We start from the raw sequence: 72,089 nt of genomic DNA on the forward strand, positions 1-72,089 counted from the left end.
TAACTAAAGAGATGTAGTGGGGTAAAAGTATTGGAAATTGGAAATACTCAAGTAAAGTACAAACACCTCAAACTTTAACTTAAGTACAGTAACTTGAGTAAATGTACTTAGTTACTTTCCACCACTGCACAAACGTGAGCTACTGGCATTGTTGTATAAACAACAAAAGAGCACATTTCTATTCGGTGTTATTTCAGAACAGAGCGTGTGTCATGCCAGGATCTCCATTACCCAGAGGGCTTAAGTGGACTTAATGTGTGACATTGGTGACATATTGTGTTCACTTACGCTGGAACGTTTGTGCGCTAACATAAACATGAAATCAGATACCGAAGGGCCGTTCTAAATAAGGAACATTAGCCCGTCAGATTAGCCAGGCGTCAGGTGTCAGGCCCTCACGGTCACAGGTCTGTCACACATGACGTGTTTTACATTAACGCTGAAAGGCAGTGATGAGGCAACACGCAGTGGAGTGTGCAGTGTTGCCATGTCTGCTTATTGTAAGCGACTTTGGGCTTGTTTGTCTGTAAATGTTTGTCGCTTGTAAATATTGGTTTATTGGTTTAAATATTGGTTTATTGGTGTAAATATTGGTTTATTGGTGTAAATATTGGTTTATTGGTGTAAATATTGGTTGCAGTTATTTGGTCTTGTTTCTAAAGTGTAGTTGTTTATTTGGTCTTGTTTCTAAAGTGTAGTTGTTTATTGTCTCCGCCAGGCCGATAGGCATGGCGAGAGAGTATGTTTTGCCCCCCGTCCGTCCGTCCGTCCGTCCGTCCGTCCGTCCGTCCGTCCGTGTGTGTGTGTGTGTCCGTCCTTCTGTCTGTGACCAGCTAATCTCCGCCACCGTTGGCCCGGTCGCTGTGAAACTGCGCACACACACTCCCTGGATGCCACAGCAGAACCTCTGCCCCAAATTTTTCAGATCAGCCTGTCATAGCGCCACCATGAGGCAGACTTTTGCAAAACATATTTTTTGCTATTACTCCTACAGATTTTGTCCAAAAACCACGCAAATCGGTACACAGTATCTCTATAGCCATGTGATCAACACGGATCTGTCTGATTTTCCATATTCCATCATGATTGGCTAAAATTGGCTTCCAAAGTTTACAGGATTGGTACATTTTGAACAAAATGCCTCAAATCATGAACGCAGCATGCAATTTCCGTGAAATTTTCCACAGAGATTCCACTTGGCCCAGGAAGAAATGCCACTTGAAAACGTTCACATCAGCCTTATGGTGGCGCTATAACAGGCCGATTCACATTTTTAGCTATAACTGCACCAATCTGTGTGAAACTTTGCACGCACACTCCCTAGAGGCCAAGGAAAAACCTTTGCCCTGCATTTTTCACATATACCTTTTAGAGCGCCACCAGGAGGCTGAGTTTTGTAATACATATTTCTTGCTCTTACTCCTTCAGATTCTGTCCAAAAATCACGCAAATCGGTATACAGTATCTCTATAGTCATGTGATCAACATGGATGTGTCCGATATTTCATATTCCATCCGACTTGGCTAACATTGCCTTCCAAAGTTTGCAGGATAGGTCCCTTGTGAACACAATTCCTCAAATCATGAACGCAGTGTGCGATTTCCGTGAAATTTTGCACGCACATTCCCACTAGGCCGAGGAAGAAATGCCACCCTTTTCACCTTGGCCTGTTATAGCGCCACCAGCAGGTCTAATTTAGCAAACCACATTTTTGGAACAAAATGCCTCAAATCATGAATACAATGTCCGATTGTCGTGCAAGGCCTAAGAAGAAATGGTACCCTTTTCACATTGGCCTATTATAGGCCAATGTGAAAGGCCACAATAATCTACCTGACCTGGCGGAGACTTGTGCTCCGAGGAGCACTTTTTCTAGTTTGGTCTTGTTTCTAAAGTGTAGTTGTTTATTTGGTCTTGTTTCTAAAGTGTAGTTGTTTATTTGGGCTTGTTTCTAAAGTGTAGTTGTTTATTTGGTCTTGTTTCTAAAGTGTAGTTGTTTATTTGGGCTTGTTTCTAAAGTGTAGTTGTTTATTTGGTCTTGTTTCTAAAGTGTAGTTGTTTATTTGGTCTTGTTTCTAAAGTGTAGTTGTTTATTTGGTCTTGTTTCTGAATGAATGAATGAGTTTTATTTCGAACATCATTAATAAAAAGACAAATAGAATACAAAACTGTAGAAAAAAAACAACAACAATGTCCGAAAAGGAGTAGGATGAAGTCTAAAACGTATAAACTCCTACCCCCCTTTTCACTAGCAATTTTCACATTTTTTGAAAAAAAATAAATGTATTCACACCTAAACATCTCCACTGCATGTTAAAAAGAAAATATAAAAATAGAACACTAAAAATAACCGCAGTCATAACAGAGATACAATAAAATTAAAATTAAACCAACCCTAATAGTAGATACTCTATCTACATAGGTCAACATGGCCCCTCCTCAACCAAATATCTCTTAAATATGACACATTTATAAACCTTCTTGAAGTGATTCAAATTTGGACTTTGCTGAACCTCCAAACTCAGTCCATTCCACAATTTCACTCCATGAACTGAAATGCACATACTTTTCAAGGTTGAACCAACACAATGCATTTTTGTCTCGAAAGGCATGGCGAGAGAGTATGTTTTGGGCCCTGTCCGTCCGTCCGTCCGTCCGTCCGTCCGTCCGTCCGTCATAATCTCCGGCACCGTTGGCTTGATCGCAGCGAAACTGTGCACACACACTCCCTGGATGCCACAGCAGAACCTCTGCCCCAAATTTCTCACCTGGGCCTTTTATAGCGCCACCAGGAGGCCGATTTGTGCAAAACATATTTTTTGACAGTACTCCTACAGATTTGGTCCCAAAATCTCACAAATCGGTACATAGTGTCTCTATAGTCATTAAACCAAAGGGGTCTTTAAGATTTTTTATAGTCCATCCTGATTGGCTAAAAATGGCTTCCAAAGTTTGCAGGAGTGCTCCGTTTCGAACAAAATGCCTCAAATCATGAACACAGCATGCAATCTCCGTGAAATTTTGCACTTATATTTCCACTATGCCGAGGAAGAAATGCCACTTGAATATTTTCAAATCAGCCTCATGGTGGCGCTATAACAGGCCGATTCGTGTTTTTACTTATAACTGCACCGATCTATGTAAAACTTTGTATGCACACTCCTTAGACGTCAAGGAAAAACCTTTGCCCTGCATTTTTCACATCTGCCTTTTATAGCGCCACCAGGAGGCCGACTTATGTAAAACAATTTTTTTTAGATTACTCCTTCCGATTGTATCCACATTTCACGCAAATCGGTACACATGATCTCTATAGTCATGTGATCAAGGTGAATCTGTTTGATTTTTCATATTCCATCCTGATTGGCTAAGATTCACATCTTAAGTTTGCAGTAGTGGCTTGTTTTGAACAAAATGCCGCAAATCATGAACGCTGCATCCGATTGCGGTCAAACTTTGCACGCACATTCACACTATGTTGAGGAACAAATGCTACCCTTTTAACATTGGCCCGTTATAGCGCCACCAGCAGGTCTAATTAAGCAAAACAAATGTTTTTGAACAGAATGCCTCAAATCCTTAATGCAGTGTCCAATTGCCGCGCCAGGCCTAAGAAGAAATGCCACCCTTTTCACATGGGCCTATTATAGCGCCACCAGGAGGCCACAATAACCTACCTGACCTGGCGGAGACCTGTGCTCCGAGGAGCACTTTTTCTAGTTAGATTAAGTTCTCGTCTTAAATTGTAACCCCCTCTCTGTCACCAAACATTTTTTGTATGTTAGCTGGCAATAGTTTGTTTCTTGCTCTGAACATGATTAGTGTTCTTATATTCAACAAGGTCCATGAACTTCATGGCATGTGATTTTGAAAATAGTATCTTAGTGTGATCTAGATAGCCTACCTTGTTAACTATTCTAATGGCTCTTTTTTTGCAGAATGCATAATGGTTTTAGATTTCCTTTATAAGTGTTACCCCAAATCTCTACACAATAATTGAGATATGGTAGTATAAGTGAGCAAAAGTTCTAAAGTGTAGTTGTTTATTTGGTCTTGTTTCTAAAGTGTAGTTGTTTATTTGGTCTTGTTTCTAAAGTGTTTATTTGGTCTTGTTTCTAAAGTGTAGTTGTTTATTTGGTCTTGTTTCTAAAGTGTTTATTTGGTCTTGTTTCTAAAGTGTAGTTGTTTATTTCGTCTTGTTTCTAAAGTGTAGTTGTTTATTTCGTCTTGTTTCTAAAGTGTTTATTTGGTCTTGTTTCTAAAGTGTTTATTTGGTCTTGTTTCTAAAGTGTAGTTGTTTATTTGGTCTTGTTTCTAAAGTGTAGTTGTTTATTTGGTCTTGTTTCCTAATGTTGGTTAAACCAGTGGTTCTCAAACATTTTCATGTTAAGGACCCTCAAATTAATATGTTTGTAAACGTTTTTTTTTGTGACCCCTGACCCCTGTACCAGATTTGTTTTGTTAAAATCTTTCAAAAAATCTTTAAAATGTAAAACTTATTTTTTGTATGATTAAAAACAAAAATAACAGATCTACAAGCTCACAATGCGTCGCATCGCGACACGTTGTGAGCTTGTAGATCGGCTTTTTTCCCCAAATATCCGATGCTCATGTGGCCCATAGTAGTCGCGTATTTTTGGGGCCTGTTTTCACAGAACTATAGTTGCTTATTTCTCTTGCAAAATCTGGCAACACTGGTGGTGGGAGAGTCGTGCGGGTCGGACATCGTGGCCCATTGTGACGCCAAGGTCACTTGGGAAGCCGTCCATATTATCACCCAGTGAAAGGCTGGCCTCTCAGCCATGCTGCAGGCCTGTTGACACGCCATTGTGTCTTCAGGGACAAAGATAACCCTGTGACATTCTTACAGAGACGCAGTGGTGGAAAGTAACTAAGTACATTTACTTAAGTACTGTACTTAAGTACAATTTTGAGGTATTTGTACTTTACTTGAGTATTTCAAATTTTCAGTACTTTTACTTCTACTCCACTACATCTCAGAGGCAAATATTGTACTTTTTACTCTACTACAATTATTTGAAAACTTTAGTTACTAGTTACTATTCAGATATAAACTATGATATAATGAAACATACATTAACCACTTTAACCCTATTTTATACCTAGGCTATTTGAAAATAGCAGATCTACAAGCTCACAACGCGTCGCATCGCGACGCGTTGTGAGCTTGTAGATCGGCTATTTTCAAATATTTAGTACTTTTACTTTTGGTACTCGAAGTACATTTTGATGCCAATACTTTTGTACTTTTACTCAAGTAAATTTTGAATTCTAGACTTTTACTTGTAACAGAGTATTTTTATATTGCAGTATTGGTACTTTTACTTAAGTAAAGAATTTGAGTACTTTTTCCACCACTGCAGAGACGCCCCTCACTGACTGATGGTCCAGCCTCTGTGTGTGTGTGTGTGTGTGTGTGTGTGTGTGTGTGTGTGTGCGTGCGTGCGTGCGTGCGTGCGTGCGTGCGTGCGTGCGTGCGTGCGTGCGTGCGTGCGTGCGTGCGTGCGTGCGTGCGTGCGTGCGCGCGCGCGTGTTTTTCGCTTGTAGATCTGATTTTTTTTTATTTATCTATTAAATCAATTAACTCTGATCTGTGCTTCTGGGGGGTCCCTGGAACAACAGATTTTGAGATGGGGGTCCGCGGCCAAATACATTAGTTGGAGCACCAATACTGTTAGTATTTTAGAAAAAGTTTTTAGATATGTATTTGGCCGCGGACCCCCATCTCAAAATGTTTTGTTCCAGGGACCCCCCAGAAGCAAACATTTGAGTTAAAATGTTTGCTTGAAAACATATATATTCTAATATTTGCACAAAGTTTAACTTTTTTTTAATAGCCAAATAAATGTTAAAATGACACATGCGTTCCTGTGGTCTCAATGGATTAAGTGACAGATCTGTGTGGAGTCTTAACTAGAGCTGAGTCTTCTTATCACACAGTAAACAGTCTCAGTGAAGAGTGTACAAATTGATACAATAACACTATCAGGTTTTACATGATCTGGTTGGATTTCTTCATTGAGAACACAAACAAAAAACTGCCACAAATCAGTAGCATTGATGTAGCATGTATTCCCCCCCCCCTCCCCCCACATTTATACTATCACATTTATAAGAGTATAACCAGTGGTGGCAAAAGTACTCAAATTCTTTACTTAAGTAAGAGTATCAATACTGCAATATAGAAATACTGTGTTACAAGTAAAAGTCCAGAATAAAAAATTGACTTGAGTAAAAGTACAAAAGTATTGGCATCAAAATTTACTTAAAGTACCAAAAGTAAAAGTACTAAAATATTTGAAAATAGCAGATCTACAAGCCCACAACGCGTCGCGATAAATAGCCTATGTATAAAATAGGGCTAACGTGGTTAATGTATGTTTTATAATGTAATGATTTATATCCGCAAAGTAACTATTAACAAAAGTACAATATTTGCCTCTGAGATGTAGTGGAGTAGAAGTAAAAGTATTGGAAATACTCAAGTAAAGTACAAATACCTCAAAATTGTACTTAAGTACAGTACTTAAGTAAATGTACTTAGTTACTTTCCACCACTGAGTATAACCCCTCTCTCAAGTCAATTATTTCAAATGACTTGTTCATCATTATTAACGGCATTAAGGACGATTAAATCTTCTATTTGAGAATCTATTCTGCAGTCACTCTCACTGCCTTTAATAATCACAGCCTCTCCAAAGGTTAAGAGATAAAGAGAAGGTCAACAGCTGATGACAAGTGTCGAGATTATTTCCATTGTGATAACGTGTGTGTGTGTGTGTGTGTGTGTGTGTGTGTGTGTGTGTGTGTGTGTGTGTGTGTGTGTGTGTGTGTGTGTGTGTGTGTGTGTGTGTGTGTGTGTGTGTGTGTGTGTGTGTGTGTGTGTGTGTGTGTGTGTGTGTGTGTGTATGGTTGACAGCTGGAAGCTGGGTGTCAAAGTGAGAGATGCCATGCCTCGCTAAAGACCCGCCCCCTACCAGACTCAGCGTTGCCAGATTCTGTCAGAGAAACAAGCAACCAAGTCTAGGAAAACCAGCCCAAAAGAAGCGACTAGGGGCCACACGAGCACTTTAACATATACATCGGCTATTTGAAATTAGCAGATCTACAAGCTCACAACGCGTCGCGATGCGACGCGTTGTGAGCTTGTAGATCTGCTATTTTCAAACAAAACCTTGCGGGGAAATTATGATAAGCAGATCTGGCAACCTTGACCAGACTGCCTTTGTCCAACCTCCATTTAGAAAAGGGAGCAAAGAACATGTTTTAAAAGGCTCTGGATCAGTGGTTCTCAACCTGTGGGTCGGGACCCCACATGATTTTTTTTTTTGGGGGGGTTGGGTCCCCAGATGACAGTGAAGTGACAATTTAAGGACTTTTAAGACCTTAAAAATACTTTAAAGAAAAAGAAGAGAGAAAAAAACACCATTACTGCATCAAAAGTAATAAACAGACCATAATGTAAAAAACTGGTCAACCAAATTGTCAAATAATATAAGAAAGAGGTCATTTTTGTTTTAAATAGCCGATCTACGCAAGGCATTGTGAGCTTGTAGATCTTCTATTTTCACAATATTTATCTGTGGAACTGAGTCAAACAAAATGTAACGCCTCAACTCCTACATTCCTGCTATCAGGGAGGAGGGGTCCTTAGTTCAAATATGATTATTTTGGGTGTCACGGGCTGAAAAGGTTGAGAACCACTGCTCTAGATCATAGACAAAGTGCATTATATACATAAGACACAATACTTCCTTTCAACTTTCAATATGGCGTTTCCCTATTTTGGTCATGTCATAAAATGTTCAAACAATTTCCAGAAATGTTCAGAAATAGCAACGCATCACATTGTGGTGCGCTGTGAGCTTGTAAATCTGCTGTTGTTGTCTCCGCCGGAGGCGGAGAGTATGTTTTCGCTTTGTCCCGCCGTGTGTTCACCTCCCTCCTAGCCAAGCTAACATTGGTCAAGCTCCACGTGACACGTGTCAATATGTTGACACCAATGCCTTTGATTGGCTAGAGGGACGCATGACGAAATAAAATCCTATAAATAGGTGTGTCACTTCAAAAAGCCATCAAAATCCCTTTTTGAAGTGAGGTAAGACAGGATCAATCAGTCTTGATTGGAACAGTACCTTCCAGTACAAATCACCCGTCCGTGCGTGTGTGTGTCCCTCTGAGAACACCTAACATTGGTCAAGCAAAGGCGCAGAAGGCCAAAGCTAAGAAAGCATACTCATCTACAACAGTAACACAGAAGAGGACTATAGAGTTGAATTGATCCCACAACAAGGCCGAAGTCTTAATACTGTAACAATTGGCCACCTTGATCAAATACATTATGTAGCACTAGAGAAAACTGACATAGATCAAACACACCAATCAACTGCTGAAACTGTTCAAGACAATGAAGATGAAGAAGACAGACAAGCATTTGAACAAACCAGTCAATTACGACGACTCCCATATGACACATTGCTTCAAGAAGATTTTTTTTTAGATGCAGACACTACATATTCAGTCGCCCCTGCAGAACACCAAAAACCACGCGCATTCTACCAAGACGACCCGTTCTACCAAGACGACCCGTGCTATTAAAATAGCACGGGTCAGATGTGCATCATTTTAATTAGGCCGATAATCCTCAACACGTATGTACTTAAACCTGTTTAACCTCACCGTGTGTTAACGTGTTCCTCAACACGTATGTACTTAAACCTGTTTAACCTCAGCGTGTAAACGTGTTGGAGTGTGTGAGCTTGTCACTCGTCATATTACATGTTATTACACACGCCTAGTGAGGGAGGTTAGGATGGCTAGACATGTAATAAGAGAACATATAGGACTCCTGGTATTCACACGCCAGGGCAATGATGGGGCTTTCATTAGTGAGCTGCTCCCCCCCCCCCCCCCCATCCTCCTCCTCCTCCTCCTCCTCCTCCTCCTCCTCATATCAACAGTAACATCAACACTGCCTCTGAGGGCAAAACAACAAGACGACCTTTTGTGTCTGAGCAGACACAGTGTAGCTATTATAGGTGTCAGTGGTGGGAAAAGCACTCACATGTTTTACTGAAGTAAAAGTATCAGTACCGGGATGTAGAAATACTCTGTTACAAGTTCAATGTCCGGAATTAAAAAAAATAAAAAAAGTCATTTACAAAATGTCCCGTTTCACAAGTTTTCAAATTCAAATTGAATGTATAACATATTATATGAAGCGATACAGGAGTGTATAATATTTTGAAAATAGCAGATCTACAAGCTCAGAATACGTCGCATTGCGACACACTGTGAGCTTGTAGATCTGCTATTTTCAAATGGCCGAAATGTATTTAGGGCTGAAGTGGTTAATGTATGTTTTGTAATAATAACAACAAACTAAGTTTTCAAGTTCTTGTAGCGGAGTAAAAGCATAACATTTGCCTCTGAGAGTAAGTTAAAAAAAAAGTAAAATACTCAAGTAAAGTAAAAATGCCTCAAAATGTTACTCAAGTACAGTACTTGAGTAAATGTACTTAGTTACTTTACACCACTGCCAGTAAGTGGTAGTATAATAAGTTATATCCCATTCAACATATTTCGCTGATTACATTCGCTGATAGTTGACTTCAAATTAAAATGTATTTGTGTTTTTCCTGAACACTCTCTGGAGGAACAGACTGACTTGGACATGGACTCATCATGCTGACCAGCTGCATGTGATTAGCCACGGCATTATGAGAAGCTTGAATATGAGCGCTGGTTTATTGTTAACCTTGAGGCCCTGTCTCTCCTCTGCATTCTTTAAGCCTCTATTTTGAGAACAACAGCTTCTGCTGTAGCCCTCTCTCTCTCTCTCTCTCTCTCTCTCGCTCTCGCTCTCGCTCTCTCTCTCTCTCTCTCTCTCTCTCTCTCTCTCTGAGCCATCCAGACATTGCCTTTCCCGTTCTTAGCACATTTAGACCTGAGGCCCATTCTAAAAACACCTTCTAAATCCTGACCTAAGCTTTCTGAAAATATGTATTATAAAGAAAAGGGGAAAAAAAGAGATGTTGCTATATACTGTACATAGCAACAACCCTAACAACCCTAACCCTGACCCAAAAGGGGTTCCCGTCTTGAAAGGTATAGTTACAAATAGGGCTTTCCGTCTAAAATGGGTTAAAGCCATTTGCCACTCCCTCGCCGCAGCTCATTTGGAGTTTCAAGCTGTTTCAAGCTGTTTCAAGCTGTCTCGGTCATCATCCCGTCAGAGCGCATACCTCACATAGCTTCCACATTCGCCACACAACAAAACTCTTAAGATTCACTCCCAACAGGCTCTATAAACAGCAGCCATTATTGGAAAGAAATTGGGCCTCTTCCTTACTTCCTTCACAGGTGTTATCAATGATACTAACGAGGGCTCTGTTCCACTTAGTGTAGCACAGTGGTTCTCAAACTGTTTAATTTCAAAGACCCCCATAACTCTAAGAGTGTACAAATGGAACCAAATGGACCCTTACAGGTCTATAACTCTGAGAGTGTACACATGGAACCAAAAGGACCCTTACAGGTCTATAACTCTGAGAGTGTACACATGGAACCAAATGGACCCTTACAGGTCTGTGACTCTGAGAGTGTACAAATGGAACCAAATGGACCCTTACGGGTCTGTAACTCTGAGAGTGTACAAATGGAACCAAATGGACCCGTAACTATCAGTTACACACCCGTAAGGGTCCATTTAGAACCCCCTCAAGGAACCAAGTGGGTCCCTGGACCACACTTTGAGACCCTCTGGTGTATCAGAGTGTTTCCAGTGAGTCAACACCCTGACTCTGTTTGAGCAGAATGGAACAGAGCCTTCATTAGTATCATTGGTAACAACCTGTGAAGGAAGTAAGGAAGAGGCCCAGTTTCTTTACAATATGTCTGCTGTGCACAGAGCCTGTATTTATTCGATTAATGCTCAGAAAAAAATGCCACGATGCAGTATTGTGAGACGGCTTGATGTGATTTTATTTAACACTTTACAGGAGGTGATCAGTGACACTCAGTGGTGGAAAAAGTACTCAAATTCTTTACTTAAGTAAAAGTACCAATACTGCAATATAAAAATACTCTGTTACAAGTAAAAATCCAAAATGAAAAATTTAAAAAGTACAAAAGTATTGGCATCAAAATGTACTTAAAGTACCAAAAGTAAAAGTACTAAATATTTGAAAATAGCCGATCTACAAGCTCACAACGCGTCGCGATGCGACGCGTTGTGAGCTTGTAGATCTGCTATTTTCAAATAGCCTATGTATAAAATAGGGCTAAAGTGGTTAATATATGTTTCATTATATCATAGTTTATATCTGAAAAGTAACTAGTAACTAAAGTTTTCAAGTAAATGTAGTGGAGTAAAAGTACAATATTTGCCTCTGAGATGTAGTGGAGTAGAAGTAAAAGTATTGGAAATTGTTAATACTCAAGTAAAGTACAAATACCTCAAAATTGTACTTAAGTACAGTACTTGAGTAAATGTACTTAGTTACTTTCCACCACTGACTGGAGGGGAATCTACTGCACACGCATGATCATGATGTGGACACGCATGACGTGGACACGCATGACGTGGACACGCATGACGTGGACACGCATGACGTGGACAAATGATTGTCTCAGGGGTCCAAAGCTTCACTCCTCATCAAAGCCTTTCTGCGACGACAAAGGATGTTGGAAACAAAGACAGAAAGAAAAAGAGAAGCAACTGTTAAGTTGTCAGATGTTATAGTGTTATAGTGTTGGTTCAACAGTTTAGTATCACTGATCAAAGTATTCATAAACAGGTGTTTAGGTTGTTTATATGACATATGGGAGAGATCAGCTCAGATCTATTCAACTAGCTTCATATACAGCAGAGCGCTGTGGTGGAAAAAGTACTCAAATGTTTTACTTAAGTAAAAGTATCAATACTGCAATGTAAAAGTACTCTGTTACAAGTAAAAGTCCGGAATTAAAAACGTGCTTAAGTAAAAGTACTAAAGTATTCGTATCAAAATGTACTTAAAGTACCAAATGTAAAAGTACTAAAATGTTTGAAAATAGCAGATCTACAAGCTCATAGCCTATGTATAAAAAGTGTTTAATGTATGTTTTATAATGTAATATATTTATATCTACTGTACAAAGTAACTAGTAACTAAAGATTTCAAATAATTGTAGCGGAGTGAAAGTACAATATTTGCCTCTGAGATGTAGTGGAGTAGAAGTAAAAGTATTGGACAATGGAAATACTCAAGTAAAGTACAAATACCTAAAAAATTTACTTAAGTACAGTACTTGAGTACACGTACTTAGTTACTTTCCACCACTGGCAGAACGGCACAGAGATAAAACCACAGGGGGGCAGCAGAGGACAGGATGTGTCGGGGTCAGAGAGGCTGTTTGGTGCTACCGACCTTTTGGCCTGAGTCACGGCTCTTGGCACGCAGCTTGTTGACCTGAGTCTCGGCGATGTCGGCTCTCTCTGAGGCCTCGTCCAGCTCATGCTGCAGCTTACGGAACTTGCCCAGGTGGACGTTGGCCTGTTCCTCCTGTCAGAAGTACGAGTCAAAAATACAGCATTCAGAACGAGAGAAAACTACCGTACTGATCAAGGCTACTTATCAAGTGTACTGTACACTCACAGCCTCCTCTGCAGCTCTCTTGTAGGATTTGACTTTCAGCTGCAGCTTGTCCACCAGATCTTGGATACGGGCGATGTTCTTACGGTCCTCCTCAGTCTGTACATGTGAGAAAGTGTTATTCTCTTATTGAAAGAATTGTACATTTTCATTCTGAATCATAAAGCTATGGGCTATAAACCTGGTAGGTAAGCTCCTTGATGCGACGCTCGTATTTACGGACGCCCTTCACAGCTTCACCACTTCTCTTCTGTTCCATTTCTACCTCGTTTTCCAGCTCCCGTACCTGGTAGTGAGAACGGTCAGTAAATGTGAGTCACAACTACACTTAAAGAGCCTGTGAACAGGAAATGTAAATGTCCTGCTGAGATGAGTTTTTCTCTGGGCAGGGCTAAACACCATGATGACACGCTCAGGTGAGTTCCAGCGATGTCATCAGTGACTCTGATGACATCACTGGAACTCACTGGCATAATTCCTAACTACTTCTTTCAAGGTACACCAGTCTTCTGATGCTATAGCCTAGAATGCATTGCCATCTTTTGGCCAGTGTGTCATGCTGTACCCTAGAGTGCATCTTTTGGCTAAAATAATTCAGAGGACAATCACCCCACACAGTCATTAGCAGAAAAACTACAGCTTATCTTTCATGACTTTGAAACCAATTTCTATATAGTTAACGATTGCAAAAATAATTCTAATTTGGCTGGGTGGTTTATAACATATTATTCTGTGGTCTAACACAAATGTAATAAATAATACAGCTTATAGGCCTACTCACACTGGGTTGGGGTACTTCCTGTTCACGGGCTCTTTAACAGCCTAAAGGAGTTGATGTACTGCATTGCATGCGGTGCCACGTACCGTAAATACTTGTAGCACAGTTGGTTTTCAACGTTTTTCATGCCAAGGACCCCTTAATTGATATACATTTGGCCGTGGACCCCCATCGAAAAATGTTTTGTGCCGCAAAGATTTGAGTTAAAAATGTTCGCTTCAAAAAATATATATATTCAAAGATATGCACACATTTTGCACAAGATTTTTCAAAAATAGCAGTTCTACAAGCTCATAGCGCGGCACCGAGTGCCGCACTATGAGCTTGTATATCTGCTATTTTTGAATAGCCAAAGCTAAGTGGTTAAAATGATTGTGACGCTATGTTAACTCATTTTGCTGGGGATCCCCTCGTACCCCCTCAAGGACCACTGGTGGTCCCCGGACCACTGGTTGAGAACCACTGCTGTAGCACATTACGAGCTTGCAGCGGGGTGCACGTGAGCTGCACGTGAGCCGCTATCTTTGGTGTGCGCCACCACGCGCAATGAAGTATGTAAAGCATTTCTACAGTAGCATTTGTGCCATTTCAAATGGCAAATGAATCACTACATTAAAACGCTTACCCTGGTTTCCAGCTTCTGCACCTGCTTCTTGCCTCCCTTCAAGGCGATCTGTTCAGCCTCATCCAGGCGGTGCTGCAGGTCCTTGATGGTCTGCTCCATGTTCTTCTTCATGCGCTCCAGGTGAGCGCTGGTGTCCTGCTCCTTTTTCAGCTCCTCTGCCATCATGGCAGCATCAGTGATGGCCTTCTTGGCCTTTTCTTCAGCATTTCTGCACTCCTGTATCGCTTCCTCCACCTCTGACTGAAGATGGGACGTATCGCCCTCAAGCTTCTTCTTCTGGTTTATCAGGCTGGTATTCTGATTTCACATGAATGGTAATGTAATAAAGTTACATTGTGTCTAATAAAGTGCAATCAATATAATAATAATGATTAGAATAAATATAATACCTGTGAATGCAGTAGCTGCACTCTCTCACTGACATCCAGCAGCTCTTGATCAGACAGCTTGCGGCCTCTCTCGGTCTGTTCCAGAGCTGCTCTCAGTTCCTCCAGTTCGGCCTGCATGAGGTTGTTGCGTCTCTCAACGATGGCAATGTTCTCCTTCAGATCATCATTGCCTCGAAGAGAATCATCAAGCTGGAGTTGGGCGTCCTTAATGGAAAAAAGAAGAACACATTGATGATGAGTGCACAGGCATTGTTAAATCAGAAACACCTGACAAATACAGTAATTGTTGTCTTTTACCTTCAGATGAGCATGAACAGACTTGAGCTGTTTCTGAGCCTCAGCCGCCTGCCTGTTGGCCTGGCTGAGCTGGATCTCCATCTCATTGAGGTCTCCCTCCATCTTCTTCTTCAAGCGAAGGGCTTCATTCCTGCTGCGACACTCAGCCTCCAGAGCAGCCTGCAGGGTGTCAATGGTCCTCTGCAGGTTCCTCTTACCTTGCTCCATCTCTTCATCTTTCTCAGATAGCTTACGCTCAATGTCAGCTTTAACCTGGTTGAACTCGAGCTGGGTTCTCAGAATTTTGCCCTCCTCGTGCTCCAGGGAGCCCTGTGGTGGAACAGAGTAATTACTAGTATTTGTAATGTCATATTTTCAGCATATCATTCAGTCAATGGAAGTGAGGCTTTGAGGTTTCATTGTTACCTCTGCTTCCTCGAGAGCAGCTTGAATCTCAGACTTTTCCTGCTCCTGCTGTTTACGGAGCTTCTCCAACTCGTGAACCGTCTTTCCTCCCTCACCAAGTTGCTCAGTAAGGTCGGAAATCTCGTCTATTGAAAATAACAGAAGCAACTGCATTCAGACAGACATGTTGGCCTTTATCACAACAGCACACGCATTCCCCGCCAACCAAATGTATTCCGATACATTACCCTGTAGATTCTTGTTCTCTCTCTTCAGGGTCTCCAGGTGGTCCAGAGATTCTTCATAGGAGTTCTTCAATTTGAAGAGCTCGGTGCTCAGAGACCTGGCCTCCTTCTGGGAACCCTCCAACTCTGCTTGAGACTCCTCATACTTCTGCTTCCACTCTGTCAGGACCTGGATGTGAATATAAAGTGAGGAAGTTTCAACATCTGATGTTCTCAGTTAGCAGGGTTCAACAACTGAACAACTATTGCACTTCTAAAATGTTCAAATAAAGTAACAGCTTATTGCATTCGTAACAACTGTATCTATCTATGTTGTTAGGTGTGTAGGTAGGTAGGTAGGTAGGTAGGTAGGTAGGTAGGTAGGTGTTTAGGTAGGTAGGTAGGTAGGTAGGTAGGTAGGTAGGTAGGTAGGTAGGTAGGTAGTTAGTTAAGTTGTAAGGTAGGTAGGTAGGTAGGTAGGTAGGTAGGTAGGTAGGTAGGTAGGTACGGTAGGTAGGTAGGTAGGTAGGTAGGTAGGTAAGTTGTTAGGTAGGTAGGTAGGTCCTGAGTGAAATGTAATTGTTTGGCTAGAAGATGATCAACAGCAAGCTATCAAGAATGCCAACATTTCAAAATGAACATCCACAGGAAACGCAATAAAAACTCTGTACTTTGTCAAAGTTCCTTTGCTTCTTGTCCAGGACAGCAGCAACAGCATTAGACCTCTCCACGTCCACCATGAGATCTTCAATCTCATTCTGAAGTCTGTGTTTGGTCTTCTCCAGGGAGGAACATTTAGCATTAACAGCCTCAACAGCCTCCTCAGCATCCTGAAGACGCTGAGCCAGCTTCTTCCTGGATTATGATGTGTATAGAGAAGTTCAGGGAAGGCGAGTTTTAAAAGTTATTATTTTAAATTCATACACCACAAGAATAACAAAACCCAAAATATGATGACATGGTTTAACAACCAATTATAAATGTGTACTATGCAGGCACTTAAGATAGTGGGATTCAAGGACCCCAACGGAAACAAGTCTGCAAGGACTTTTTTGGTCGGACCTTTTAGACAAAAGTATTATAAATGTAACTGTGTTGTTTTACATTATTTTGCCTAATAAAAATGTCAATCAATCCATCAGTGTAGCCTATTAGCATACAAAATAACATATACGGTTCGGTACTCACTTGGCCTCCTCCAGCTCTTCAGTCCTCTGGATGGCATCAGTCTCGTACTTGGTTCTCCACTGAGCCACCTCAACGTTAGCCTTGGACATGCCTCGCTGCAGTTCACCTTTGGCCTCCTGCTCCTCTTCAAACTGTTCCCTCAGCAGGTCAGAGTCGTGGCGAGCAGACTGCAGTGCATGGGCTAATGCATTCTTGGCCTGGTGAAATAAACACAAATGGGGAATGTTCGTCATGGCTTGGCCTCTATTGTACGGGGAGAAATAATGAGAAATACCACATTGACTTCAATACCTTGACCTCCTCCTCTAGTTGTCTTTTTAGGTCTTCAAGTTGTTGATTGTAGGAATTCTTTCCTCTGGTTAGCTGAGAAACTAGAGACTCTTTCTCTTCCAGTTGTCTTGAAAGCTCACCTGAAAATATTCAAAGGTTATGGTAAAACAAAGGGGAAAAAAGAAGGACATTCACTTAATTGTTACATTTTAAAAGAACACAATTCTGACCATTTTCAGCTTGAAGCTTGGCCCTCTGGGTGGAGAAGTCATTGATGGACCTTTGGTTTTCATCACACTTGTTCCTGTATTCATTCATTTGATCCTCCATTGTTCTGCTGGTTTTCTCCAAGGTGGTCTTCAAGACAATGTAGTTCACAGGTCATTGTCAGAAATGTTTAATAATTACGTGGCAGCATTTATGTTATGCGGGAAGAACAATAATCGTTAACTGACTACTATGCACTAGGCTGAACTTCAAATACAATAAAGTACCTTTGTCTTCACAATATGCTCCATGCTGGAGGCTACATCATCCAACTCCAGTCTGAGTTCGCTCTTCTCCTTCTCCAGTTTCTGTTTGACTCTCTGCAGGTTGTCAATCTGCTCTCCCAGGTCAGCCACACTGTCAGCTTGTTTCTTCCTCAGGGTAGCAGTGGTGGCCTCGTGATGCAGAGTGGCCTCTTCAAGGTCTCTGCGGATCTTCTGGAACTCAGCCTCCCTCTTCTTGTTCATCTCAACCTGGGCAACTGTTGCTCCACCAGCCTCCTCCAGCCTCTCGCTGATCTCCTCCAGCTCTCTGCTCAAGTCAGATCTCTGCTTCTCTACCTTGGCTCGGGCAGCTCGTTCTGCTTCAAGCTCCTCTTCAAGTTCCTCAATGCGGGCCTACAGCACCAGAATACAACATTTATGTCAAGCTTTTGGCAAAAGAAAAAAAAACTATCTAGCTTGCACACTGCTTATTCTTTACCTGCAGTTCCTTCAGCTTCTTCTGAAGTTGAACGTTCATAACCAGCTCGTCTTCAATCTTGCTGTTGAGCTGACTGACCTCAAAGTCCTTCCTGCGGAAGTATTATTTTAAGATTAAAGAGTATTTTTGCTTTCTTGACAGAACAGTGGAGAGAGAAATAAAAGAGCTGGCAGAGAGGTGACATATATTACAGGTTCAGACACAGATTTGAACCCAGGATATTACAATTGTGTGACATCAACTGTTATGGTACCCTCTGTGTTTATGGAATCATACTTTTTCAGGCGCTCCTCTTGCTGTTGCCTCTCATTCTCAAGGTCCATTATAGACTCCTGGGTCAACTTTAAGTCTCCCTCCAGCTTCCTCTTTGCTCTCTCTAGGTCCATTCGAGTCTTCTTCTCTTGCTCAAGTGACCCTTCAAGCTGAAAGTCCAAACAATCATAATATATGTGTGAATGTATTACCCATAGATACTTTTAGCCCTGTCCAAAGACCCTGTAAACTGGGCATGCCCTGGTTTGGGCATGTCCAGCTGAGAGCAGCTTTTCTGGGCAGGGCTAAACACCTCACCTGATGACATCACTGAAACTCTCAGGTGGGTTTCAGCGATGTCATCAGAGTCACTGATGGCAGAAGACCGGTGTAGTTAGGAATTATGCCAAAGTACACCAGTCTTCTGATGCTATAGCCTAGAGTGCACTGCCATCTTTTGGCCAGTGTGCCATGCTATACCCCAGAGTATAGCAGCGTACAACGCTGCAGTGCGTTGTAAGCTTGTCGATTGGCTATTTTAACAGAAAACAGAAAATACACTAGCATAGAGCCCTGAGAGACTCCGCTCAACCATATGGAGTTTAAGTGGTTAAACTTTATTGGGTTATTCTCACATCGTCCACTTGCTGCTCCAACTTGATCTTCATCTTGGTCAGAGAGTTGACTTTGTCCTCCTCTGACTGCAGGTCGTCCAGTGCTTGCTGAAGAGCCTCTTGTAAGGCCTTCTTCTCCTTGGTCAGCTTGGCGATGATGTCATCCAGAGAAGCCATTTCCTCTGTCATGTTCTTCACCTACAACATGAGGATGGTGGTATTACTAAATGCAAAAAGGGGTAGGATATGCACATCCCCACAGTATCTTTAAACACGGTGCTGGACCCCAAAATTATCAAGTGAAGAAAAAGGTAATGTCCGCACACAATAGCTGCTCTCCCGTCTTTTTTTTTTTTTAACCAAACAACAACGTTTCGCCCCAAACAGGGCTTCATTAAGTTCGAATTTGCTGAAGCCTTGTTTGGGCAAAACGTAGCTGTTTGGTTAAAACATAAAATGAAAAAGACGGGAGAGCAGCTATCGTGTGCGGACATTGCCCTTTTCTTCACGGAATCACTAAAATACTTCATTAACCAGTTGATATATTTCACATAAGATGGCAGAGTATTTTTGCTATACCTTGTTTTCGGTGGCATGCTTCTCTTTCTCCACTTTAGCCAGAGTTAGTTCCAAGTCATCAATATCCTTCTTCAACTCGGAACACTCATCCTCCAGTTTCCTCTTCTTTGCAGTCAGTTCTGCGTTGATCTCCTCCTCATCCTCCAACCTCTCTGTTAACTCTTTGGCTTTTCCTTCCATCTGAATCTTGTTCTTGATCAGTCCCTCACACCTTTCCTCTGCATCACAGAGACTATCTTGTTCCTGCCAAAGAGATATATATTATTAACACCTGGTACCAAAGTGAGGATGGAAAGTAATGAACATTTTACCAGTGAAGTGTTCAGCAGAGACATTTGGCTCATAAGCTCAGGAATACAGACTCACCGACTGGACTTGGAGCTGCAGGTCATTCTTCTCTTGGAGAAGCGAGACCATTTTCTCCTCAAGTTCCTTTTTACGAGCCTCGGATTTCGCGAAAGCCTCTTTCAACTTGATGAATTCGTCCTTCATGTTGGCCATCTCCTTCTCTGTTTCTGCAGATCTCAAGAGAGGCTTGATCTTGAAGAAGAGCTTCATCCAGGGCCAATTCTTGACAGACATGAAGGAGCGGACATTCCACTGGATCACCAGCAATGCATCCCTGGAAGAAAATGTTGGCATTTTTTATTCTAAATGTACACATTACACAAAACATGAATTGATTCATTTGTGTCTATTTAAAGGTGGAACAAATGGATACCTGCGTTCCACCATCTTCTGATACTCAGCACGAGATAACAGACCACGGGATCTGGCCTGGATACCAGTTATGATTTTGGACAGGCGCTCATCTCTCATTTCTTCCAGGTGACCCAGTAAACCAGCCTTGAAGAACACCTAGCAACAGTGATGGCTATTTACACTTCTTTGACATAATGCATGTGCAACACTGTCATCACACTGTATTTTCCCAACCTCTGTGTAGCCTTAAACTATACCTTGGTGTGTCCAAACTTGTATTGATTATGATCAATATCCAGTGAACCAAGAAGTTTTTCAGCTCCTTTCCTGCTGTCAACAAACTGGCCGTCTGGGATTGTAGCAGGATTCAGGATGCGATATCTGCAAAATAATATATATGAAAAATGTGGATATTATTAGATTATATATATATATGTTTTTTTTTTAAATCTACCTCTGTCTGAAATCTCCATAGAGGATCCTGTTAGGAAATCCCTTCCTGCAGATCCTGATGCCTTCCAGCACACCGTTACAGCGGAGCTGGTGCATCACCAGAGGATTCTCCATGGCCCCAGGAATCTTGGTCTCGTTGGGGATGATGCAGCGCACAAAGTGAGGGTGAGTAGACCTCAGGTTGGTCATCAGCTTGTTCAGGTTTTCCTGTTATACAGCAAAAATACATACAATTACAACCTTTTGTTTTGGATAGAGAGCATATGCTATATAGGAACATGCATACCCGATGAAGGGCTGATACTGTTTGGAACGTTGATCCCTTCTTTTTCTTCCCTTTAGCTTCAGCTGTTAAAGAAGAATTACACACACTCAGAATAAGACACAAATGTATCCCGATCTTAACCAGAGTATTATTGTTTTCTTCTGAATATCATAATGATACTTTACGGAAAAACATCACTGAGCAGAGTACCTGCGTCTGCCCCAGAATAGCCAGCAAACAGAATGGAAAGCATCTTCAGGGAGGACTTCTGATAAAGTCCAACAACCGTCTCATTCAAAGGGTCTTTGTTCTTCACGAGCCAGTTGTTGATGTTGTAATCCACGGTACCGGCGTAGTGAACCAGGGAGAAATGAGCCTCTGGTTTCCCTTTGACAATCCTTGGCTTCTGGAAGTTCACGGACTTCCCCAGGTGGTTGTCGTACAGCTTGGTTTTAAAGGTGATGTCACTGGCCTTGGGGAACATGCACTCCTCTTCAAGGATGGACATGATACCCATGGGCTGAGGAGGAGAAGAAGATATTGTACTGTGAAGAACAAATAACAACTCGCTAGATAGAGGCATATACCCAGTGGTGGAAAGTAACTAAGTACATTTACTTAAGTACTGTACTTAAGTACAATTTTGAGGTATTTGTACATTACTTGAGTATTTCCAATTTCCAATACTTTCACTTCTACTCCACTACATTTCAGAGGCAAATATTGTACTTTTACTCCACTACATTTATTTGAAAACTTTAGTTACTAGTTACTTTTGAGATATAAATTATGATATAATGAAACATACCTTAATCACTTTAACCCTATTTTATACATAGGCTATTTGAAAATAGCCGATCTACAAGCTCACAACGCGTCGCATCGCGACGCGTTGTGAGCTTGTAGATCTGCTATTTTCAAATATTTAGTACTTTTACTTTTGGTACTTTGAGTACATTTTGATGCCAATACTTTTGTACTTTTACTCAAGTACATTTTTTATTCTGGACTTTTACTTGTAACAGAGTACTTTTATTTTGCAGTATTGGTACTTTTACTTAAGTAAAGAATTTGAGTACTTTTTCCACCACTGCATATACCTTTTATTGATCCATGAACACAGTGTATTTCAAGCTCTCACCTTTTCAATCAGGTCTATACAAGCCTGTAAGTCCATGCCAAAGTCAATGAAAGTCCATTCAATGCCTTCTTTCTTGTACTCCTCCTGCTCCAGCACAAACATGTGGTGGTTGAAGAACTGTTGCAGCTTCTCGTTGGTGAAGTTGATGCAGAGTTGCTCAAAGGTGTTGAACTGCAAAAGGACAAAATGGCCATTTGTATCTATTTTCCACCCTCACATGTATTTGTCCTATAGTGTTGAACTGCATGAAAATACATTTGTTGTGATATTTTAAATTATTATTAAATAATATCTGCCAGGCTAGAACTGCAGATTATGTTATGAAGTACACTTTTCTTGTTACATGTGTTTAAATATGTACAATATACTGCATATAATAATTGAAAGACACATATTTTTTTGGCAGAGTCAAATAAATGACACAATCACTGTTATCTCATTAATTATAGAGTAAAACGGTTTGATAAAAACAATATCACGCTCAAGGTCATGCTGTTATACTGTACAGTACAGTATCAGCGCTTCCTCTCGTATTAATATATGGCATTAAAATCCAAATGACCTGATTTGATTTTACTCATTAGCAGTGGTGTAAAGTAACTAAGTACATTTAGGTATGGTATTTGTACTTTACTTGAGTATTTCCAATTTCCAGTACTTTTACTTCTACTCCACTACATCTCAGAGGCAAATATTGTACTTTTACTCCACTACAATTATTTGAAAACTTTTGTTACTTTGTAGATTTTGATTATTATTACAAAACATACGTTACCTACTTCAGTCCTATATACAATTCGGCCATTTGAAAATAGCCGATCTACAAGTTCACAATGTGTCGCAATGCAACGGCTTGTGAACTTGTAGATCTGCTATTTTCAAAAGATTTTTATAAATTGTATTATACATTTGAAAACTTGTGAAATGGGACATTCTACATAATGTGTACTTTTACTTTTGTACTTTAAGTACATTTTTATACCAATACTTTTGTACTTTCACTCAAGTAAATTTTGAATTCCGGACTTACTTACTTACTTGGAACAGGGTATTTCTACATTGACACTTTTACTTAAGTAAAACATTTGAGTACTTTTTCCACCACTGCTCATTAGCACGCTCACATCAAAGATCTCAAACCCGGCGATGTCCAGCACACCAATGAAGTACTGACGAGGCTGCTTGGTCTCCAGCGTCTGGTTGATTCTCACCACCATCCACAGGAACATCTTCTCATACACAGATTTGGACAGGGCTCCGATGGCATAGTTCACCTGAGACCACAGCCATCACATTAAACCACCGTAATATGGATCATGCAGTGTTGATTTCATCAACTAAAACTATGACGACAAATGTTGGTCGACTACTTTTTCTCACAGACGAAAACTAAATAAAAACTAAGCTACGATGACTTAGAGTAAATATATTGACAATTTCGTCAACAAATAAAAACTAGACTAAAATGTTAGTGAGGGATCTAGTGGAGAAAAGATCCAGTAGAACTAAAAGACAAGTCATTTTATGTTTGGTTGCCCTCGGGTGTTGCGCTCTGAAAATAGCAGATCTACAAGCTCACAACGTGTCGCACTACAACGTGTTGTGAGCTTGTAGATCGGCTATTTTCAGCATGCAACCAAGTGTAAAATCTGCCATTACGACGCCATCAAGGCACCGCCAACACACATTTTAGTCGACTAAAATCAACTGTAGATTTAGTCGACTATAATCTTATGATATTTAGTCGTCTAAAGCTAGACTAAAACTGAAACTTTTCAGATGACTAAAATATGACTAAAATATGATTCAAAAGACTATGACTAAAAACTAAAACTACATTTGCTGTTAAAATCTGTATGGATGCCAAATTCTTTTGATACAAATTCGTAACTTTCCCGTTTGCTACCAAAGATTGTAACCCGGGTTTCTTCCGGACGTGCTAACATTTTTACCACTGAGCTAATATGGTCTGCCTGCTTGCTCAGGGGAGAAATAGAATTTTGACCTTCAAGTCGACATCAAACCAGAAACAGGATCTAAATGTCTCAATAGAAGACCATGAGGGAGACCAAACACAACCACCCCAATTGTATAAGTTAAATGGTATTAACATGCTCTACCATATCTACCGTATGGATTGGACAAAATAAAATTTGTATTCACTAAACAAAGTTACTTTAAGACCGGGAACGCATCTGTGTGTCATTTTAAGATTCCTTTGGCTATTCAAAAACAGCAGATCTACAAGCTCGCAGCGCGGCACCGAGTGCCGCGCTGCGAGCTTGTAGATCTGCTGTTTTTGAAAAACCGTGAAAACGTGTGCAAAATCTTTGAATATATTTTTCAAAGTGAAATTTTTTGACTCAAATCTTTGCTTCTGGGGGGTCCCTGGAACAACACATTTTGAGATGGGGGTCCGCAGCTAAATATATGTCATTTTGGGGGTCCTTGACATGTATGTTGCTCATATCATAGCAACATACGTCTAAAAACTGTTAGGATTTAGAAGACATTTGTAGAATCCCCCCAGAAGCAAAGATTTGAGTTACAAATGTGTTACAAAATATATATATATTCAAAGATGTATATTCACACATTTTCATGATTTTTCCAAAATAGCCCAAAGAAATCTTAAAATGACACACAGATGCGTTCCCGGTCTTAATGGGTTAATACAGCTTTAACGTTTAGCATGAACACTGGAAGAAACATGTTTAGATGTGCAGTTTGTTATTTATCATAAAGATGTGTATGTTGTTGTGATTCAAACTAGTTCTTGTTTTAAGGAAAGCAACACTAACCTGGTCGACATTCTGTCCCTTGGTGACCATCTCATTTCCTACTTTCACCCTTGGGTGACAGAGACCCTTGACGAGGTCAGCGGAGTTCAGGCACATCAGATACGCAATTTTGTCAGCATCTGAGAGAGAAGATTGTGAGTTTAAAAGCCAACAGGCCTTATACACAGTGAAGTCCTCTTCTTTTATCCATGTGTAACTCAGAGAGTGAACTGTGTACACATAACCAGATACATGTTACTGGGTTGGCTGAATTATTTGATAAAAAAAATAAATCTCTAATTTTTTTTATCCCAGGATTTTTGTAACCAATTTTTTCACCCAGTGCCAATTGCCTACGCCAGGGGTCTTCAACAGGGGGTCCGGGACCCCTAGGGGGTCCTCAGAGTTACTACACGGGGTCCGCCAAATCTTTGTGTGAGATTTTCTTTCTTTTTTTTACATTAACCACTTGAACCCTAGCATCTTTGTTGAGGAGAACTTTAGCCAAAAATAGCAGATCTACAAGCTCACAACGCCTCGCAGCACGAGGCGTTGTGAGCTTGTAGATCTGCTATTTTTGGCAAAGAGTTATGGGTGTAGAGGGGGAAAAAAGAGCAGCAAAAGTGTATATGAAACACAATTTTATACATAATATAGCTGCTTCATCTCTCTCTCAGCTAGGCGGTCCTTGGTCTGAAAACGTTGAAGACCCCTGGCCTAAGCTGTAATCCTGGGCGCTGTACTCCCTCTGCCAGCCTGGGTAGAGCCCCAAACTGAGCTCATGCTTCCTTCAACGCATGAGGAGTGAGCAGGCCGCTTCTTATCACCTGACAGGAGGGAGTTTCCCCGGTAGGACGTAGTGCGTGGAAGGAACACGTTATTCCAACTAGTTCCTTTCCCCTCCATCAGGCTGACCAGGGGGAGGCAGTATAGAGACCAGGATTACTACATGTTTTGTGTGAGGGTAACTACCTTAGGGGACACGGAGAGAACATGCAAACTCCACACAGAAAGGCACTTTCATTATTTTGGTTTTGAGCAGTGCTGTTGAGAAGTATTACATGTTTTTACTTAAGTAAAAATATCAATACTACAGTGTAGAAATACTGTTACAAGTGAAAGTCCGGAATTCAACATTGACTTGAGTAAAAGTACAAAAGTATTGGTATCAAAAAGAAAAAAAGTAAAAGTACTCATTGTGCATAACGTCCCATTTCACAAGTTCAAAATGTATAAAAAAATCATTTGAAAATAGCAGATCTACAAGCTCACAATGTGTCGCATCGCGGCGCATTGTGAGCTTGTAGATCTGCTATTTTCAAATGGCCGAAATGTATATAGGGCTGAGGTGGTTAGTGTGTTTTGCGATAATAATCAAAGTCTAAAAAGTAAATAGTAACTAAAGTTTTCAAAACATTGTAGTGGAGTAAAAGTACAAGATTTGCTTCTGAGATGTTGTGGAGTAGAAGTAAAAGTACTGTAAACTGGAAATACTCCAGTAAAGTAAAAAATACCTGAAAAATGTACTTAAGTACAGTAGGCTACTTGAGTAAATGTACTTAGTTACTTTACACCACTGGAAAGGCCCTTTCATTGTTTTGGCTTTGAGCCACTTTGAGCAGCAGGGCACATGTCTCACCTTCAGTGCCGTCGGCCTCAGCCTGCTCCTCTCTCTGCTTCTGTTTGAACTTCATGTTCCCGTGGTGCATGATGGCCCCGGTCATCTTGTAAATACTGTTCTTCTCTTCTTGAGTGAAGCCCAGCACGTCAAAGGCACTCTATTGGTTGGATTGATTTGATTGATTTAATGTTAGGAGTGTCTAGGCTTTAAACCAGTGTTGATTTCGTCGACTAAAACTATGACGAAAAAAAAAAATTTCACTGACAAACACTAAATAAAAACAAAATAAAAACTAAGCTATGATAACTGTAACTAAGACTAAACATATTGACAATTTTGTCAACAAATAGAAACTAGACTAAAATGTTAGTGAGGGATCTAGTGGAGAAGAGATCCAGTAGAACTAAAAGACAAGTCATTTTATGTTTGGTTGCGGTCGGGTGTTAAGCTCTGAAAATAGCAGATCTACAAGCTCGCGGCGCGTTGTGAGCTTGTAGATCGGCTATTTTCAGCATGCAACCAAGTGTACAATCAGCCATTATTACGACGCCATCAAGGCAACGGCAAAATACATTTTAGTTTCCTAAATCAACTGTAGATTTAGTCGACTAAAACTAGACTAAAACTAAACCATTTCAGAACACTAACATATGACAAACTAAATGAAATGTTGTTCAAAAGACTATGACTAAACTAAATCAAAATTAGCTGTCAAAATGAACACTGCTTTAAACACATGTACACTTGTTTTGGCTGCCATGCTGACATGCTATACAGTCATTACGTCCATACTTAGATATAAGCTAAAGGACAAGTTGAACAGAGAACAATGAGAAAGAGACTCACATCTGTTGCCATCAGTTCTTCTGAATCGTCAATGGAGGTCACTTGTGTTTCCCCCTGGGAGATGAAGGGGTAATCGTAGGGATTATTGCTGACCAGTAGCATCTCTGCAGAACGGAGAGCGGGGAGAGACAGGGTTAGACAGATGGACATGACAGTAGCCTACAAACACTGTAGAGATAGGCATGGTATCCCAGGCATTGTTCCTGTAATGGTGTAACAGTTGAAAATTATCTTTTTAAGTTATTTGATTACAGTGAAAGCTGAATTTCTAAGCTTGGTTTTTGTACCTTTGTTTTCTTTTGTGAGGAATTTGGGTTCTAATATGTACTTTGACGTATTGGTAAAACTTTAAATTAAGGTAGGGTCTATAATGTGTTATAACCACATTTATAATGCATTATAACTGGGGGTGCACCGATATAACGGCCACATATTGGTATCCGCCGATATTTGCCACTATCGGTCAACATCGGTATCGGCAATTTTTTTAAATTTTTTATTCTTTTTTTAAATCGTGAAAATGTGTGCAAATCTTTGAATATATATATTTTTAAAGCGAATATCTGTAACTCAAGTCTGCTTCTGGGGGTCCCTAGAACCAAATATTTTACAAAAGTTCGCTTTAAAAAATATATATTCAAAAATGTGCACAAAAAAATCCACGATTTTCTTTTAAAAATAGCAGATCTACAAGCTCATAGCGCGGTACTCGGTGCCGTGCTATGAGCATGTATATCTGCTATTTTTGAATATGTTAAGTCAAGTGTTGCAACATATTCAGCAGTTCTGTAACTGTGGGGGCCCACCAATATCCTACATATATACTGTACATATATATAGTTCTGTAACTGTGGGGGCCCACCAATATCCTACATAATACTGTATACACATATATATAGTTGTGTAACTGTGGTTATCCACCAATATCCTACAGAGGAACTGCTTTGTACTGACCCAGGAGTTCTGGTTTCTGGTTGGACAGAATCTGATAGAAGATGTGGTAATCTCTCTCAGCCTTCAGCTGAAAGGTCACCCGAGACTTCTCCAGGAGATCTGAAAAGATTGACAGAGAGCAGAAGGTGTTGCTTTGAGTTAAAGCTGTCAATGATTTGCAGCTTAAAGGTACATTTCCCTTCTTAAATATAACAAAGAGATTCATGCTTACATGTCTCAATGTCAGCGGAGGCCAATTTCCCTCTCGTGTCAAAATGAATTCGGATGAATTTACCCTGAGAAAAGAAATCTCTTTACATCTTCGTCCATTTGACTGTATTTTGATGGGGCACAGGTACAGAATACTGTTTCATATTCTGATTAGTATAACTCACAAATCTGGAGGAGTTGTCATTCCTGATGGTCTTGGCGTTACCAAAGGCCTCCAGAGCAGGGTTAGCCTGGATGATTTGATCCTCCAGGGTACCCTGTCAAAAAATGTATTAACTTCATTCAAAAATAATGAGCCTAATCACATTTAGCTATGGAAATAAGTACAACACAATTGAAAAACAAAAACAGTAAATGAAAGAAACAAATGTGCTTCAAATGAAAATGAAAAGATGCAAACGTGAAAATGAACGCAATGAAAAATAACATATTAACCCATTAAGACCTGGAACTGTCATTTTTAAAAAGCATTATTTTACACTTAGGGCTATTTAAAAATAGCATATACAAGCTCATAGCGCGGCACCGAGTGCCGCGCTACGAGCTTGTAGATCTGCTATTTTTGAAAATTTGTGAAAATGTGTGCAAATCTTTGAATATATATATTTTTAAAGCGAACATTTTTAACTCAAATCTTTGCTTCTGGGGGTCCTTGGAACAAAATATTTTGATGGGGGTCCGCGGCCAAATACATATCATTTTGGGGGTCCTTGACATGAAAAAGATTGAGCACCACTGATATAGGAACATAAGTTTTTTCAGAATACTGTTGAGCTTTAGGAGACATGTAGAATCGGCTTCAGGTCTCAATGGGTTAAGGGTTATTTTGTAAAGCCATTTTTTTTCATCAGTGTCAGAACAAAACATTATTGTACGTACAAATATCTAAAGACTGCAATAATACCGTTAGTGGACTATTTGTTGTACTTGGCATGCTTTTTTCCCACAGCATAGACTTTACCTTTGAGTCTTTCTTCACCCCTCCAGCTGCAATGCTTGCAAAGTACTGGATGACTCGCTTGGTGTTGACCGTCTTTCCTGCTCCGGATTCTCCACTGCAATCACACATTGATTTGTTTTTTCTTCTAATATACAATAGCCTGTAATTGCTTTCACTCAGTGGTGGAAAAAGTACTCACATTTTTTACTTAAGTAAAAGTATCAATACTGCAATGTAGGAATACTCTGTTACAAGTACAAGTCAGAATTTCTGAATTTACTTGAGTAAAGGTTTCAGTACCAAAAGTAAAAGTACTCATTAGGCAGAATGTCCCATTTCAAGTTTTCAAATGTATGAAAATCTTTTGAAAATAACAAAAGAAAATAAATGGCCGAAATGTATAAGGGCTGAAGTGGTAAATGAATGTTTTGTAATAACAATCAAAATAAGTAAGCTTTCACTGCACATCATAATATAACATAACATACAGACTTCATTTCAAGCATGCAGCATCTTGGATGTATGCGGATATAATATTTTACATACGTGATCAGGATTGACTGGTTTTCGCGGTCTAGACAGACAAGCAGAGCAGATATCTTCATCAATACATACAGATATACAGTACAAGATGTTTAAACAAGTCATATTAGGCCTGATTTATATTTAGTTGCACGTGGGTGTGTCACTCGCAGAAAATAGCCGTGAGCTTGTAGATCTGCTATTAGCCGAAAATAGCTAACAACTGTAACGCTTGTAGATCTGCCATTTTTGGCGTCGGTGCGACACCGACAAGTAGCGGGTACTTTGTAGGTCTATTGGTAGAATAGTAGTAGATATACATGTACGTGTATTATAGACATATAGTATTAGATATACATGTAGGTGTATTATAGACATATAGTAGTAGATATACCTGTAGCGAGGTGAACCCGCCTGCCTCCCTCCCCAACGAACTGAACACTTTCTACGGCCGGTTTGAGATCAGCTCCAACCGCGGCAGCCAAGCGGGGCCATCAGCAGCACCAGCAGAGGAGAACCCTCTAACCATCTCGGAGAGAGAAGTGCGTACAGCCTTCACACGGGTCAACATCCACAAGGCAGCCGGACCTGATGGGATTCCAGGCCGGGTCCTTAAGACATGTGCAGACCAGCTGGCGGGTGTCTTCACTGACATCTTTAACCTCTCCCTCTCCCTGGCTGTGGTCCCTGCAGGGTTCAAAATGTCAACCATTGTGCCCATTCCCAAAAAGGCCAAAGTGACATGCCTGAACGACTGGAGACCTGTTGCTGTCACCCCGATCGTCAGCAAGTGTTTCGAGAAACTGGTGAGGGAATACATCAGCTCCACGCTACCTGCCTCGCTGGATCCGTGGCAGTATGCATACCGCAAAAACAGATCCACCGACGACGCTATTGCCATGGCTCTCCACACGTCCTCTCGCACATGGACAACAAGCTGCTGAAGGACAAATATGTACGTATGCTGTTCGTGGACTACAGCTCAGCATTCAACACCATTGTCCCAGCAATACTTGACAAAAAGCTCAGACACCTAGGGCTACACCCAAGCATGTGCGACTGGATACAGGACTTCTTGTCCAACCGACATCAGGTGGTGAGAATGGGCAGCATCACATCCGACCCCCTGACCCTCAACACCGGAGCACCCCAGGGATGCGTGCTGAGCCCCCTCCTCTACTCCCTGTACACGTATGACTGCATAGCCACACATGTCTCCAACACCATCATAAAGTACGCGGACGACACGACAGTGATAGGCCGAATCGTCAACAACGACGAGTCTGACTACAGAGAGGAGATCAAATCACTGGCACACTGGTGCCGGGAGAACAACCTCTCTCTTAACGTCGACAAGACCAAAGAACTGATCGTGGACTTCAGGAGGCCGCGGAGAGACCATGCGCCCATCCTCATCGACGGTGCTGCAGTGGAAAGGGTCAGCGAGTTCAAGTTCCTCGGAGTACACATCGAGGAGGACCTCAAATGGGAGACGCACTCCACACACGTGAGGAAAAAGGCTCAGCAGCGACTGTACTGGCTCCGCCGCCTGAAGAAGCTCGGAGTAGGACGTCGCATCCTCAGGCTGTACTACAACAGTTCTGTTGAAGGCATCCTAACAGGCTGTGTCACGGCCTGGTACGGGAACTGCACTGCCCGAGAAAAGATCAGCCTACAACGAGTAGTGCGATCGGCAGAGCGGATAATGGGAATCGAGCGCCCAGCGCTCCAGGAACTGTACAAAAAGCGGTGCGTGGTCAAAGCCAAGCGCATCATCAAGGACAAGCACCACCCAAGTCACAGACTGTTCAACCCCCTACAACGACCGCGACCGGGCAAGGGGCTCTACCGCAGTATCAAGAGTTCCACCACCAGGTTTTGGTGTAGTTTCAATCCAGCTGCTGTCAGAATGCTGAATGGGGCATAAGCCTGGATGAGTTCAGCAGCCTGACAGCAGGCAGCGCAGACTTTTCTGGCTCTTCCTGAACACACCTGTGGATTATACCAGGGACAATGACTTGGACTTTAGCCCCCCCTCGGACACACCTGTGGACTACACCAGGTACAAATGACTTTTTGTTGCACTCCCTCATGGAGCTACTTGCGGATTATACTAGGGTCTGTCCACTCTAGGTGGACACGCACTGACCTTTTGCACCTTAATCCCTTGTATAACGCACTGACTTTTTTTTGGTCTTTTTTTTATTGTGCTCCTTTTCCTCTAAGCACCTTAACGTCCATTGTCTATCATGCACAGTATAAGTATAACATGCACAGTATACAATACATTGCTGCTATGCTCAGGCACCTTAGTTTAGTTTTTTTTAGTTTTTTTTATTATCTCAGGTAATTTGTAAATATGTAGATAACTTGTCTGGCCTTCTGTTGCTCTCTTGTTTTGATCTCCTTCCCACCTGCCCCCCACCCTCTTCTTCTCCCCCCCCCCTCTTCTTTCTATGGAAACTAACGTTGCGATGGGAACGATGTACAAAAAAGAATTTCACCCACTTTTTTACCTTGTAAACCTGTGATGTGACAATAAAACTGATTCTGATTCTGATTCTGATTCTGATTCTAGGACATATAGTAGTAGATATACCTGTAGGTGTATTATAGACATATAATAGTAGATATACCTGTAGGTGTATTATAGACATATAGTAGTAGATATACCTGTAGGTGTATTATAGACATATAGTAGTAGAATACCTGTAGGTGTATTATAGACATGTAGTAGTAGAATACCTGCCAACATGTACTGGTAGGCGTTGTCAGAAATGGAGAAGATGTGAGGAGGAGCTTCTTGCCTCTTCTTGCCTCGGTAAGCCTCCACCACCGAGGAATCGTAGACCGGCAGCCACTTGTAGGGGTTAACCGTCACACAGAACAGCCCAGAGTACGTCTGACAAACACATAACGTGTATAATTACTATTTAGGATTTCCCAGATCTTAATCCACTGTGTTATAATTTTTTTCTGGTTGTGTGTCTTTACATTCTCAACTTTTTCAGGCCGCGACCTCCCTAAATAATCATATTTGAACTGGGGACCCCCCAAAATAATCATATTTGAACTGGGGACCCCCCAAAATAATCATATTTGAACTGGGGACCCCCCCAAAATAATCATATTTGAACTGGGGACCCCCCAAAATAATCATATTTGAACTGGGGACCCCCCAAAATAATCATATTTGAACTGTGGACCCCCCCAAAATAATTATATTTGAACTGGGGACCCCCCAAAATAATCATATTTGAACTGGGGACCCCCCAAAATAATCTTATTTGAACTGGGGACCCCCCAAAATAATCATATTTGAACTGGGGACCCCCCACCCTGATAGGTGTAACAGAGTTAGAAATATCCCTGTATTCATTTCTACAAAATCGATACGCTTGCCTTTCAATGTATTGTGTAGTTCTAAAGCCACCTGGTGGATGAACAGTGCAGCTGCGTGCAGTGTCCCTTTTTGCGCACCGCAGTTTGCCTCAGCAGAGGAAATGATTCCATGCTGCAGGACAGGTAGGTGCATGAGAGCTCTGTTGCAAACAATAAATATAATTTTGGGGTTTTATATTAATCATTTTCACTCTTTGTTACACAGATGCGTTATAGGCCTAGGGTAGAACCGGGACGAACGACGCGCAGGGACGGTTGCAACACGGACCTTTTTTCATGCTACACTTAAAATCCGGCGACGTCATTCGGTCGAAAACATCAGACACGATTTTTTTCCCAGTTCTGATCAAAATTGGCAGAGTTGAAGCCACTTTTGTGTATTTCCACACTGTAGTAAAAAATACCCTATTTGAGTGTTTTCCATTTGTACTGCTGTGTTTATTTGGTGCCGATTGTAAATGGATTTTGTCTGTTAGGCTAATCTGTGGGCTAACTCTCAGTGAAGGTTCCATTGAAAAATATTCATTAGCTTTTGTGCTAGCTAGCAAAACATCCGGGGAGGGCAGGGAGGGACGAACGGCGCATTAAGCCACTCGATGCATTACGGACAGGGAGGGACGAACGGTGCATGTGTAAAACACAAAGTTGAGGAAACAGACAGAGGGGACATTAACATGATACATTTATTTGACTATCAGCATGGTCATTTGCTCGTAGGGTTCTACTGAAGCATCAATGAGAGTTAGATGCCAGAAATGTAACGTTTGTACTTGTTATAGGACATTTCATCCGACCGCGCCGTCCGACCCCCGTGTATGCACCGTTCGTCCCGACTGGCGGCCGTGTGCGGAGAGTAGCGCAACGTCACTTTACTTACCGATTGCGTTCGACTCGTTTCACTAAAATTAAAACGGACTGCGGGTAATGGGAGAGGACAAGTGTCTCTTGTTCACAAAAAAGTATGGTTACATGAAATTAAGTAATCTCTGTGCAGGGAGGGAAATAGAAAAGGGTGCGTCGTTGGACCCCACTCTCCCCTACTGTATGCTGCTGCTGCGCTGTTTATGACCACTGTGTCTCATGTATGGTTTATACCAGGTAGGCTTTGTTGAATGTGAGATTCACATATTGTTGTATAAAATGTCATTATCTTCCATGGGCTATTAGTATGTTGTTCTCCATTTCGTTTTGTAATTTTGCAATGCTTGTTGTTAATCATAAAATAAGCTCTCACTTATTTTATTAGCCATAGCTGAATTAGCCATAGCTGAAACATTTCAAACATTTTGACTGGGTTTGAGCTGGGGCCTGCATGGTGAGAGTCAGTGGTGTAAAGTAACTAAGTACATTGTACTTAAGTACTGTACTTAAGTACAATTTTGAGGTAATTGTACTTTACTTGAGTATTTCCAATTTCCAATACTTTTACTTCTACTCCACTACATCTCAGAGGTAAATATTGTACTTTTACTCCACTACAATTATTTGAAAACTTTAGTTACTAGTTACTTTTCAGGTATAAATAATTACATTGTAAAACATACATTAACCACTTAAGCCCTCTTTTATACCTAGGCTATTTGAAAATAGCCGATCTACAAGCTCACAAAGCGTTGCATCGCAACGCGTTGTGAGCTTGTAGATCAGCTATTTTCAAATATTTTAGTACTTTTACTTTTGGGACTTTAAGTACATTTTGATGCCAATACTTTTGTACTTTTACTCAAGTAACATTTTGAATTCTGGACTTTTAATTGTAGCAGAGTATTTCTATATTGCAGTATTGGTACTTTTACTTAAGTAAAGAACTTGAGTACTTTTTCCACCACTAGTGAGAGTGAGCTTGGTTCTGACATGGCTGGGATTGATTGAGCTGGAACCTGGAATAGCTGTGTTTGAGTGAGCTATGCTCATACAACTGACAGATTCACCCCGATCTGCATCAAATTCTATTACAGTTCTTTTTGGTACTCACGTATATCATCCATGCTGCGTAACGCTCTTTGAGGTTGAACAGCACGGCGGGCTCGTGCAGGAAGGTCAACATGGCCATGTCCTCAATTTTGTCGAACTTTGGAGGATTCTGTTGCAGAAGGTCGGCCTCTTTGCAGACCACGGTCTGGAGGCAAAGCCAAGAGAGAACATTAGAAATCAATATTACAATCAGTAATCATTCACAGTGCTGTCATTGTATTATTATTGTAGGTCACGTGTGCAAATTTAGAAACGTGATTTCCAGTGGTGTAAAGTAACTTAAGTACATTCACTGTACTTAGGTACAATTTTGAGGTATTTGTTTTTACTTTACTGGAGTATTTCCAAATTTCAATACTTTTACTTCTACTCCACTACATCTCAGACGCAAATATTGTACTTTTACTCCACCACAATTATTTGAACACTTTAGTTACCAGTTAATTTGCAGAAGTAAATCATTATATCATAAAACATACATTAACCACTTTAGCTCTATTTTATACATAGGCTATTTGAAAATAGCCGATCTACAAGCTCACAACGCGTCGCGATGCGACGCGTTGTGAGCTTGTAGATGGTAGAGCTTGTAGATGCTATTTTCAAACATTTTAGTACTTTTACTTTTGGTACTTTTGCTACTAAGTATATTTTGATGCCAATACTTTTAGTAGTTACATTTTGAACACAGGCCTTGTACTTGTAACAGAGTATTTGTATATTGTGGTATTGCTACTTTTACTAAAATATCTGAGTATTTCTTCCACCACTGGTGTGAATGAGTTACCCAGAAATATGTCGTGTCCAATGTGTATGTGTGGTTCTATATTAACCCCGTCAGCGCCTCTGCTTACAAAGCTTTGCTAGAGAAAGTTCATGTCTGTGATGATGCCACACTTCCAGTGGTGGAAAAAGTACTCAAATTCTTTACTTAAGTAAAAGTACCAATACTGCAATATAAAAAATACGTATAAGTAAAAGTCCAGAATTCAAGATTTAGTACAGAACTATTGGCATCAAAATGTAGTTAAAGTACCAAAAGTAAAAGTACTAAAATATTTGAAAATAGCCGATCTACAAGCTCACAACGTGTCGCGATGCGACACGTTGTGAGCTTGTAGATCTGCTATTTTCAAATAACCTATGTATAAAATAGAGCTAAAGTGGTTAATGTATGTTTTATAACGTAATCATTTATATCTGCAAAGTAGCTAGTAACTAAAGTTTTCAAATAATTGTAGTGGAGTAAAAGTACAATATTTGCCTCTGAGATGTAATGGAGTAGAAGTAAAAGTATAGGAAACTGGAAATATTCCAGTAAAGTAAAAAATACCACAACAGTAAGAACAGTACTTGAGTAAATGTACTTAGTTACTTAACACCACTGGCCACATGTCTGTGATGCCACACTTCACCACTCAGCCGTCTAGCCTAACCCCTTCCCCCCCCCCCCCCCGCCCCCGTCCCCCATTCACACTCACTGAAGGACTCAAGGACTTGAACTTACACACGGCTTTACGCAGATCAACACCTGAAGCCAAAGCAGAACTCACACATGAAGTCGTACCCGTGACAACGGAGACTCTATGTAACATAGTCTTAGTCTTACAGTATTGTTTTTACTTGTCTACCTGGTATGATGATATGAAACTGTTACATTCATAGACCACACTGTTGTCTTCTCCTGGTTTTAATAACGTTTTTTTTAAAAACTTTCAGAAATTGCGAAAATAGCAGATCTGCAAGCTCACACCGTGTCGGGTCTCAGTATGTTTTGAGCTTGTATATCTGCTATGAGAGACAAAGGAGACTTTGTGTCTCCTACCGGAACCGCTGCCGGTCATCAAATTATTGTCTTAGGAATGAGACAAAAACACAAAAATATCCTTGAATTCAAGTGTCCATGGGGTGACTGATACATAGGGAAAAAAAAGTCATTTTAGGGGTGAACTATCCCTTTAAGAGTGTCCTTAATCACTGACCTTCCCGTTATACGTCTCCACGGTGACCTTGTCGCCCTCCCGGCTGACGACGGACGCCTTGACAAACTCCTCCACCTGGTCGGGAACGAACATTTCCTTCTTCATGTCGAAGAGCCGCGTCTGGGCCTCCAGGCGCTCCTTGTCCGACTTCCTCAGGTACGAGGCGGCCACGCCGAACACGGCCATCTCTGCGTCCCCCATGGCTTCACTGACGAGAGGTTTAGGACGTCATTATGTCTCCATCCATGTGACATCTCAATCAGTGGTGTAAAAGTAACTAAGTACATTTACTCAAGTACTGTACTACATACATTCTACTCCACTACATCTCATAGAGGCAGATATTGTACTTTTACTTTAGTTACTAGTTACTTTGTAGATTTTGATTATTATTACAAAACATTTAACACATTATACCACTTCAGCCCTATATACATTTCGGCCATTTGAAAATGGCAGATCTACAAGCTCACAATGCGTTGTGAGCTAGATCTGCTATTTTTCAAAAGATGTTTTAACATTTGTTTTACTGTATTTTCAGTTTGGGATCCAAGGCCAAATACATATCAATGTGAGGGTCCTGCACATGACAATGTTTGAGAACCACTAAGCAGTAGACATGTAACCATTCACTCACCTCACTGTACGATTTAAATCACCATATTAGGTTCACACAACATTATTTTCCAGACAAATGACCGATTTTTTAAAAATGTATTATTTTGTATACAATAAATGTTTTCTCTCAAAATAGTTTTCAGTCATTTGCTACTGCATTGAAAAGATTCAATACAGTAGCTAACTTTTTTTTAAATCAATTCTCTTGCAAATATCCTGTATTTCTTTTACGTGCCCTCTGCTGTCTGCATCGCCATACATTTTGTATTAAATGGAATTAAATTGTCACCAGTCTGAATTGATTTTAATCGATTTACGATAAATCCGATAAAGCCTACTAAGCAGTTAGCAGTCTTTAACATGATGCTTCTTAAAAATATCATTTGCCATGAAGAATTTACAGAGGGGTTCGACTCCGTCAAGAGATGAGCTCAAATTCTGCTTCTTCTGATGGATCCACCTGCAGAGAATAGAAAGATCAAGATTAGGATTTACATGTAGTCAGTGGTGGAAAAAAGTACTCACATGTTTTACTTAAGTAAAAGTATCAATACTGCAATGTAGAAATACTATGTTACAAGTAAAAGTCTGGGAATTGAAATGAAAGTACAAAAGTATTGGTATCAAAATGTACTTAAAGGGGAAATCCACCCATTTTCAATATTTAACTATGTCATTAATATAGCATAAAGGAGTTGTGTGGAAATAAGAAAAAATTAAAAAAAAAATTAACATTGCAAAAAAATTTAACATTGCAAAAAAATTAACATTGCAAATTACACCATGATGAGTCATCACAGTGTAATTTGCAATGTTAATTTTTTTGCAATGTTACATTTTTTTGCAATGTTAATTTTTTTTTTAATTTTTTCTTATTTCCACACAACTCCTTTATGCTATATTAATGACATAGTTAAATATTGAAAATGGGTGGATTTCCCCTTTAAAGTACCGAAAGTAGAAAGTACTCATTGTGCAGAATGCCCCATCGCCACGCATTGTGAGCTTGTGAGGATAAACACAGTCTTGTTTCAAACTTACAGTATAAGGTCAAGGTGATGAGTGTCCAGCTGCTTGATCCCTGCTGGGGATCTGCCTGGGATCCACTTTATATGCCCTGATGCTCCTGCCCTACAAGGCCATGGCCAATGACCTGTTCTCACACACGCACGCACGCACACACACACACACACACACACACACACACACACACACACACACACACACACACACACACACACACACACACACACACACACACACACACACACACACACACACACACACACACGCGCGCACACACACGCGCACACACGCACACGCACACGCACACACACTCAGCGTGCTAATTACTCACACCACTTCTGATTCCATGACAGTTCTCTTGATGTCTTGGCTGCCTCTCTGCTTCTCTATCTCTACCTTCTCCTCCAAGGTCTACAGAATGTGGCTTTTTGGGACTGGTGCCAGGAATCACCTCCTCGGAAATACCTCTGCCTTGACTCACCCTGACACACACACACACACACACACACACACACACACACACACACACACACACACACACACACACACACACACACACACACACACACACACACACACACACACACACACACACACACAGCCTCTCTCTACAGCATCTCTCATTCTCACACACACACACACACACACACACACACACACACACACACACACACACACACACACACACACACACACACACACACACACACACACACACACACACACACACACACACACACACACACAGCCTCTCTCTACAGCATCTCTCATTCTCACACACACACACACACACACACACACACACACACACACACACACACACACACACACACACACACACACACACACACACACACACACACACACACACACACAGCCTCTCTCTACAGCATCTCTCATTCTCACACACACACACACACACACACACACACACACACACACACACACACACACACACACACACACACACACACACACACACACACACAGCCTCTCTCTACAGCATCTCTCATTCTCACACACACACACACACACACACACACACACACACACACACACACACACACACAGCCTCTCTCTGCAGCAGGGGTATTCAACGTTTTCAGGCCAAGGACCCCTTGGCTGAGAGCGAGATAAAGCAGGGACCCCCATTATATATTGTATAATCATTATTTTTTCTTCATAGATTTCATCAGCAACTTGACTTGTTTCACAGCCCTATCCTGTTGGATTCATGTTAATGTGTATTTCCAGACATCTAACCATGCACTTAAACAATACTTAGTAAACCTGACCTTTCACTCTGTACTTAGTCAGCTCTTTTTCCCCCCCTACACCAAACCACTTTGCCGAAAATAGCAGATCTACAAGCGCACAACGCCTCGCAGCGCGAGGCGTTGTGTGCTTGTAGATCTGCTATTTTTGGCTAAAGTTCTCCTCAGAATAGGGATGCTTGGTTGAAGTGGTTAATGTAAAAATCACACAAAGATTTGGCGGACCCCCTGTAGTAACTCTGAGGACCCCCTAGGGGTCCCGGACCCCCTGTTGAAGACCTCTGCTCTACAGCATCTCTCATTCTCACACACTCCGGTCAACCTCGTGTCTGGGAGCCAGTGTAGTGAAGCTAAAAGCTAAAAACTAATATGTTCTCTCATCTTAGTTTAAGTTAAAACTCTGGCTGCCGCATTTTGAACAAGTTGTAATCCGTCAGTTGTTTTCTCTGGCAGGCCAGAGTAAAGTGCGTTGCCGTAATCGAGCCGAGAGAAAACAAAAGTGTGGATCAACGTTTTTGCATCGTCCAACGATTTGCACAATATTTCTCAAATGAAAGAAGGCAATCTTGGTAACGTGATTAATGTGTGTATTAAAATTCAATTCAGAATCAATAATAACCCACAGGTTCTTTACTGTAGTGTTACTTTCTACAGTCAGGTTACCGAGTCTACCTATTATTGATTCTCTCTGCTCACTAGAACCAATTATGAGAACTCCTGTCTTAGCTTAAGAAAGTTCTCACTCATCCAGCATTTGATACTGCATGGACAGACAGGTCAACAACGCTATGGAGCACAGGGCTCGTCTGGAGCTACAGAAAGATGACTGTTCCCTTTGAATTGATGCTGGGTGTGGGGGGGGGGGGGGGGGGGTTCCACTCTATTTCCCAGTCTGCATACAAGTAAGACGCGCGAACGCGGGAAGCGAACGCAAAAAAAATATATATATATGAAAAAAAGTAACCAATACATTTTTTTTTAAATCCAAAAAAAATCTGCGTTAAAAGGAGCATCTTAGAAAAATACAAATTCACCAAAAAAAAACTTTTAATGTTTTTGAACAATTCAACAAAGTGTTTGAAGTGCCTGTTTCACCCACTTCCGGGGGGCGGAGCCAAAATCCGAGTATTTGTTCGTAGACCCCCACTTAGGGGGGGTAGAAAAAGTTTCGGAGCGATTCGGGCACTTTTCATTTAACATGGGGTTTCAATGGGGAGTTTTTAGGAGCCTTCTCCGGGGCGTGGCTTCTGGGGGAAGGGGCGGGCTTAAACGCAACCTTGACAGGTGTGTTCAGTTTTCAAAGACCTTTCATTTGATGTATGGTACGTCTAAATTGGACATTTACTTATCTCAGAGGAGCTGCACACAGGCAGTGCACACAGAGACACAGAGACACAGAGAGAGAGAGACACAACCCGAGCACGGTTTCATAGTAAGCTATGGAAGGAGGCGCGCCTCCTTCCGCTGCGTTCGCAACAATAGGACATTGATGAATATAAACATTATCACCAGTAAAACATCATTTACCTCAGCCCAGAATCTTTCTACCACTGGTCGGAACTACAGATGGTGCGTGAGTGCACCACGTGTGTGTAAAACCGTGAAGCTCTTCATTTGTATCATTTTATATCTCATGTAAAGTTGTACATACTGTTGAACACATGACTGGTTTGCAATTAATAACTGGCCATATATAAAGTTTCAACTCGAAATAGTGTGAGTGTTAGATATACAGTACATGAACAGAGATGTGGTCATCTTAATTGAGGTCCTTCTCTTTCATTTGAAGGAACCTCATGTATGGCACATTTATTTATCCCACATATATCATTTTATAAATGTCAGTCAGTCAGTCTGTCTTGGTTCTACTCTCTCCCTCAGTGGCTGAAGCAAATGGCTCTGAACTTGCACACGGCCATTGATCATTAGCATAATGCACACCGTGAGGGAAACCCTTTTCCTCTTCGCCACAATTTAAGATGTTTATTTGCGTTTTGATGTAAACAACGGACATTCTGAGTTTGACTCGGCCGATGGGACTGTCATCATGGTTACAACCCCGCATCCTATGCCGTGTGTGTGTGTGTGTGTGTGTGTGTGTGTGTGTGTGTGTGTGTGTGTGTGTGTGTGTGTGTGTGTGTGTGTGTGCGCGTGTGCGCGAGCGATGGGAGGGCGCCTCCGGCTTTTGGAACTGTTTATGAGCGGGTCTTTGTGTGTGTTCTCTGTGGCTCCGCGCCGCAGCGACGGGACGCACAGGCGTGTGTGTGTGTGTGTGTGTGTGTGTTGGAAGTGTTGCCGGTACCAAGTACAAAGTCACTTTCCATCCCTGATATACTGTCTCTGCACAGCACATAACCCACACTGATATACTGTCTGTTCCATTTGTACACTCTCAGAGTTACAGACACACAAGGGTCAATTTGGTTCCTATACTATTAATTTGGCTGGGGACCCCCAGGAACACCCTCAAGGACCACTGGTGGTCCCCCAACCACGGGTTGAGAACCACTGGTCTAGTATACATACATCTTTAATTTCTAGAACTTCTGCTAGCATAGGCGAGTGGCATCGTGGTCATACTACGATAGAGCCTGATTTTGTGGCCCAGGCTGCATAGGATACATACTTAAATAGTCACTATTAAGACAGGCCTAAGGCCTTATACTGTTTAATTCCTTGCACAGAATATGAATGAGAGCTAAGCGTGTAAATCGTTGTTTATTTCCAGGCCTGACCTAAGCTGACCTGTTGGTGAGCACTGCGTTCTCTTCTGGAGTTGTGACCTCAGATAGATAGTGTCTAGTGGTCACACTCAGTGACATTTTCACCCTGATAGCAGCTTAGGTGATAAGGGTATTTACTAGAGCAAAGGGTTCACAAACATTTCAGGCCGTGACCCCCCCCCCCAAAAAAAATAATAATAATCACATTTGAACTCTGTACCACAGATAAACGTTGTGAAAATAGCCGAACTGCAAGCTCACAACGCCTCGCACTGCGAGGCGTTGTGAGCTTGTAGATCTGCTATTTTCACATGGGTACTGTGTACATGGTACAGGTACATGGGTACTGTGTACATGGTACAGGTACATGGGTACTCTGTACATGGTACAGGTACATGGGTACTGTGTACATGGTACAGGTACATGGGTACTGGGTACATGGTACAGGTACATGGGTACTGGGTACATGGGTAGGCTACTGTGGTCCCTTAACTCTCTCAGTGCCACGCCCCGACATATCCCGAGTTTTTCCCGAGTACCCTCAGTGCCAGCACGAGAAATCCCGAGTTTTTACTTTTGACTGTGGTCGCGTTATTCTGTTTATTTTTCATGATCACTTTCGCTTCCTGACTACATCAGACTCACCCGGAGCCGGATGTAAAAAAAAAAAATTCATTTCCGGGTCACGTTGTTTTTCTCCGGTGATTTTCGGCCAGAATAGGGAAAGTCACGGTTTTTCACACGGTATAAAAAGCGAACGGAGAGGTCCACGTCTACTCTCTTTGGTCTGGGTGACGATCAGTCATCGTAGTCGTGTATCGCATCGTAATTTAGCGCGATCAACGATTGTCGAAAATGTCAACATCCGGTTCTGACCGGATATGACGTGAGCCTGTTTGGGAGGGGGCGAGTGAGCCAGCGAGATCATCAATGTGTCGATTTGTTGCTCTCTACTGGTAGAACTGTATTATGGGTTTAAAACCCCAATCAGATCATTTATTTGAATGAAAAATTACAAAATTGCAAAATAAAAAAAAACGCAAATTCCTGGCAGTTTGGGAGTACTTTATGAAAATACTCTTGGCACTGAAAGAGTTAAGTGTCCTGAAGACCACAACACACTCTTACAACAAAACACATGAACCTTTCACTGTGTTTAAAACACAAGAACCAAATAAACTATATATATATATATATATATATATATATATATATATATATATATATATATATATATATATATATATATATATATATATATATATAAACTGTCCTGTTTTGGCTGTTTAAAATGTCTTTAAGTTGTTTGTTGGTTATTATCTGAGTCAATTAGTATGAGTCAATTACATAAACATAATCTGTTATTAAAAAATATATTGATACATGTTGAATATTGGAATGTCTGTTTATTATCTCTATATGTTGTATTGTATGTTTTATTAATCTATTTTATCTCCATATCTCCACCTTCAATTAATAAAAAAGTAACCCTGTCTACATGATCTGAAGGTTTGTGAGTTCAAATCCTCCTGCTTTACTCTGAAGCATGTTTTGAACACAAACCTCCAGAAACCACACTTAAAGCACTACTAGAAACATGTGTAATGTGTGGAGGAGGAGCCATAGAGCAGAGGATAGTTGGTGGACACCTCTGTGGGCTTTGGCACAGAAAGCCACACGGCGACTGGGGCCACAGGTTCGATTCCCGTCTCTGCAAGCGAGGCCACAGGTTCAAGTCCAGCCTAGACCGGCACCGAAGCCAATACTCATGGATGTACTCAGTACAGTGGGGGCGTTGTTTCCACACAGTAAAAGTGGGGGTTATGGCAAAATAAATGACACCCGCTTGAACTTTTATGTAACCAAAAGGTAACGATGACAATCAGGTGAGGTCACTTCCTGAACTGCACTTCCCCCCACCTCACTGTTTGATGTCTGTGCCAGTGGTGGAAAAAGTACTCACATTTCTTACTTAGGTAAAAGTATTAATACTACATTGTGGAAATACTCCGTTACAAGTAAAAGTCCGGAATTAAAAATGTACTTGAGCAAAAGTACAAAAGTATTGGTATCAAAATGTACTTAAAGTACCCCAAAAATGTTTGAAACTAGCCCATGTATAAAATAGGGTTTTAAAATATAATTTATATCTGCAAAGTAACTAGTAACTAAGAGACTAAGTTTTCAAATAATTGTAGAGGAGTAAAAGTACAATATTTGCCTCTGAGGTGTAGAAGTAAAAGTATAGACAATTGGAAATACTCCAGTAAAGTAAAAATACCTCAAAATTGTACTTAAGTACAGCACTTGAGTAAATGTTCTTAGTTACTTAGTAACAAAAAACAGTGACTTGTCATGGACAGACTGGAAAACTGCTGTTTGGACGCCATCTAGTGGCCATCAGCAGACACTACATGTGTCGTCTGGATAATATTATGGATCTATAAATCAGTTGTTCTCAAACGTTTTCATGTCAAGGACCCCCAAATGCCTTTGCCCACGGACCCCCATCTGTAAATATGTTGTACCAGGGACCCCCAGAAGAGAAGATTTATGTTAAGAAATTCAACATTATTCAAACTTTTCCAAACATTTTCGAGATTTTTCAAAACATTTTAAAAATATCAGATCTACAAGCTCACAGCACTACACGAAGTGACGCGCTGTGAGCTTGTATATCTGATATTTTTGAAAAGCCAAAGTATAAAATGTGGAGCTCCACACAGGTGTAGATGGTTTAGTGTTGATGACTGAAAGCAGTCTAGGGATCAATTCACTCTGCAGGTTGAACATCCGGTCTGAAAACGGAAACGGAAATGGTGCGTCCATGAAAGGTGAACGTTTTCAACGCACCGGATCCAGTAGGCGGGGCTTTAGACCGGATGTGAATACGGGCTTAAATTGGACGCAGGCGCGCCACGGCTGGTTGGAATAGTTTGGTTTGCGACGCGCCACGCCGCTCTGTAGAAGGTATTTATATCAACATGACACGTTTTTATCCACCAATATTTAACACAATTATTATTTAAGCATTCGAGGTGTTCTAGGACTGTGAATTATTATGACACCAACATGGACAAATATGTGAAATATTGTGTTTTATAACCGAGGGAGAAAATGCATCAAACTAGTCATTTTTTTTATCGAGTCTGACTTTTCCTTCATAGATATAATATGCAAATGTATAAATCGATTAAATTCATCCATTATAGTCTTGATTCAAGGCTATAGCATCAAACAAACATTTGTTCCAAATGATCACTAAACTAAATTGTCACCTAAAGTTTAAACCTGAAACCACACTCACTGTGAGGGGGTTTGTAGATCTAACCCCGACATATATACATTAATGTGCGTTTTATAATCTATTTAAGCCTTGGATCAAGACGGTCAGGGATTTTATTGATGGTGATCGAGTCTGATGTTTGTTGGTAGTTTTAAACGGCTCATAAATCCCCATAAATGAACCCAAGCCAACACACAAAGCGTTTAAACCCAAAGCCACGGATGTTACCCGTCATTACGGGTCGGTTGTGTTCCTTAATATTACGTAGAGTTTAATAAAGACGCGTTTTAATCCCGTGTGTGTCGGAACGCCGTTCTTTTCCTACATTTACATGGGGTGTAATACCTGCGTTCACCTGCTGCAACAGCGCCACTTTCTCAAGTAGTTTGTAGTTCTGTGTTTAAGGCTCGTGCGTCTACTTTTATGTATACATTGTAAATATAAAGTGGTTATCTTAAAGCCACAGATGTTATCCGTACATACGGGGTGTTGGTGTTCAGTTAATGTTCAGTATAGTTTAATAAATAAGTGTTTTAATCCCGTCTGTGGATGAACGTCATTGTATTTCCTGGTTCACATGGGGTGTAATACCGGTGTTCACCTGCTGCAACAGCGCCACTTACAACCATTGAATGATATATACAGTGACGTTCAGACAGACCAGATTGAACCATTTATTCATTGAATAATGCGGAATATTACTGAACATAAAGGGTCCGTATGGTGGGATAACATCTGTGGCTTTGGGATAAACACTTTATATTTAGAGTAATATACATTTATCAAGATGTTTGAGACTTTAACATGGAACTAAAACTCAAAACACTATTACTGGAGTGTTCAAGAATGTCATAGATGAAATCATAATAATAATAATGACATTTTATTTGTACAGCTCTTCTCACATTTCATACTTTTCATAAAATATCTAGAACAAAACAAATGTAAAAGCCTAAGGATAGAGATTAAACTGAGCTAAATTGTAGCATAAGATAAATAACACTCAGGCAGGAGAATAAGTAATATAAACTAAATATCCATATCAAAATCAATAGGAAGAAATGTGAGTCTTGATCCAATGCTAAGATGAAACTATAATATGGTCTCTATCAGAAGGAAACCTCAGAATGTCCAACTGTTACTTTTCAGGATTTAAAAATGGCAAAAGTATCAGATCTACAAGCAACATGTTGCTTTGTGCGTTTCAAGCTTGTAGATCTGCTACATCTATCTATAATATATCACTGCAAGTGATATATTATTCATTATATCAGGTTAATATTGATATATTATTCATTATATCAGGTTAATAGTGATATATTATTCATTATATCAGGTTAATAGTGATATATTATTCATTATATCAGGTTAATATTGATATATTATTCATTATATCAGGTTAATAGTGATATATTATTCATTATATCAGGTTAATAGTGATATATTATTCATTATATCAGGTTAATAGTGATATATTATTCATTATATCAGGTTAATAGTGATATATTATTCATTATATCAGGTTAATGGTGATATAATAATCATTATATCAGGTTAATAGTGATATATTATTCATTATATCAGGTTCATAGTGATATATTATTATATCGGGTTAATAGTGATATATTATTCATTATATCAGGTTAATTAGTTATATATTATTGATTTCAGCTGTTACAATTCCAAACATGCAAACATGACCAGCTTTAATTACTTCAGTCTATATTATTATTTTAATGACTTTGTCCAATGTATTTGTATTTAAGTTCATAAAGTTAACTTAAGTATAAGTAAATCCATTTGAAATTGAATACAAAAAATACTTCAGGATTCCAATTAAAAAATACCAAAAAATAATTCAGGATTCCAATTCCAAAATAGCAGATCTACAAGCTCAAAACGCGCCGCGATGCGACGCGTTTTGAGCTTGTAGACATGCTATTTTTTGCTACTTTTGTGTGATATACTAGAATGACAAATTTAATTGTACAACAAAAAGTAAAACTAACGAGATAAGAGGTTTCTGCCCGACAGCAACAATATGCAATGTGTCCCTCTGGAGTGAGTGTGGAAATATAGTGGCCCAATGCATCATCAAAGTTTCATCATCCCTGTACTATAGCCTACTTAAAAACTCTATTTTCTATTATTATACGATATATTAAATGTAATGTTGGTGTGTATCTGTGTCTTGCAGGTTAATCATGTGGTGACCTTCAGCAGAGTGGACTAAATCTACTTCATACAGTGAGTTAAAAACGCTGAGTCATGGCTTCTAGCTATGACTCAGCGTTTGACTCGCTGTATGAGTTCTACAGTGAAGGTCCTGGATGGATGGAGTCATCAGGAGATAGCTGGTAATAGAGTGTCTGTAACTCAGGACAAGGGGCTTGAAGATGGAACCTCGATGGAGTCGACGCAGCAACGAGCCCTGAGAGCTGAAACGTATAACGGTGCCAACGAACGCTCTCCGTCCGAGATACAAGGCGTACGGTGCTCGGGACGTGGTGCCATACAACCTACGCGGCTCTATTAATACCAGCTATCTTCAACCACACGGAGGGAGACCTCACACGGTACGTACCTGGATCACACCTGGCCAGCAGTGGTGTAAAGTATAGGTGCATTTACTTGAGTATGTGTATTAAGTACAATTTCAAGGGATTTGTACTTTACTTGAGTATTTCCAAATTTCAATACTTTTACTTTTACCCCACTACATCTCAGATCCAAATATTGTACTTTTTACTTCGCTACATTTATTTGAAAACTTTAGTTACTAGTTACTTTGTAGATTTTGATTATAATTACAAAAAATCTATTGACCACTTCAGCCCTATATACATTTCGGCCATTTGAAAATAGCCGATCTACAAGCTCACAATGAGTTTGCGATGCAACACATTGTGAGCTTGTAGATCTGCTATTTTAATATATTTTTGAAAACTTGTGAAACAGGATATTCTACATAATGAGTACTTTTTTTATATTTGGTACTTTAAGTACATTTTGATACCAGTAACTTTGTACTTTTACTCCAGTGAATTTTGAATTCCGGACTTTTACTTGTAACAGAGTATTTCTACATTGCAGTAGTGATACTTTTACTTAGGTAAAAATAACATTTTTTTTCATCACTGCTGGCCATTATAAACCAGGGCTGTGTCACCATTATAAACCAGGGCTGTGTCACCATTATAAACCAGGGCTGTGTCACCATTACAAAATGGAAGTTGACGATTCATTGTCACATAAATGATTGCGATCAAAGATTTAATTGTGTTTGATGTTGAGCATGGGAACATTATGAATACAAATGTAATATAATTTTGGCTTTTAGGGCTTCGTAAAACAAAAGTTGCACAAGGTAGATATGACAAATAATATACATCATTTAATTACAAAGAATACATTCATAGTGGGATTAGCAGAGCGGAAATAGCCAATCTACAAGCTCAAAACGTGTCGCATCGCAACACGTTTTGAGCTGGTAGATCTGCCATTTCCACAATATTTAAAGAATGTTTGAAAATATATAAATATTTTTAACATGGTAATGATTATGACGATTATACAGAACATAATTGCGATTATCTCAAATAATTGCAATTAGACAATTATGTAATAATTGTGACTGGTCTAGTATAAACCCTAGGGTTTATACTCATGGTAACTGATGACTGGTATGAGAGCCACTGGTCTAGCGGCTGAGAGCTGAACCAAGACGTCTGTGGTTTTATTTTCAAGCCGAATCCCAACCCTCAACATTCTGCCTCCACCAGTGTTATGGAGAAATTGGTGACCTGACAAAAGATGTGTCCATCTTGTGGACTTCACATGTCAAACATCCAAAGTCAATCGCTGTTAGTTTATGAACGGAGTTGCTCTGTTCATAAACAAACAAACGGTTGTTATTTACATTTGGACATGGTGATGTTTTTGTGAAGTCCACGAGATGGTCGCATGTTTTCTGAAGGTCACCAATTTCACTGTAACACAACACCACCATGCTGGAGGTAGGAGGCACAAACTGGAGTTTTAGAATCAGCGGCCATATTGGAAATAAATTGGGCCTCTTCCTCACTTCCCTTCACAGGTGTTACCAATGATGCTAATGAAGGCTCTGTTCCAAATGGACCCTTACGGGGTGTGTAACTGAGTGTACAGATGGAAACAAATTACAGTCCATTTGGTTCCATTTGTACACTCTCAGAGTTATGGGTGTCCTTTGAGAACCACTGTGCTACACTAAATAGAACCGAGCCTTCATTAGAACCACTGTTACACTAAATAGAACAGAGCCTTCATTTGTATCATTGGTAACACATGTGAAGGAAGTAAGGAAGAGGCCCAATCCTTGGCCAAATGAATATTAATTTGTGGGTCCTTGATATGAAACTTTTGAGAGCCAGTGTCCTTAGTTGTTTCTGAAACGTGATGAAATGATAAGCATTGTAGACTTTACTTGAACATGGTGTTTGATACAGGAACAGACGCACCTTGTTAAATTGGAACATTTTCTCCCAAAATGTAAAACAAATGAAGAATTTGCAAAATGTTCTTAAAGCAGGGGTCTTCAACAGGGACCCCGGGACCCCTAGGGGGTCCTCAGAGTTACTACAGGGGGTCCGCCAAATCTTTGTGTGATATGATTTTATTTTTTTACACTAACCACTTGAACCCTAGCATCCCTTTGCTGAGGAGAACTTAAGCCAAAAATAGCAGATCTACAAGCTCACAACGCCTCGCGCTGCGAGGCGTTGTGAGCTTGTAGATCGGCTATTTTTAGCAAAGAGTTACAGGTGTAGAGGGAAAAAAGAGCAGCAAAAGTTTATCTCAAACACAATTTTATACAATATAGTGGGGGTCCCTGCTTCATCTCTCTCTCAGCTAGGGGGTCCTTGGCCTGAAAACGTTGAAGACCCCTGACTTAAAGGGATAGTTTAAAGGTTTCATGACGTTCAGTTTTACCACACATTAAAAGTCTTTGTCATGGTCCTTCAAACGTGTATAGAAAGTTTTAACAAAATATTCCACTCCATTGATCCATGGCAGGTGTTTTTCTCTCACATTTCTAAAGCCTTTTCAACTGCAATGAAAAAAGAAATCTTTGCCTGCGGGTGTCGCTGTTGAGGGATTTTGCCTGTCAATCATCGCCTCTGCTCCGCCCCCCCAAAGGAAAGGATAGGGGAGGGGAGGGGCGAGGAGGAGAGTGGGCGGGATTAATCGGCTGTGACCTCACTGCCGAAGGGCCAAGCTCAGATTACTTTTCAGCCTAATTATTCAGAAAACCCCAGACCACAGAAAATCCGCTGAATGTTCAAAGTTCAGATTTTTGGGGTGTAAATTGAGGTCATAAAACTCCCAAAAAAACATTAAAAATAAAAAAAGTGAAAATGAATGTCATAGAACCTTTAAAACACTTTCCTATGGATCAGTCACCCCATGGAGACTTGAATTCATGGATATGTTTTAGTTTGTGTCTCATTCCTAAACCAATAATTTGATGACCGGCAGCGGTTCCGGTAGGAGACACAAAGAGTCTCCTTTGTGTCTCCTACCGGAACCGCTGCCTTTTTTTTAACGTTTTTGGGTGAACTATCCCTTTTTAAGTAATGTAAAGTATACATGATGTGAACATGTACGGGTGGGTACATCATTATCAGACCTAAAACGTATTGTTTTATGACCACAGTGGCTGTAGGCCAGTCAAGCATCTTCAAATCATGTACTTAAAGGAGTAGTTCACCCAAAGAATTACTTATTTTCTATAAATTGCACACCCCATGAAGCCTGGAATTCATGATTTTGTTTTAGTTTTTGTCTCATTACTAAGCCAATAATTTGATGACCGGGTGTATTTCCTGTAGGAGACACATACATTAGCCGGTAGGAGACGGGAATCTAATTATTGGCATAGGAATGCGACAAAAACAAATCCATGAATTCAAGGCTTCATGGCGTGTGCAATTGATAGAAAATAAGTCATTTTGTGGGTGAACTACTCCTTTAAGTTACTTAATTACTTACTTTGAGGAATAGAAATGGCCATTTACACATTGAAGTGCCCACTTTTCCCGGGTGCCCACTCTTCTGGTTACAAAAATGTTCATTTATTTTCAAACATATTCAATGTTCATGTACAATACAATTAAATCGTTAATCGCAATTATTTGTGACAATTACTCAAGTAAAATGCCATAATGGTGACACAGCCCTGTCAGTGACCAGCTTATGTCTCTACAGACCATCATGGCTTCCAAAATGTCACCCTGTAAGGCCTGCTCAACTCAACGTTTTTGTTTTCTTTTTTGTGTCTTTACAGAAGACGAAGATGACAAGAAGAAGACGTCCGTAAGGTAGGAACTCACCGCTTCGGTTGCTGCTTGCTGTGTCACTGCAGTGAAGAAGGCAGGAAGGTAGGAACCTTTTGATTGCAGCTGCTGCTTGTTAAGGGGGCTACATGCTACATGCTACCATACCATGTATGTGGTCATTTGCGTCGTCTATCGTTTCACGTCATTTGCATCGCGTCATTTGTGGGTAAAGCTTCATCACGTCGGTCCACATCACATAGGACCATGTGCCTTTCTGTGATGTGGATTTATGTGATTTTATTTATTGTTTCACGTAATTTGCGCCCAAAGCTTTGGTCACATCGGTCCACATCACATACGACCATATGTGGTCGTAACTTCTCCTCTTTTTCTCTATTCTTTGCTTTAATAAAGCAATAACAAAATTATTTGTTTTTATTTACTTTTGTGTCTGAGTTATTTGATCGATTTCTTGTATTAGAAAAACACTTTCTTATTTCTTTCTTCTTGCCTGTCTATTGCACTAGTTCTTCACTAGTGGTTTGTGTGTACAAATGTATGTGATGTGGAGCTATGTGATTTATGTCTGGTATCATTATGGTAGCATGTAGCCCCATTAACACTGTGTTTACAGCCATCTATGCTGTACGTCTGTGCAAACTAAAAGAGAAAGCAAATGATGTTCGTCGTGTCATTTGCTTCTTTCTTAGTGTTTTTTATTTCATTTGCTGTTGTCTGAGTCGTGGCTGCTGTTCAAGGTAAGTGATAGTAGTGACACGGTCTATCATTGGTTGTCGGGCAGAAACCTTGTATCTCCATATATATATATATATATATATATATATATATATATATATATATATATATATATATATATATATATATATATATATATATATATATATATATATATATATATATATATATATATATATATATATATATATATATATATATTTTGTCGTAAATACATTTCTTTACTTGGTCATACTACAGTGTCACACACTAAAGCAGTACAAACAGCCGATCTACAAGCTCACAACGCAAAGATCATGATAATTACATTGGATCCATTGGAACACAGGTTCTTTTGTGTCCATTTTAAAAAGTAACAATTTTGGACATGCAAGGTTTCTGCCTGACCTCCATACTTTAACTTCCCCTCTTTTCTCTTCATTATTTGCTTGAATAAAAATATAACTTTTTTGTTTTCTAGTGTGTCTTTGAGTACTCAGAATAACAGTCTTTATAAAGTCTGTTATTTCTTATTTCTTTCTTCTTGCCTGTCTATTGCACTAGTTCTTCACTAGTGGTTTTTGTGTGTACAAATGGAACCAAATGGACCCTTCACTGGTCCATTTGGTTCCATTTGTAGTACTGACAGTATACGTATACCAGGCTGTTTATGTAATGACAGGGTACAGTATATGTAGGCCTACGCTAAGCTGTATAATATAGTGACAGGGTACAGTATATGTATACTAGGTTGTATAATATAGTGACAGGGTACAGTATATGTATACTAGGTTGTATAATATAGTGACAGGGTACAGTATATGTATACTAGGTTGTATAATATAGTGACAGGGTATAGTATATGTGGCTCTTGTTCACATAGCAAACTCACATAGTTAAACCTATTTGTGCTTTATCTATTTTTGATAAAGTTAAAAATATAGCTTTTTTTGCCCTGTCATAGTATCAACTAAACATTTTTTAGCTTTAACCGTAAAATTTGCACTGTTCGCGTAGCGCCGCTTGCGTTGCGTCATTTAACGGGTGGCGGGCCAGCGGTTTGCGTCGTTTGCGTTCAATGCCCGTCATTCGTGAAGAATAAGTAAGAAGGGACTGGACCAGTGTTTTTTATTATTGGGTCACGGCCAGCGTTTGTGTGATTTATGTCTCGTAGCATTTCGCGTCATTTGCGTTAAGTAATTTGATTTGCGTCGCGTCTCAGGATTTCACGTCACATCCGTGCAGGTAAGTCTTCATCACGTCAGCCCACATCACATAAGTCCATGGTGTAGTGTAGTGTAGTATGTGATGTGGATTGATGTGATGTATGTGTTGTCATTTCACAACACATGCGGGTAAACCTTCATTACATTTGATTTGCGTCATGTCTTATGATTTCACGTCGCTTCCGTCATATGCAGGTAAGTCTTCATCACGTCAGCCCACATCACATATGACCGTACAGGGGCCGTATGTGATGTGGATTGATGTGATATATGTGTTTTGTTGTGTCATTTCACAACATATGCGGGTAAAACTTCATCACGTTAGTCCACGTCACATATGAACGTATGTGATGCATGTCGTCCTTTACGTCGTGTCTCGTGTCGTTTCACGTAATTTGATTCGCGTTGTACCGTTTCAGTTTATTTGCGAGTAAAGCTTCATCACGTCAGGCCACATCACATTACTGGTCGTATGTGATGTGGATTTATGTGATTTTGTGATTATTTCACGACATTTGCGGATAGCTCGTCATTCACATCGGTCGGCAATTTTTTATTTTAGGCGAGGTACACGCCGTTGTTTACAGTAGGTCAGAACAGGAAGAGATGTAGGCCTATCATTCACATTATATGCATTTAATGACTTTAACAGGTTATTCCTGTTGCATGTTGTGAATTAATGTTATTCATAGTGTTGTATGTTGTTTACTAATGTCATTCATAGTGTTGTATGTTGTGTACTAATGTCATTCATGCTGTTGTTGTATTGCTGACAAATATTGGCACAATTGATTTTGCGTTGCGTCATTTGCGTTAAAGCTTAATCACGCCAATCCACATCACATATGACCAGTATGTGATGTGAAGGTGTGTGACGGATGTCGGCATGTGCATCACGTATAGTTACTCGCTATTTGTGCCGTCATTTGCGAGTAAAGCTTCATCACGTCAATCCACATCACATAATAATAATAATATAATATAAACGATACATACAACCATATGACCAGTATGTGATGTGGACTTCGTTTCACGTTGTTTGCGTACAATGCTCGTCATTTGGCAGGAGAATAATGAAGAAAAGGGACTGATGCTGGACTGAGACTGATGCAGAGAACATGAAGCAAAGAATGCTGCTGCCATTGCGTCATATGCGCCTCGTATAATTTATGTCAATCGTCCACAAATGATGTAAATTATACGAGTCTCTCTCTCTCTCTCTGTCTCTCTATCCCTCTCATCTCTCTATCTCTCCCCCTGGTGAGTAGGTTGGTGAATGTAATGCACATTACAAAGTGCTTTGGTTAAAGGTACTATAGATAAATGCACCATTTAAATTGTACACTTTGAATTGAACTCATAGGCATCAGCTAGCAGCCACTGTGACACTGTAAGAGGCAGTTCAGTCACTGTAGACTGTATTACTTCTGGAAAATAAAATAAACATTAGTCATAACTGTGATTGCGTTCTAAACATTAGTCATAACTGTGTGATTGCATTCTAAACATTAGTCATAACTGTGATTGCATTCTAAACATTAGTCATAACTGTGTGATTGCATTCTAAATATTACGGTCATAACTGTGTGATTGCATTCTAAACATGTGTCATAACTGTGTGATTGCATTCTAAACATGTGTCATAACTGTGTGATTGCATTCTAAACATGTGTCATAACTGTGTTGCATTCTAAACATTACAATCATAACTGATGTCAATCAAAATGTGTAAGCTCTATATTTAACAGCTACCAGGCATTGTGCCACTGCAGAGGTTCCCCAACCTTTTAGCTCAGGACCCAAACTAGTGAAAATAATAAGATTTGCAAGCTCACAACGAGCATGTAAATCTATTTTCAAAACCTATTTTTTTTTTTCTAATTTATTGCTTAGATTTGTTGTTTTCACGAAATAGCACATGTTCTATTTTTGCTTGCTTCTTATATGTACTTTTAATTCATTTTAATTTTACTATTCGACCCCAGGAAGAACAGTCAACTAATGAATCTGGATCTGAAATTAACAATAAACAAACAATGGCAAAAACACACTGGGATGTAAACATTTCAGTGTAAAGAGTATCATAACCTTTTAGCTCGAGACCCAGAAGAGACGTGGTCGCGATGTCTCCCTGGGACCTAGTGAAAATAGCTACAAGCTTGGCTTGTAGATCTGCTATTTTCACTCTTTTAATATTTTAAACTGAATTTCTTTGATTTTGTTTTAAATGTATAAGGTTCTTTTGAAAAACCTTATTTCTGTAAAAGTACAGAAGCTTTTCAAAGTGTTTTATTTTATAAAACAATTTTATAAGCCTAACCTTTATTTAAAAACATTTTTAGGAAACTTAAGGGAAAAAGAGGAATATTTACTGACTGTAGCTGGTCTCAAAAACAAAGCAAAACTGGCAGAAATAAAGACTCACTCCACAAAAACCTTAAGGAAAACTCCTTAGACAGAGACTAAGAAAATCTATTTTTATTTTATTTGTTTCATGATCATAAAGTGCTACAAGTGTTCAAAGTAAGAAGTGCAGCAACACACATTTAGGTCATAGGACCATCGTCAGTGCTCTATCATCAGATCTAATCATTTGCGGTTAAAGCTTCATTACGTCAGTCCACATCACATATGACCATAGTGTGTAGTGTAGTGTAGTATGTGATGTGGACTTATGTCTCGTATCATTTTGCGTAATTTGATTTGCGTCTTATCATTTCACGTCACTTAAGTCATTTGCAGGTAAGTCTTCATCACGTCAGTCCACATCACATATGACCATAGGCCCTGTATGTGATGTGGATTTATGTGTTGTCATTTGCGGGTAAAGCTTGATTATTCACGGCGGTCAGTAGGCGAGGCACTGACGATGGTCCTTTGACCCAAACGTTTGCTGCTGCACTTTTCACTTTTAGCACTTGGAGCTCTTAATGAGCATGACAAAATAAAACACTAATATATTTTCTTAGTCTCTGTCTAAGGTGTTTTTCTTAAGGTTTTTGTGGAGTGAGTCTTTTCTTCAACCGGTTTTCCTTTTGTATAAAGATGTTAACATGGCTACCCATTTATAGTCTGTAAATGATTAAATTATTACAATTAAAGAAAAAAATTGTTCGGAGGAGTCAAGATTTTATTTCACACTTGTGAGTTCTGTGGACATTAGTTTTTTGATAAAATATATGATCTATGTATTGTTTACCCGATTAAAAGCATTATCAGGTTTTTATTAAAACAAAGTAAAACAATGTCCACTGAGCTTAAAAAAAGTGTTGAATAAAATATAGTTTCTCTAAAAAATAATTTAATTGTGAAAGTTAATTAAATGTTGCTCATGTACAGAGGGTTAATCCATAGGGTTATGTTTTCATCTGCCGTAGTTGTAGATCTTTGAAATGTGTAAATCAGTGGTTCTCAACCTTTATTCTGGATCTGACCACTTAAAATGGCAGCCGTTTTAAGTGGACAGATGGGTGGGCCTTTTCAGAGCATGCTTTAAAGACCAATCAATCCATTGGAACAACTTAATATAAGTTATTTATTTAGTTTAACTTTTTTATATTAAATCTTAATGTTTTTGCCAATTATTTAGGCGGAGAACCACTGGTTTAAATGTCATCTAAATGTACGTTGTATGTTAAATAAATGTATGCTAATACCTTCTTGTTTTCCCTGCTTTATGGAATTGCTTTCTTTTTTTATTTACTTTTTGAAATTCGTTTGAGCTTGTAGATCTTCACTATTTTCTTTTCTTGATGGAATTTCTTATTTAGCATTTTCTTAAATTACATTCTTTTCAATGTTTTTGATTATTTTCGTGACATTGATCTTGTATATCGGCTATTTTCACTTTTTATAATGTTTTTTGGACATCAACAATATTCCAATATGTCATATCTGCTCCATGCAGAACAAACCGATGTCATTTTCAAATGTATTTAATGCCTTAATTGTATGAGGTTCCTTTGAAAAATTAAAACTTTTCATTTCTGTAAATGTTATTTTCTTTCATTGTAGGAAACTGGCAGAAAAAAAGACTCCATCCACAAACTCCTTAGACGGAGACCAAAAAAATATATTTTTGATTTATTTTTATGTTCATAAAGTGCTCCAAGTGTTCAAAGTGAAAAGTGCAGCAACACACGTAGGTCATAGGACCATTGTCAGTGCTATATCATCAGATCTAATCATTTGTGGTTAAAGCTTCATTACGTCAGTCCACATCACATATGACCATAGTGTGTGTAGGGTGTAGTGTGGTATGTGATGTGGACTTATGTCTCGTATCATTTCGCATAATTTGATTTGCGTCTCGTCTTATCATTTCACGTCACTTCAGTCATTTGCAGGTAAGTCTTCATCACGTCAGTCCACATCACATATGACCATAGGCGCTGTATGTGATGTGGATTTATGTGTTGTCATTTGCGGGTAAAGCTTGATTATTCACGGCGGTCAGTAGGCGAGGCACTGACGATGGTCCGTTGACCCAAACGTTTGCTGCTGCACTTTTCACTTTTAGCACTTGGAACACTTTATGAGCATGAACAAATAAAATGCAAATATATTTTCTTAGTCTCTGTCTAAGGAGTTTTCCTGAAGGTTTTTGTGGAGTGAAAAAATGGCTACCTATTTATGGTCTGTTCATAAATTTTCCATGGCCAGTCATTTGGGATCAATTTAAGTATGAAAAAAGGCCGTTATTCTAGTCCGGACTTGTCCTTTAACATGGCAGCCTAAGTGGATAAACTAAATTGGTAAGTGGATGAACTGTGACGGGATAGATGGAGTTCAGCAAGAGTTTTTTTTTTACAAATATTAATTTGAATATCTGTTGGTTTATTGTATCTATTATCTGTATTTTGTTAGTTTTTCTCCTTTTATTGTTGTACTATTAATTATTGACATGTATTTTGTGCTATTGTTTTCCTGTTTTCTTCTTGGTCATCATGACTTCATAGGCCTGTCAAAATTGCATAATAGCATTAGTCTTTGATGGATAATATCATTGGAAATTATGTAATATGTACACAAAAAAACAGTTGTAATGTATGTTTTGTTTTAACTTCCATTTACTGTATTTTAATGTGATGTTTTTTTTTGTATTGTTTATTTATTGTATTCCTTTTTTTTATAAAAGGCGCTATATCGCTAAACATTACCGTATCTAATCTCAGTAGGCTCATTATCTGTAACTGTACAGCTGTGCTGCTTCAGGAATTCTATGTGACCAACAGCGTAACTCATCATTGTTGTAATGTGAAGTCTCCTCTTCAGACTCCACCTCAGCCTGTAGCACTTAGATGCATTTTGAGCTTGTAGATCTATGTTTAAATAGGGTTAATGTTTGTGTGTGTATGTTTTGTAGCAATCAAAATCTACAAAGTAACTAAAGGTTTCAAATAATCGTAGTGGAGTAAAAGTACAATATTTGCCTCCGAGATGTGATGGAGTAGAAGTAAAAGTACTGCAAATTGGAAATACTCCAGTAAAGTAAAAAAAAGACCTCAGATGCTGGGTTCATTTGTTGACCTGGTTAGTTGACCTATAGTTTATATGTACAGATTATTAATTTATTATACTGTTTATTAATTTATTATACTATTAATTTATTATACTGTTTAGACTGATGCTATCTTCTTGGTTTACCTGTGATCCTAGTTTACTGAGACACTACACTGTCTCTGCATTCTATGTATGTGTTTACTTTGTTTATTGTAAGTCACTCTGGATAAAGAGTATAGATGAATATCTACATTGTAAATTGTGAAATGACTTTACTGTTGAAATGTAAATGTGTGAATGGTACCATGTGATTGTAAATGACAACAAAACAAAAACAAAGGCTCTGGTGTGGTTCTCCTGGTTTACCGGGATGGGGTTCAATTCCCTGCAGTGCCCTACTCGTAGTGTTGTATTTACCCTTTATATGGTTTACGTTTTATTCTTTGTTCATTGTGTTGTATTTACCCTTACATGGTTTGTTTTATTCTGTGTTCATAGTGTTGTATTTACCCTTTCGTGGTTTGTTTTATTCTTTATGTTCATAGTGTTGTATTTACCCTTACATGGTTTGTTGTATTCTTTATGTTCATTGTGTTGTATTGAGCAGGGGTTGACACTAAGGTCTCAGAGGCACTTGCCCGTCGGGCAAGTGCAGGTCATGTTCTACTTGCCCACAGGTCTTGCCCGAAAAGTAAAATTAGAATTACCGTTCAATTCAACACATTTTTTACTTTCTACTTGTGAATTATGGGGCTGCACGATAAAAAGTTTCATACCTCAATATTGATGCCAAATATCTAAATAGCTATGAATATGAATATGGGTTAACACTTGTTATTTTAAGTTTTTAAGTGTAGAAACGGTGAAAACGGCATATTATAGGCCAACAGTGCTCTGTTTGTCGTTGTCGGGCAAAAACCTTGTAGTTCCATATTTCAATGGTTTTGTAATATGGAAAAATATGTTTGTTCATAAATGCCCTACTAAATCATTCAAGAGTGTAGCACTATAAGAGTACAATAGCAGATCTACAAGCTCCCAACGTGTCGAGATACAATGCATTGTGAACTTGTAGATCAGCTATTTTCACTATTTTAATTTTTGTTATTTTTTAAGGACATACAAGGTTTCCACCCGACAGCTACGTTATATAGCCTATATATGGTTCTGTATCAGTATATCAGTCAGTTTTAGCAGATTTAATTCCAATTGGCTGCCTATGAATTTCACAGGCCTGGGTAGACAACCTGGCCTGGCGGGGATCTGCGCACCAAGCACAGCATCACAGCGGGTGCACACAATTAACTTAACGAGGGAGCTTGCGACTAGTTTTGCGCACCAAAAACTGCTCAAACAATGTCAAACTGTCATGATTCTAGCTGCTGAAACCTTCCTCTTTGGATTGTTGTTTAAAAAAAGGAACAGAACATGGCTGTTTTTAAAGGATTATATTTATTTCTTGTCCGTCAGAGCGGTGAGGTAACGTCGGGTTGTTTAGCCTACCGTTTGATCTGCACAGATGCGCTGGCATTGACAATCCATGAGATGGCTGCTAAGCAGTTCACTTGTGTTATACCTCTACTGGTTAGTTCTGGTAAAATGGCAGTTCCAACATTCTAAAAGACAAGTGTTAATGATGTTAATGATGATAAAAAAACATCGGGCCACATCAGTGAAATAATGGCCGATGTATCGGTTGGGCTCTAGAGCCAGTGCACGTAAAGTGTGTTTGTGTGTGTGTGTGTTACACAAAGTGTGTGTGCGAGGGGTGCTCTGGCCACGTTCATGTGTTTAGACAGAACTAAAGATGGTTGCGTCTCCACTGCCACTCAAACGCGCACTTGCCCGGTAGGGCAGGCTTAAAGCTAACTCCACCTGCCCGCAAGTTTTATTTACCTGCCCCGGGCAGTCGGGCAGGCGTTAGTGTCAACCCCTGATTGAGCCTTACATGGTTTATGTTTTATTCTGTATGTTCATTGTGTTGTATTTACCCTTACATGGTTTGTTTTATTTTTATATTCATTGTGTTGTATTTACCTGGTTTATTCTTTATGTTCATTGTGTAGGGTTGGGATCCTTCATTATCATTATAATGTGTACAAATGGAACCAAATGGTGGTCTTTGAAATGTAAAGGTTTGAGGACCACTGGTATTGTAATGGTTTATCAGACGTGAAGTCCACATAGCAGCTCTGACGTGTGATGGATACGGTTCCCAATGCTAACGCAGCTACAAACACCCTGCAGCTCTTAGCCTGTCTCAAAGTGACAGGGGTCCTTGGGGGGATTTCAGGGGTCCCCAGCTAAAGTAGTTAATGTAGCATCATAAAAATTTTAACCACTTTATCCATTTATATGTTTGCTATTCAAAAATAGCAGATCTACAAGCTCACAGCGCGTCACTTCGTGCCGCGCTCCGAGCTTGGACATCTGCTATTTTTGAACATTTTCGAAGGCCCGCTCTTGTCCTCCGACGGCCAGGACACGCTCGCCTCTTTCGCCGTTTCCATGCTATGATCCCTGCCGAGACAAAGGGAAGATCTCCCACAAGACAAAGGGAAGATCTCCCACAAGACAAAGGGAATATCTCCCACAAGACAAAGGGAAGAACTCCCACCACCCAGCCAGGAGGGTTATCCGCAAAAAAGTCCGTAATTCTGTGTGTGATCGCTGTGCTGATCAGTCCATAAGTGCTTGTCTGTCATAACTCCTTAGACACGAAGAAGGAAAAACGTTGCGACGCTGAGGAGCGTGTACGGAAGCAGCCTTCCCCCTCCATTGGCGCTCCCATATAATGGGAATTCAATACCCATATAACAATGTATTCAATACCCATAATTCTAGCTTCACATGTGTACTTTTTATAGAATGTCATATCAGAAGACCGAGCTTCGCAGTGTAAAGAATAGTCATACCCTTCCAGTCAGAGCTCTTATGTCTTGAAGGACCCTATGTCTGTCCCGAATAGAGCGAGCTCTGAAAGCAGAGATGCCTCCTCTGACCAAAAGGAGCCTTGCCTTTAGGGAAGTGTGTTGTTAGGATTCTGTTCTAACATCAATAGAGTTGATTCCAAGTCCTTGGAATCTATAAGCGAATAATAGTTGCCCCTCCCTACCGGCGTCTATAAGGTATATGTTGCATTCTGACTTTGACTCTTGCCTTGAAGACGACCGACTGTGTCCGCCGGGATATGACTCTTGTCTGGAAGGGTATAACTATTCTCTATGCTGCAAGGGTCTGTCTTCTGATATGACAATTCTATAAAAAGTGCAAATGTGAATCTAGACTTCTGTCTAAGTTAAATGTGTGCAATAATAATGCTGAAGTCGTAAAGATGGCTAATTTGGGGTGTGGCGATCAAGCTCAGCGTAGCCATTTAGCACGAATACATATTTGAGTTGATATAATAAATATATTTAATTAATCATGAATAAAAAGTACATGTAGTACTAACTATTATTTGAGTAGACAATAATAAATCATGGTTATCGATTTATAGAAGTACCTAAAAAGTTCCAGTTCTGAATACATCTGACTTTTGAGTTTGGTAATCTATATATAGAAGTACAATTAACTAAAAAAGTTCAAGTTCTGAATACTTAACTTTAATACAAAATGTTTAGGTAAATGATTGCCTGAAAAGTTTTGAGTATTGATACTTTTACTTAAAACATTTCAGTACTTTTTGCCGGCTGATAGGAGGGGGGTTGTTGCCATGATCACTACATGGTGGGGAGACTCCTGTTACTGAACAAACACTCTATGGCAATGATTATTACTATCAAAATATAGTGCTTTAACCTTAACATTTTTTTTTGTTTTAACCCAAACATATTGGTGTCAATTCGTTTCTCTACAGTCGAATCAAGCAGCTCCAGTATGTCCTTAAAGGAGGAGTTCACCCCCAAAAAATACTTATTTTCTATCAATTGCACACCCCATGAAGCCTTGAATTCATGGATTTGTTTTTGTTTTTGTGGCATTCCTAAGCCAATAATTTGATGACTGTATTTCCGGTTGGAGACACAAAGAGTCTCCTTTGTGTCTTCTACCGGATACATTAGCCGGTAGGAGACAGGAATCAAATTATTAGCTTAGGAATTCAAGGCTTCATGGGGTGTGCAATGGACCCTTCGCTAAACCCCACCCCAAAAGCGATTGTCCAATGCCAGCTTAGCAACCGTTGTTAGCCTGGCATAGGTCTGGCAAGCTTTCGTCACCTGCCATAGCTGTCAATGTTATTTCGCCCGCACAGGCGCACACACACACAATCATTTGCAACATAATAGCAAGAATAGGAATACCACGATAACGCAATGGTGACTATGAACCACCTACCCAAACCCGTTGGAGGCTGCTTTTCCCAAGCTGAAATCTGCACTTAGACCGGGTCCGGGTGTGTTGAACACATACACAGCTTAACGTCAGGAAAGTTACACGACACGACTCACTCGCCCAGGTGGTGTCAATAATAGGCTACTAATCACCGCAATCGTAACAAAATTCAGAATCACAGTGCTGCCTGTTTCGGATTCCGCACGTTAAAGTATATTAATTCATTTGTTCGTCTACTCCTGCTGCAGTCTTACCCTGTGGTACATGAAAACTCCTGTTAGAGTCATGGATAAACTTTAACCTGGTGTTTGCACTTTCTCCATTTACGGTCCGTACATCTATATAAACGTTCAGATTTCAAATATAAAGTGCTGACCCCATGGCAACGGATGCTAAAATTATGCACGGGACTCTCAAAAGTACCCGTATATTCTGTATTGTTAAATAAAAAGCATTTTAATCCGATCAGTGCCCATTTTCTCATAATGTATCAGAGTGCAATACACCTACAAACCGATAGGGTCGCTCAGTTGAAAGTGCATGGAGAAAATGGCCACCGATCAGATTAAAATGCTTTTTATTGAACAATACGGATGATACGGGTACTTCTGAGAGCCCGTACATAAATGTAACATCCATGGCCATGGGATAAGCACTTTATATTTGAAATATGAACGTTTATGTAGATGTACGGGCCATAAATGGAGAAAGTGCAAACACCAGGTTGAAGTTCATCCATGACGGTCGTGACAGTCGACCGTCGTGTATCCATGGCTATTACTCCCTCTAACATTTCCCATGTTTTTAGTTTATTGAAATAATGTCATGCACATTTGTCCAGTGCATAGCCTACTGCAGGCCTTGTTGACTAGATTTAGAAGAGATTTTGAAGCTCTTGTTCCTGAAATGATCGATTATTTTTAAGGGGAAAAGCCATCATTTAACATGCAAGTCAATGGGTGAGAAGCGAAGTTTGCCAGGCGCTGCCAGGCCTGGGTGTGACTAACTTCGCACCACCAGTCACAGAGTGGAGTGGGTGGGGCTTAGCGAAGGGTCCATTGATAGAAAATAAGTGATTGTTTGGGGTGAACTACTCCTTTAATGTATGTTGAGTGATGTCTGTCTGTCACAAGGACAAACAGCTAGAAGGTCCTGGGTTCGATTGGCGAAAGGGCCTTTCTGTGTGGAGTTTTCATGTTCTCCCCGTGTCTCCTAGGGTAGGTACCCTCACAAAAATCATGCAGTAATCCTGGTCTCTATACCGCCTCCCCCTGGCCAGCCGGGGCTCCTGATGGAGGGGAAAGGAACTGATTGGAATAACGTGTTCCTTCCACGTGCTATGTCCTACCGGGGAAACTCTCCCCTGTCAGGTGATATGAAGGTCAGTTGGCTCTCATGCATTGAAGGAGGCATGAGCCAGGAATCAGTTCCAGGAATTAGTCATGTCCCGAGTATTTTTTTCAGTTCCAGGAAGTATTCATGCCCCGAGTCTGTAATGGTTTCAAAAAGCCATTACATACTCTGGGCATGACTAATTCCTGGAACCTTTTTTCAGTTCCAGGAATTGTTTTCAAAAAACCATTACATACTCTGGACATGACTAATTCCTGGAGCAGGAAAAAAAACGTGTAATACTCGGGCATGACTAATTCCTGGAACTTTTTTTCAGTTCCAGGAAGAAGTCATGCCCCGAGTACGTAATGGTTTAAAAAAACCATTACATACCTTGGACATGACTAATTCCTGGATTTTTTTTTTTCAGTTCCAGGAATTAGTCATGCCCAGAGTATGTAATGTTTTCAAAAAACCATTACATACTCTGGACATGACTAATTCCTGGAACAGGAAAAAAAACTAATACTCGGGGCATGACTAATTCCTGGAACCTTTTTTCAGTTCCAGGAATTAGTCATGCCCAGAGTATGTAATGGTTTAAAAAAAACCATTACATACTCTGGACATGACTAATTCCTGGAACTTTTTTTCCAGGAATTAGTCATGTCCAGAGTATGGGAATTAGTCATGTCCAGAGTATGTAATGGTTTCAAAAAACCATTACATACTCTGGACATGACTAATTCCTGGAACAGTAAAAAAAAAATGTAATACTCTGGGCATGACTAATTCCTGGAACTTTATTTCAGTTCCAGGAATTAGTCATGCCCAGAGTATAATGGTTTAAAAAAAACATTACATACTCTGGACATGACTAATTACTGGAACTGAAAAATTATAATACTCGGGGCATGAATAATTCCTGGAACTTTTTTTCAGGTCCAGGAAGTAGTCATGCCCAGAGTATGTAATGGTTTAAAACAACCATTACATACTCTGGACATGACTAATTCCTGGAACAGGTAAACAAATAATACTCGGGGCATGACTAATTCCTGGAACTTTTTTTCAGTTCCAGGAAGTAGTCATGCCCAGAGTATGTAATGGTTAAAAAAACCCATTACATACTCTGCACATGACTAATTCCTGGAACAGGTAAAAAAATAATACTCGGGGCATGACTAATTCCTGGAACCTTTTTTCAGTTCCAGGAATTAGTCATGCCCAGAGTATGTCATGGTTTCAAAAAACCATTACATACTCGGGGCATGACTAATTCCTGGAACTTTTTTCAGTTCCAGGAATTAGTCATGCCCCGAGTATGTAATTGGTTTAAAAAAAACATTACATACTCTGGACATGATTAATTCCTGGAACTTGTTTTTAGTTCCAGGAATTAGTCATGCCCAGGTATGTAATGGTTCAAAAAAAGCATTACATACTCTGGACATGACTAATTCCTGGAACTGAAAAATTATAATGCTCGGGCATGACTAATTCCTGGAACTTTTTTTCAGGTCCAGGAAATAGTCATGCCCCGAGTATGTAATGGTTTAAAAAAAACATTAAATACTCTGGATGACTAATTCCTGGAACAGGAAAAAAACTGTAATACTCGGGGCATGACTAATTCCTGGAACTGAAAAAAAAAATACTCGGGGCATGACTAATTCCTGGAACTGAAAAACAAACTACAATACTCGGGGCATGACTAATTCCAGGAACGTCAGGTACGCTGTTCCTGGTAGTACCTGATGGTAGTTTGTTATGGTAGATTGATACGGTAGTCTATTATGGTAGTTTGATAGGGTAGTTTCATAAGGAACGTAACAGACTACAGGAACCTGCAATCAGCAGACACCACAGGGAATTGAACCCCATCCTAGTAAACCAGGAGTTCCATACCAGCGTCTTTTGCTTCTTGACTTATTTACAGGTTGAATATAGTGTTAAGTCTGTAGACAGACTATCTTCTAATTTTTTTTATTCTAAAGTGACAAGTTATACCTTAAAAAAGTCTGCCATTTAAAAATAAATCTCAAAGGGATATCAAATACTGCTATCAGATGGGGGTCCGTGGTCAAATACATATTAATATTATTTTGGGGGTCCTTGATATGAAAATGTTTGAGAACCACTGGTTTAAACAACATTTAGGAAGGAAGCCCAAATAAGCAACTTCAATTTAGAAACAAGCCCAGAAAACGACAACCACCACTATTTATAAGCCACTTTGCAAATAAAACAAGCCCAAAGTCACTTATAATAAGCAGACATGGCAACACTGATCACAGGTTTTCCATTGTTGCTGTTCTTCAGAATTTACTAGAGACTAATACTACAATTACTTCACAATACAATGGTGGTGACCTTCAACAACTATAATAAACCAGAAACAACAAATGAAGTCACTAGTCAGTGTGTTTGTCGACATCACTCAACTGCGGTGGAGCCAGCTAGCCAGACAGCCAGCCAACCCAACCAGGGAACCAGCCAGCCAGCCAACCAACCAACCAACCAACCAACCAACCGACCAACCAACCAACCAACCAACCAACTCAACTAACCAGCGAGCCAACCAACCAACCAACCAACCAACCAACTCAACCCAACCAGAGAACCAGCCAGCCAATTCAACCCAACCAGGGAACCAGCCAGCCAATTCAACCTAACCAGGGAACCAGCCAGCCAGCCAACCAACCAACCAACCAACCAACCAACCAACCGACCAACCAACCAACCAACCAACCAACCAACCAGCCAACTCAACCCAACCAGGGAACCAGCAAGCCAACCAAACAACCAACTCAACTAACCAGGACTCAACCCAACCAGAGAACCAGCCAGCCAATTCAACCCAACCAGGGAACCAGCCAGCCAACCAGCCAGCCAACTCAACCTAACCAGGGAACCAGCCAGCCAACTCAACCCAACCAGAGAACCAGCCAGCCAACCAGCCAGCCAATTCAACCCAACCAGTGAACCAGCCAGCCAATTCAACCCAACCAGGGAACCAGCCAGCCAACCAGCCAGCCAACTCAACCCAACCAGGGAACCAGCCAGCCAACCAACCAACCAACTCAACTAACCAGGGAACCAGCCAGCCAACCAACCAACTCAACCCAACCAGCCAGCCAATTCAACCCAACCCAACCAGGGAACCAGCCAGCCAACCAGCCAGCCAATTCAACCCAACCAGGGAACCAGCCAGCCAACCAACCAGCCAACTCAACCCAACCAGGGAACCAGCCAGCCAGCCAACCAAACAACCAACTCAACTAACCAGGGCACCAGCCAGCCAACTCAACTCAACCAGAGAACCAGCCAGCCAATTCAACCCAACCAGGGAACCAGCCAGCCAACTCAACTAACCAGGGAAACTCAACCCAACCAGAGAACCAGCCAGCCAACCAGCAAGCCAATTCAACCCAACCAGAGAACCAGCCAGCCAACCAGCCAGCCAATTCAACCCAACCAGGGAACCAGCCAGCCAACCAGCTAGCCAACTCAACCCAACCAGGGAACCAGCCAGCCAACCATCCAACCAACCAACCAACCAGCGAACCAACCAACCAACACCAACCAGCGAACCAAAAAAACAAACAAACAACCAACCAACCAACCAACCAACCAGCCAACGGACCAACCAACCAGCCAACCAACCAGCTGGGACCAACCAACCAGCCAACCAACCAACCAGGGTACCAACCAACCAACCAACCAACCAACCAACCAGGGGACCAACCATCCAACCAACCAACCAGGGGACCAACCAACCAAACAACCAACCAGGGGACCAACCAACCAAACAACCAACCAGGGGTCCAACCAACCAAACAACCAACCAGGGGACCAACCAAACAACCAAACAACCAACCAACCAGGGGACCAACCAAACAACCAACCAGGGGACCAACCAAACAACCAAACAACCAGGGGACCAATCAACCAACCAACCAACCAGGGGACCAACCAACCAACCAAACAACCAGGGACCAACCAACCAAACAACCTGCCGTGTCCCTTTTGTGTGTTTCTTTTTTTTTATTTAAATATTTATCCCACAATTTTGTAACCCCATTTTTTACACCCAGTGCCAATTGTCTATGTAATCTTGGGCACTACACTCCCTCGGCCAACCACACGTCTCAAGTCTCTGTTGTCATGGTGACACAGAGGTGGCACTTTGTCCCCGTTGTCATGGTGACAGAGGTGGGCGCACTTTGGTAATGTAGTTCCACATAGAAACAGATATGTACATGAGATTAGACTTTAAAGGAATAGTTTGCCCCAAAACAATGACTCATTTTCCATCAATATTACTCACCCCACGAAGTCTTGAATTAATGCAGATCTTTGTTTGTTTCTGTCACATTTCTGAGACAATAATCCAATATTCGACTGATTGAAGTTAATAGGAGACCAATTTCAGTGGTGTAAAGTAACTAAGTACATTATTCAAGCTCACAACTTAACAAAATGGACCCTTACAGGTCTAACTCTGAGAGTGTAACAAATGGAAAACCGCGAACCAGGTAGACAAACCTAGGATGTCTAAATTACGTCAGACTTCGGTGCTCTATAGCTCTATAGCTCTATGCCTCTTTCTTACATAATATTTGACAATTTGGTCTTAAAAAGTAATTCAATTGTAACTTAAAGGGATATTTCACTTGCAAAAAAACTTTGGGTCATTTTATCGTCTACCCAGGCTTTTGTGAGCCCCGCCCCCAGACCGTTTTTAAGTTGCTTGATTCATTATTTAGATATTTAATATTCATTTTATCAGACACGCCCCCTTCCTATACAAACCCATTATAACTTCAAACTCCATTTTTAACATGTTAGATTCATCAAAAACACCCGTCCTTGGTTCTGGTGACTCACCCTGCCCTCTTAATACGCGAGGGGGCCGTGTTTTTTCGATAACCTTTTTCATTTATTTTATTTAATTTTTGTATCGTATTCAATCTTGCATCTCTAATTGACGGCCAAACTCATGGAGGCTAAACAACTGTATGAAAGCACTCTCCAAGCACACACATGGCCCAACTAACTCCACATTTCCCCCCAAAATTCCTCAATATTCTGCCTGTAACACCAGCTGCTTCCCATACCGTTACTCTACTTGCACAATGTACAATTAATATGAAACGCATTATGCCCCAATACTATGCAAATCACTTCGCCAGCTCGCAATTTACTTCCGGATGGTTCGTTTCACCAAACTGAGCACCTTTGCCACATCAGTCAAACGGGAAAGAAACAAGCGCTGCCGTGGTCTATGCAAACGAGCCCAAATGCGCGCCCAAATAAGACCAAAATCGATTATACAAAAGGCAGACCTGGCAACGCAGGCTACGCCAATCATGTGATAGAGATCCACAAGCTATGGGCCAGAGACTCATAAATCGCCCTGTCATTCATATTGTCAAGACTTTTATGTCACTGCAGCCTGCTACTAATGTAACCAATGTTTATGTCCACTACTGTGATAGCGTTCGTTGTATTTGAGTGATTAGTGGCTAACGCACTTTTACCGTAGCATGTAGCTAACACTAACGTGGTTGTCGTGGCTGACGCAGATGTGAAATCACGTTGTCAACAATGACAGTTAGTGTGGTGAATGTTACTATTCCTGCTCAGTTAGTCTATTGTAGATGGTGCGCCCACATAAGCCCTAAATCACCGTTAGTTGGGTTACATGACTATTAAAGCACTTTGAGCTGCATTTCATGTCATGAAAGGTGCTATACAAATAAAGTTTATTATTATTAGCCAAGCGCGGCTAACGCTAATGCACTTTCACCGTTAGCATGTAGCTAACGTGGTCAACGTGGCCTGATATACTTGGATTCTGTTGCTGCTGGTTGTTGCTAATAGTGTCTAAAGCATGTATGTGAATGCTTATGTCCATTACTGTGTTGGCGTTAGTTGGGTTCAAGGATTATTAGCCAAGAGCTGCCTATAATGGGCCGTTAGCGTGTAGCTAAGCCAAGGCACTCAAACGGCTATGTTAAACATCTTATCAACAACCTGTATGAACGTTAGTGTGGTCAATGTCATCAATGCTAACATTAGCCCGTTGAACAGTGTTATTTTGGTGTATTTTGTGGGTTTTTGTGACACAATGTCACGTCCAAGGTCCCAATGATCACCAGCCTTGGAGAGACACAGTGCGGCTGCAGAGTTCATGTGCAACCTCTAATAAGTCAACATGTTGAAAAATCTTTAGAAAACAGCTGATCTACAAGCTCACAACAACTGGCAAAGCCACGCGTTGTGAGCGTGTACACCGGCTATTTTAAAATAGCCAAAGTATATAGGGATACAGTGGTTAATGCAGGTTTTGTAATAATTATATACATCTACAGTTTACAAAAGGACCATATTTGCCTCTGAGATGTAGTCGAGTAGAAGTACAAGTACTGAAAATTGAAGATAATCCAGTAAAGTTAAAACCCCTCAAATTTGTACAGTACTTGAGTACAAACAAATGTACATTATCTATCTATCTATCTATCCATCAGCATAAAACTAAACGAATATTCTATCTATCTATCTATCTATCTAACTATATATCTATCTATATCTAGCCTGTCTGTCTCTCTGTGAACACATTACTTAATAAGATGTATGATAATTCATTATATTATTATATGATTATTAGATAATGATTATACGTGCCCCATGA

The 72,089-nt window shown here is 40.2% G+C and overlaps 2 protein-coding genes across 2 annotated transcripts in view; one reads left to right on the forward strand and one right to left on the reverse strand.

Annotated features, from left to right (window-relative positions):
• Positions 1 to 11,584: 11,584 nt before the first annotated feature.
• LOC308094306 (myosin-7-like) lies at positions 11,585 to 37,219 on the reverse strand (the record flags this gene model as incomplete). The annotated part of the gene is made up of 37 exons (XM_080440874.1): positions 11,585 to 11,689; positions 12,433 to 12,567; positions 12,661 to 12,756; positions 12,839 to 12,943; positions 14,061 to 14,357; positions 14,450 to 14,653; positions 14,747 to 15,055; positions 15,152 to 15,276; positions 15,379 to 15,544; positions 16,026 to 16,209; positions 16,543 to 16,739; positions 16,834 to 16,952; positions 17,043 to 17,169; positions 17,307 to 17,696; positions 17,782 to 17,872; positions 18,058 to 18,203; positions 18,669 to 18,845; positions 19,227 to 19,469; positions 19,593 to 19,848; positions 19,948 to 20,084; positions 20,186 to 20,309; positions 20,383 to 20,588; positions 20,668 to 20,729; positions 20,857 to 21,166; positions 21,788 to 21,958; positions 22,912 to 23,061; positions 24,589 to 24,707; positions 26,207 to 26,345; positions 27,035 to 27,138; positions 27,989 to 28,087; positions 28,200 to 28,263; positions 28,363 to 28,455; positions 29,160 to 29,253; positions 29,685 to 29,712; positions 32,406 to 32,562; positions 35,038 to 35,181; positions 37,019 to 37,219. 37 exons carry the CDS (start codon positions 37,217 to 37,219, stop codon positions 11,669 to 11,671), a joined length of 5,790 nt encoding a protein of 1,929 aa, XP_080297000.1. The 3' UTR covers positions 11,585 to 11,668.
• Positions 37,220 to 49,900: 12,681 nt separating this feature from the next.
• LOC308092830 (tetratricopeptide repeat protein 19, mitochondrial-like) overlaps positions 49,901 to 72,089 on the forward strand; it is a gene marked incomplete at both ends in the record, with an annotated part of 29,876 nt that continues 7,687 nt past the window's right edge. Inside the window, 2 exons of the mRNA XM_080438929.1 lie at positions 49,901 to 49,961; positions 52,271 to 52,304. Coding sequence (XP_080295055.1) covers positions 49,901 to 49,961; positions 52,271 to 52,304 — 95 coding nt within the window. The remainder of the gene's footprint in view (positions 49,962 to 52,270; positions 52,305 to 72,089) is intronic.

This window comes from Gymnoscopelus braueri, assembly GCF_963280865.1.
Source record: "Gymnoscopelus braueri genome assembly, chromosome: 10".
In the NCBI taxonomy this organism is placed as follows: domain Eukaryota; kingdom Metazoa; phylum Chordata; class Actinopteri; order Myctophiformes; family Myctophidae; genus Gymnoscopelus; species Gymnoscopelus braueri.